The sequence below is a fragment of the Epinephelus lanceolatus genome, chromosome 6, assembly GCF_041903045.1.
Source record: "Epinephelus lanceolatus isolate andai-2023 chromosome 6, ASM4190304v1, whole genome shotgun sequence".
In the NCBI taxonomy this organism is placed as follows: domain Eukaryota; kingdom Metazoa; phylum Chordata; class Actinopteri; order Perciformes; family Serranidae; genus Epinephelus; species Epinephelus lanceolatus.
Genome location: NC_135739.1, coordinates 15,740,952 through 15,795,682, shown reverse-complemented (window position 1 = coordinate 15,795,682; position 54,731 = coordinate 15,740,952). Strand labels below are relative to the sequence as shown.

General features: G+C 40.0%; 2 protein-coding genes across 11 annotated transcripts; one reads left to right on the top strand and one right to left on the bottom strand.

The window, feature by feature from the left end:
- The first annotated feature begins 4,546 nt into the window (after positions 1–4,546).
- On the top strand, positions 4,547–44,421 carry slc44a5b (solute carrier family 44 member 5b). Of its 6 annotated transcripts, none has more exons than XM_078168693.1 (23): positions 4,547–4,773; positions 20,265–20,313; positions 25,690–25,763; positions 28,935–29,019; positions 29,327–29,411; positions 29,546–29,659; positions 30,724–30,784; positions 30,888–31,011; positions 31,188–31,232; positions 32,926–33,009; positions 33,314–33,426; positions 33,619–33,750; positions 34,763–34,862; positions 35,118–35,210; positions 35,636–35,723; positions 36,282–36,544; positions 36,778–36,872; positions 36,960–37,063; positions 37,172–37,245; positions 37,564–37,634; positions 38,402–38,490; positions 39,745–39,829; positions 41,527–44,421. In XM_078168693.1, the coding sequence occupies exons 1-23, from the start codon at positions 4,737–4,739 to the stop codon at positions 41,634–41,636; spliced, it is 2,175 nt and encodes a 724-aa protein (XP_078024819.1). In that variant the 5' UTR covers positions 4,547–4,736; the 3' UTR covers positions 41,637–44,421. The 6 variants fall into 6 exon arrangements, with proteins under 6 accessions (XP_078024819.1, XP_078024818.1, XP_033477997.1 ...); XM_078168692.1 differs by lacking the exon at positions 41,527–44,421 and adding an exon at positions 40,152–41,470; XM_033622106.2 differs by lacking the exon at positions 31,188–31,232 and adding an exon at positions 31,562–31,594 and having other exon boundaries at positions 4,548–4,773.
- Positions 44,422–44,561: 140 nt separating this feature from the next.
- Positions 44,562–52,342, bottom strand: LOC117254255 (LIM/homeobox protein Lhx8). 5 transcript variants are annotated; one of them, XM_078168696.1, is made up of 9 exons: positions 52,181–52,342; positions 51,406–51,485; positions 50,667–50,792; positions 50,368–50,489; positions 49,617–49,837; positions 49,060–49,163; positions 48,457–48,552; positions 47,232–47,421; positions 44,562–45,089 (listed from the first exon to the last, which is right to left on the bottom strand). In XM_078168696.1, the coding sequence occupies exons 1-9, from the start codon at positions 52,257–52,259 to the stop codon at positions 45,013–45,015; spliced, it is 1,095 nt and encodes a 364-aa protein (XP_078024822.1). In that variant the 5' UTR covers positions 52,260–52,342; the 3' UTR covers positions 44,562–45,012. The 5 variants fall into 5 exon arrangements, with proteins under 5 accessions (XP_078024822.1, XP_078024820.1, XP_033478282.1 ...); XM_078168694.1 differs by lacking the exon at positions 51,406–51,485 and having other exon boundaries at positions 49,617–49,834; positions 52,179–52,342; XM_033622391.2 differs by lacking the exon at positions 51,406–51,485 and having other exon boundaries at positions 52,179–52,341.
- Between the last annotated feature and the right edge of the window lie 2,389 nt (positions 52,343–54,731).

Sequence of the window (54,731 nt, the reverse complement as noted above, 5' to 3'; positions counted from 1 at the left end):
CAGCCTAATAAACAGGATGCACTGTATCAATCTAACTCTAAAACCAATATAAATCTCTAATGCACCCTCATAAAACAAAGGTGGAGGTGGAGGTGGAGGTGTTGTCAAATGTTATTGTATCCCCCGGTCCAGAGAAATACTTTGCACTTTAGCAGTGACACAACTTTACAAAGAGAGCATCAGGAGGTAGATACAAGCTTTATGTCCCACATTCAGGCCCTGGAGATAAGACATCTTCATTCTCTTTGCAAATTGTCTCCACTTACAGACAGATCATTGACTCAGCAGCTGGCATCCCTACCAATCACAGATGCAATTTTCTGTTTCCCAATATATGTTTCTCAGAAGCGTTGTGTTTATCCAATTGATTGGGAAAAAGAGACCTCCAATCACCTGCCCCACACTGTATCTCCAAGTTGCTCGTTTATGCAGTGATGCTTCTGCTGTACAGCGTTACTGAATCACTCCCTTTAATGGCTGGACTTGGGGGGATTTCAATTTTTTTTATTTTTTTTTTAGGAGTCAGCAGGGTTGATTGCAACTGCAGCAATTGTAAGCACTGAATGGAAAAGAAAAAGGGTGATTGTGTTGAGAGCATCTCCTTCTGCCGCTGATTATAAAATAAAAAACAACACACTCGCCATCCAAACTGCAAAAGGACAACTGCCGCAGAGAAAGAAATTATCTTTTTGTCTCAGAAAGAGGAGAAACGCTGCAAAGCAAATCAGCACAAAATGTGACTGCATCTGTTGTGTACCCTCTCGATTATGTAATTAGCAAGCTGTTGGCATCCATCATTTCCACTGAATGACAAGCAGATGGGTTGGCAACTCTGGAAAATACAGTTATTCTTCGAGGGGAGCAGAATTCACCTATGAAAAGTGTCATTGCCCTTGGTCAGTCCTTGCAGGATAAGTCAACCTTCATAATGCTGTAGTTCAGAATGTTCATTAAAGAAATAGAAGTTAGTTGAAAAGGAACGTAGGTGGATAGATGACAAGTTCCCCAACTCTATCAACCTCTTCTTCTCTAAATCACTAATTATTGTAGCTTTGCACATAAGAAGACATAACAGCATTCAATTCTGCTAATGTAGAAATGTACAAACAGCAGGCAGTATGATTCAAACCGAGCTATAAAAACCTAGGATCCATCTGGCTGTGGTATCATTCTATTTATAGCATCAAAACCCAACTGCATCAGACATCGATAAACACAAGTTCAAAAGATATATTACAAATTCCCTGAAACATACAGTATGGCTGAGAAACAATCCTTTCCATTTCGACATCTGCTTTTGTTCCAGTAGCTCTTACTTTTGATTGTATGCTTGTGTCACAACCTTTCATATCAGACACTGAGCTGGTTTCTGTAGACTATAAATCTGTAGGAACAGAACCACTATCCTAGGCCTGTGTCACCAATATAAATTGCTCCTCATGTACCGTATTGCACTTGGCAATGATGTAATCCTGATTCTCCCCGTGTGCTACCGGCAGTGATCCTGCCACATCAACATATGATCTGTTCCGGGGAAGTCAATCCCTTCTTAATGACTGGCCTTTGGCAACCTGAGCTCTCATTACTTTCATCCACAGAGCGCTAAGAGAGACATCACTTTTTTAGGTGTCAGTGTGTAATACAAATTACCTGTCCCATTTCTAATCTAATCTTACATTAAAATGCATGAAATATTAAGGTTTTAGATACTGTGTCATTAAAAAGGGATAATGTTTGGCAAGGTGCAATTATTATTCAGGTAACATCCAGGGTGAGTCCCTTTGGCTGCAGCTGTCACAGATAAAACAGGCTTCTTTCTTGATCTTTCTTGGTTGATACTGTATGAAAATCTCACCCTGCAGCTCTTGGATCCAAGTTATTGTTGGTGATTTCCAGTCTCTGCTGCCACGTCCTGGTCATTGTAACTGTAGTGGACTCCCAAAACCCATTTATGTCTGTGTGTGAAAACAAATATTGAAAGCACATATTGAAGCAGGGGTGTAAATATAGACATGGCAGGCTGTGCGATTGCACCGGGGCCCCTGGGGTGGAGGGGCGCATAGAGAGAGCAGGTCCTCGCAAGTAATTCAGATTGCCACCTTAGAAATATACCTGTGTTCAAAGATAAATCATTATAAAAAGAATATTATTAATTTAAAAACAGTGCCATTTGCTATATATGCGCTCAAAAAGGCAAAGCCATCTGCATCATGGTTTTGTTTTTCCTTTTTATTTTCATGCAGTCCTGTCACTGTCAATACAATTCATACCACACCCATACTTTTTATACACTCACCTGTGCACTTACCTCAACATGAGGCTGTGACTGTGGTGCGGTGCTTTGCATTGCGTTGTGTACCTTGGTGAAACCCATGTCCACCTCCATGAGATTGGAGAAGCAGTCCCAGGAGAAATGATCATTGCAAACTCCGGTTCTAGTGGGAGATCACAGTCCAGTAGCCCCAATGTATGCAACCACTGGCACCTAAATGCTAGGTCTGCTGGAAAACTGCGCAGTCCAAAGGTGTTTCTGCAGCTGCGAAAGCAACAGCGCCGACGAATTTTGCAAAACTAAATAATGAATACCAAAACTAACTTACTAAATAATTGACTGACTAACTGATAAACAACCAAAGCAACCAACTACCTAACTAAGTAACTAATTAACTAAGTAACTCATGTTAACACTAAATCAATAATCACAATCACTGTAATCCGCTCAATCCACTACTTCCACAGTCTGCAGAGTCAGAAGATGTTACTTTTACATGATGGGGCAGCAAAAGGGGGGGGGCTTGGTTGGTGATGAAAGCTGCCACCTTATACTTCAGTTGACACCAGAACAGCCAATAGCAAAATTCAATTGCAGTAGCCAAGTTTCAACCTGTAGAGGGCAGTCACTATGCATTTTTTAACACAATAGAATCCAAATACTTTACACTCAAATGTCAAGATGTGGACCTGAATCAATCAACAACACCACTAAAAACCCATATACATTGCTTTTCAACTGAAAAAAGTGGTTTGGGGGTTTAGTTACTCTTTAAGTTATTGATTGCTATCTAAAACGAACTTGTGCTTTTTCTATATAAAATCTATAAATATACTAAAAAACTATTCAATTAAATGATTAATTTCTTACTTTCTTTGATATTTTTGTCTTTAGTATTTTCTGGGACTACATTAATCTACATTCACTTGGAAGAAAAGTATTATATATGCAAAACACATACCTCATAAACTGTGATGTATTGTTTGAACTACCTAACAATAGACAACTGTATTTCTATGTGTAGGCTAAGTGGGAACCATCTGGATGTGCAACTAATGTAGGTGAATATTGTTGTCAATGTCCCTTTTTTCAGTTCTCCTCCCTACATATGGAGACGTATACTCCATGAACGTCATACAGGACTACATTTCAACCCCTGAGTATATTCTGAATGTGCAGAGTTAAACGATTTAATTTGATTTTAACTCTCAAATTGTTGTTGTTTTTTGCAAAATGAAGCACACTCAGTAGCCTACATAAACCTTGTAGCCTATGGTAACCACATCAAACTGATAGGTACCACTGAAATGAAGACTGGAAAGACAGCCAGATTCCATATACTGGTCATTTGTGAAGAAAAAAACCCCCAACAAAACATAATTTTATAAATGTTTTCTTTTTCTCAAAGAATGTGTGAACAAGTGACCATGTGTTCACATTTAGACTGCTTTTATTCTTTTTTATTTATATATATATATATATATATATATATATATATATATATATATATATATATATATATATATATGTATATGTATGTTTTTTTTATTTTTTTTATTCCCTACCATCCAAGGGAATTTTGGGAAAATGCACTCCTTGTACATTTTACAAAATTGTACCTTTCACGTTTAGGTTTGGGGTCTAAAAACTTTGATAAATTGTTAGCAGACACCTTTATCTATTCAAGTATCAAATAATATTCATCACTGTCCAAGCAGTCTGTGAGTAATGGAGGGTTATTGCATGTCAGTCACGTAGTAATTCTTTGAAATTCAGTGAGGTTATGTGATTCCAGCATGGCTCCACCCAACTTCAAACCAATCAGCCAAATTGAGTGGAAACCATTTCAAGCTGCATAATAAAAAAGATGCAACATACATTACTCCCACTGTTTAAATTGAGGAGAATATTTGCAATGTCCCAGAAACCCCAGCTGAGGTCAGTGTTTCTCCACCGGACGCCTCAGTGTGGACAGAGATGTCACTGTCTCCTAAAAATATCACCTGCAATATTGCAACATTGGCTGTATTATTAATCAACCAAAAAAGCAACCTGGAAAATGTCGCTTTTCTTGCAGACACGAGAGGAGCTCTTTCGTTCTGTAGCATAAGAGTGATATAAATCCTACGCATGTTCGTGTCAGCGGACAAAGTGCATTAAAACGCTGTGCTTTAAATCACATCCAAACAAAGGGAACCAGGACACTCAGCAGCAGTAGCAGCAGCAGCAGCAGCCAGGGTGCGCGGCCCCTTTAAGAGAATAATTAATGACGTCGCGCTGTAAACACGACTGACGCTCAGCTGCGTGGCCGAAGCATCCTCCAAGAGCCCAAGACCTTTCCAGGTTCCTGTGTTTATTTCTCGACGGGACCACCGAAAGACACTAAAATAACTGCGGTTCAACCTCGACTCTCATATGCGGTCTCCAAAACCAAGACGACGCTGCATTTGTCCTACCAAGTGCCATGGCTAGAAAGACGGACATCCCCTCCTCTTACTATGGTGAGTCGGTTCGTCTTTGTTGTAAACGCCAAGATATTTTCCCCCCGTGCTGTGTAACGTTAACGTTATGACAGCGGGGTATAACGGTATGTTTTTCAGCCTCAATGGTATTTAACCCCTTGCTGTGATTTACGGGGACGTTAGCTAGCTTACATTGCCAGTTGCTAACTATTTAGGGGGGTATTTAACGGTTGACACCAAATATACGCAGTAACGTTAACGGTAAAATCATGTCAACGGCTGTTAACGTTCGAACGAGCCTAACGTCTCTTTTTTGGTGTTTCCTTTATGTGCTCCAGGAATTATCCTTATCCCGTAGCGTTAACTTACCTGGTTTACTCCAGCAATATGATATATTTTTGCCTTTGTGTTGTCCACCTGGTGTTGAAGTCCTCACAATAGGAGACAATAAGTCTTATCACTTTCCTCCTCCACTTTCGTCACTTCGTCTTTGTTGTCAACGCAGAGATATTTTTCCCCCTGTAACTACTGTGTAACGGCATGACAACCCAATTCAACATTAACAATAGCTTCCTTATCGATTAATGTGGCGATTATTAGCTGTATTGGGTAGATTTATCGTTTGGTTCAGCTGTAAACTGTCAAATAAATAGTGGAAAATGCTCATCATTGTGTCCCAAAGATGATGCCATCAGATGCCTTTGCTTTGTTGTAACACCAGACCAAAACCTGAATATATTCAGTTTAAGACAAAGAAAAGCAGCTAGCAAACATGTATCCTCAACATTTACAACCTGGAAATATTTGGCATTATTCCATCTAAGACAAGGATTAACCTTGATTGATTTGATATCAAATACTGCTGTTTTTTTTTTTCTTTGTACAGGATTGTACTGACCTCTTTCCCAGAATGGCTCGTTTTTCATCCTACACTTGCTCAACAAAGATCTTTATCCTTAGTTGACTCCTCTGATGTGATGTTTTCCTTTCTATTTTTTCCATGTGTTAAAAAAAAAAGTGTAGGAGACTGTTAACAACAATAAGCATTATCTCCACTTCCCTCCTTCTCTTCTCGCCCACATTAAGGATAATTGCAACACTGTAAAAACTGCAGTCCAGGTAGTGCAGTTAGGAGTGAAGATTAAAAAGTAATGTCCTCTGTGAATGAGTTTGATAACAAAGGATTTATTGTCTCCAAGTAGCGTTTTTGCTGCTTGAGGCATATGGATATATTTAATCCGTGGGCAGGTTTTCTATCCGTTAGCCTGCCTAAGTAATCATGTTGTTTATCAAAGCAATATAATCCTTTATCGCCACCAGATGCAGTGTCCCTCCCCCTGAAACAAAGAGTCACTTACTTTGGTGATTTTAACCATGCTGGTAGCTTTTTGTGGTTTGATGTGAGCATCAATACTACTACAGCTAGATGCATTTCCCTCTATATTCAGTAATCTTCCATTTAATCATTGAAAAATGGTTTTTCAATTTCATTCTTATTGTCAGTGTTCAGCTGCTCTCAGGTGACTACAAGACAGTCACGGAAAACCAGCTTGCCATTGAAACTAGGGCTGCATGATATGCGCAAAAAATAAATGAATTTAAAAAATCACATTGCGACGATTTTGACAAATCAAGCAATTGCGATATGAGTTGCAATTTTAATGGGAATGGTAATTTTGCATTTTATTTTCATCAAAAAGAAAATAAAAAATTGATGATGTGATTTTGCTGGGCTTTGCACCAAACAAGCATGTTTCCTTACATCTGGAATATGATTTTAAGGCCGGGGCATCTCTGTAACACCACAATCCTTTATTTATAATGGTATGCTGTGACATATTTTATCTTTATGGAAAAATTGCAGCTCCTACAATTTGGATATTGCAATTGGTCATATTGCAATTTTGATAATATTTCGATTAATTTTCAGTCATAGACTAAGCAATCCATCATATTGACAGGGCACTTATTGTCTCCGTTTAATTAAACATTTCTTTACAAAGACGTTACCTAAAAAAACAAGCTCCACAAAACGAAAGTGTCATTTAAGATTTTAAAGGTAGTTATTATGTGGCTGTATTCAAGGAGTGGCCTTAATCATATCTACACTGGTTCAATATCTCATATTGAATCATTGGACCAGTGATCAGCTGATCAGTCCAACCCCAGCTGTAATGGAGAGCGTTTTATAATTATTAACTTTTTCATTCCATGCTTATCAGTGTCAGCAGAGCCCTCCACACCATTATCAGTTACAAATACATTGTGTCATCCAATTTTGTCCAACTCGTACATAATAATTACAACCAAAATGACTGTCAGGGAGGCTTGATCCTTACATGCAGTAGCTCTGCAGTTTTAGAGCCACGTCTGCTCCTGACAGCTCTTGATGGGGAAAAGCTACTGTGTCTTCTTGCTGTTATTTCCCCACATGCTGACCTCGTATGTCCCTCAGACCTCATGACTACAGCAATCTGCCAATCACGACTGCAACCTGTCATCTGTAGTTGATTCTCACTGCTCTCTGCAGACGTGCAGCTCACCATCGGGGCCTTCAAACCCTATCACCATAAACCTGACATGAGAGATTATGTGTAAAGTGTTGTAAGTAAACAGCTTAGAGCCTGTGTATCATTATTATTATATACATTACTTAGGTACAGTGTGTGCATCATTACAGAGGGTAATTTATACCTACAGTATACCTGCATTATCTTCTACTGCTTCAAGTGCTACTCTCCTGAGAATTACGTAGAATATATTGAGACAGTTTAATTAAGGAACATAATTTTGCCCTAACAGCATCCTACGACCTAGCTAGTGAAGCATGGGATGGAGTTATGGTGCCTCCCTGTGTTTAGGTCAGCTGCTTTATGTTATTGGCTCCCTGGTGCTTTCCCTCCATCAGCTAGCTTGGCAAAAGAGCAGTTCAGAGGATGTTGGTCTCACAACTGAGCAGAGAACAAGACAAATTTTACATTAGCATGCCCAAACTCACAGTATTGTCAAATAGGGCTACAATTAACGATTATTGTCATCATGGACTAATCCGCAGATTATATTCACGTTATATTGATTAATAGTTAAGTTGATTTAAATGCTTAAAAAATGCAGTTTCCCCAGAGTCCAAAGTGATGTCTTGAGTTTCCTTTTTCTGACTAACCAAAAGCCCAAATTCCACAGACTTGTCAGTTACCATCATGAATGACAATGGAAATTTAAGATGCTGAAACCAGCAAATGTTGGTATTTTTTGCTTGAAAAATGACTGAAATGATCAATCAATTATCAAAATAGTTGGCGATTTATTTTCTTCCGATTGCCTGATCAATTAATTAACTCATTATTGCAGCTCAGTGCTTAATTTGAGCCGGAACGTACTGGAACGCATACCAGGATCTTTTCAGAAAAGGCCCTGGTGTGTTCTGGAACTAATTTGCATGGGTCTAGAACTTTTCACATCTAAAAACTACATACAGTTTTGGCTGATGTCACTAGAGTTGCAGGGTGGAGTACCGTAGTACTACGGTGCCTCACGTACCACTGCTGTGGGATAAGTTCAAAGTCCAATCGCAAGAGGGTGAGTGTCCATGCACCGTCCAATAATGGCGCGCACTGGTCAATAATGGCACGCACTGGCCAACTGGTACTCAGTATGCTGCTGTAGTGGTTTGTTTTCCAGACTTGTGAGTATCTTTGAGCAGTCAAAGTTATTATTTATTTCTTTTTACTTGTTGGCAGTGATTTGTTTTCCACAGAGCTCTATGTGCGAGCATTTTACTTGCATTTGCGACTAAAAATAGTTTTGTGCGAGCAAAATAAATTATTCAGCATGCTGTGCGAGCACAGAATTCAACCAGCAACAGAAACGAAAGGCGAATCCTGCCGGTTGTGGGTTGAACGGAGGTCACAGACTGGAATACGCCGGTGAAATAGCCTATGGCAGCTCCGCGGCGCAAGATAACGGCTTACCGGCAACAGAGAGGTCCGACTCCAGGTCCAGTAACCTAATTTCCTCTTTCGTTGGCGTCATGACTGCCCAGTAGTACCTGGACAACCAAGCCATGGCGGCACACAGGTATGTGGCGTGTCAGAGGAGAAGCGAGTCATTCACATTTCTCTCTTTGTGGCAGATAACAGTCCACAAACCTCACCGCACTTTAGGGACTGTTCTTTACTTGTCAGGGGAGGAGGGTGGCTGGTTGATTTTTATTTTATTTATTTATTTATTTTATTTCAATCCCCCCTATGTTAATCACTTATTGATGCTGTTTTTGAAGTATGAATAAGTCAATAAGTAATTTATTCCATTGAAATATCATTGATGTATTATAGAAAAGTGATTTATCTTTTTATAAATGACAAAAGGCACATCTACCTCATTTTTGCTGTGGTATCGTGATACTACTCAGAACCGTGATACTTTCACTGGTATCGTACCGTGGGTCCCAATTTTGGTACTGTGACAACACCAAATGTCACAACCATTCCATTCGGAGTTGCGCAGTGAGGCGGCTCGGGTGCCGCTTAAAAAAGCGTTCCCCCACTTTTGGGAGTGGTGGGAACACTGCTCTCTCAAAGGCCCAAAGTGTTCCCCTACTTCTAATTTTACAAATTAAGCACTGTTGCAGCTCTATCGAATTACATTGCCAATTTATGTTTTACTCATTGCATTTGTTCAAATGTGGACTCAATGTGGAGTGCATAGAAACAAAAATCATTTTTACCGTCGCTGATTCTGTCAAGCATATTATTTCCAGTCTGGCTAGGTGGATACTAGCAGACTGTGGGTCAGTTGATTCTGATGTCAATTCTGAAGAATCAAAGAAAAAAATATTTTTACTAGACTTGCCACGTTGCAGTGATGCTCAAATGTCACACAGGAAATAAAAAAAAAAGCTGAGACCCCAGGTGATTTATGAATAGTAGCCACAAGGCTTGTTATGTGGAAGAAGTGCTAGAGTTCTCACCTTTTCTTTTTTCTTAACAGGAAACCCTCCTACTCTCTTGAAAGTTTTGAGTATTTTACATATTTCTGGTAAATGTAGGAAGTCATTAACAGAAGCAGAGGTAGATAAGGCAGGAGGAGGAAGTGTCATGATGCCATTTCACATTAACATTGAATCATCACCAAGACCTAATATAAAGTTGGATTTTTCTTTTAATGAAGATAAATTGCATTTGCCCTCGTAAAAAGCAGCAAAAACCCTCAGAGAAAGCATAAGTGAGCCATGTTTTTAGCAGCTGGTCAAACGACCTGCCATCCCATCATTCACGTTTAGCAGTACTCCACTTGCTCTACATCCTGAATTCAAGTGCACTCTTTAGGCTAGTATATTATATAACATTTCTAACTATGTAGCAGGTGTTCAGTGGGTTTATACTGTACAGCTGAAATGTTCAGTCAGTCAGAAAAGTGGAAAAATAGCTCATAATCATTCTGTGACAGGTTTGTAAGTAACAATTTAGATATGAATTCCATTCACCACAGAAAGTGTTGAGTCGGGCACACTGTTAATTAACAAATTTCTCGCATGGGCAGCTTCCCTAAACGCTGCATTTTTATACTGAGTCAATGTAGAGTCTTGACAGAAAGCTGAGAGCCTTGGTTTAGAATCAAACATTCACAGCCTCTTCCTGTGAAATTGCAGTCAGAGAAGGTTGTGGCTCAAATGGCCCATTTTGCACCCAGGTCTAAGTGCTATTATGGGCTTTTTAAGTGTCACTGTCCTCTGCAGATACTTGTCTTAAATGAAGACCGATGCTCACTCCGTAGTGCTCCTGCACATTTTATTTGTCTCTATGGCATATCTGCTCATTATTTTTAACAAGGTTATGTTCCTTTGCTACTAATTTCATGCGTCTTCTCTCAAGAGATAGCTATGTCAGTGCCTGGAAGTTTGAAGTATATTATTCACACTAATGATAGGGTGAGTCAGTAAATAATTTCAGATTCACTTCTACACCGCACTGGATGGTGATTTGTTCGAGTCTGTGAAAATGGGACATTTAGCTGTGAAGAGGCTTTCTAGGCGACAGCAAGGAGACTTTAAATTTCCAATTTGCAGTACAAATATAGTCAGTGTTTGTTTATGACTAGAAGGCTAAGTGACATTGACAGTGATTTATGAACCACAAGCCAAAGATACACTGGAAAATGAGTGAGGGATACAGCTACATTCATGCAAGACACGTAGGTTATGAGTCTCGGGAGCACAGTGAGACTTGAAATGACTAGCTTTATCAATGGAAATGAATCATTACATGACATGGTGTTCTGATGTTGTGAACATGCCTTTTTTGCACAGGTCAGGGCCTTGAATTGCACCTTGTGAGTTTGCTGAGATAGATCAGGGTTTTAGTTGAATTTGATGTGTACAGACTGCTGAAAGGCAGAGTTAGGAGGATTCCCTGTTGGAGAACACCGGCAATGAAGTGATGTTAATATTGACCAAGTCAAGACATTGGGCCACCCTTTGGGTATAGAGTGCAGCAGGGATGATGCCTAAAACCTGGAAAGGAGATGGCATTTTTGAACTTCTGGTTTCCTCGTCTCGAAGTCAGTATGTTTTTTTAAAAGGATTTTTGGAATAAGGTCTGTGGTAAACACAAGCTTAAGAGATGTTCACATTTTGTTCTACGACAAAAAATATGTCAGTAAATACTCCACTTGTGGGGCACTTAAGTAGCTAAATAAGACTACAGAAGTTTTTTGGGGCATTAAACATCATTATGCAAAACATGGCTTTACAGCCTCATGGTGATGGTAACATTGAAGTCATATGACTGTGTTCGATTGTAGGTGTTTGTATTTACGCTTAAAAAAATCCTAAAAGTGCATAGAGTCATTAAATTACATGAGTGCATTAATATTTCTTGCTCCTTCTCTCAACCAAAAATCAGGATTCAGAATCTGTGATGTGCTGTGACACACACATATTTTCATTGACACAGTCACATCATTGAGAGTGGGTGAGAGATTTAACTCTGTGGACTGAAGATTAATTTATGTGAAGGCTTTCATATGATCTTCAACTGTATACTAGCTTTTTGGCAGCACAAAGTTCGCACTGTTTAGAAAATATTCAATTGATTGGAAAAAAAGGGGGGTTTAAATAGTGAGCTCATTCACCATTAAATGTGCAAGGTATTCTTCCTTCCAATGGGAATGTGGGCTCAGTTGCACTCTGCCTAACATAAAACTTTGATGCAAGCGAGATGAGGATTTCTGTGTTGACATAAACGGCAAAAAAAATCCCCCTCATAATCAGTAATTTAGTCCAGCACAGAGTGCCGAAAATCTTAATTTCCTAAAACATGCAGATAAGTCTGCCTACAGGCTGAGATTATGTACTGTAACCTGTTTTCAGCACAGATTGATTTGTACTTTTGTGATTCTAATGGAGCGATCTGCTGTAATTTTCTTGGTTTTCAGGTTAACAACACTAATACCTGACTAAGAGGAAGCTGTATAAGAAAAAGGAGGAATTTATTGTGCAAGTTTCAAGACAAGTCTTGAATACTGAGTATGAGACTAAAGGATATTGTATGTGCATTTGCGTAGCTGCATACATACAATATCTAGATTTGTATTAGTGTGTTTCTCCACCTTGGTGTGTGTATTGCATATTTGGATATCAAGATGTGGCATATCCTCTTATATTTAAGTCTTTATAAATCCAGGCCAAAGCCGGTAGAGCCTGTCACTGATCTACAGAAGCAGTAGCGAGCCTCGTTTCACAGGAACACAGGGCTGCCACTGACATGCCTGGAGGCTCCCACAGAAGTAACCAAGGTCACAAAGCTCCAGCCACAGTACTGCCACTTCTCAGCTCCAAGCAGCAGGCTAGCTGTCAGTGTCTGACACACTCAGATGCTAACTCCCCTCTTGGGGGTCGAATCCCAACCCGGATCTCACTATTCTCAGCATTTGAGAGGATGTCAGCTAGCTGTCTTTGCCTCCCTCTGAAAATATGCACAGTAAACACTGCTCATGCACGGATAGGAGTTAACCCAGTGGGCTACCTAACCAGATATGCCAAGTGCTCAGTCCTGGAGCATTTGCTAATAGTTGAGAGGATCCCAAGGGGCTCTGCTAAGTAAACCTAAACCAGAGATCTGGATGTTGTTGTCTTGTCTCAATAAGGAGACAAGCACTTTAAAGGTTGTACGGTTGTCCAGAGGGGGGAATAAGAGCGAGGCACGAAAGATGTTTTTGGATACAGAAGGGCGATAAAAGAAAGGCAGAGAAAAGGAGAGTGATGGTGCTACATGGAGAGTGTTTGTGTGTATTATCTCTCCACATTTTTAGTATTATGAAAAAGGGGAGCCATCTGGAGCTTTTTAACTGCTTTGATTGTTTCAGACTCCAAATTGCAGGTTTTTTTCCTTTTCAAGGAACTGTGGGAGACTTCCGTGATCATAATGCTGTTCCCAAATGTTAATGTGTGTATGTTTTGTGTGAGTGTGTGGCTGTGTGTGTATGAGAGAGAGTTAGGGTTACTGGGATGTAAAAGTCTTGCCTGAATCCAGTGAAACCATGCCAGTAAATTTCTGCCCATGACCCTCTCAATTCCACTCAGTTTGTTTGTGTGAGTGAGTGTGTGTTTTCTGATTCAACAGGAAAACCCTGATAGTGTATCTCTGCCCTACAGACTACCCTCTGACCCCCTTCCAGCCTTGTATCCTATCACAGCTTTACTGGCCCCTTTATCTTTATAGCAGTGATACATCCAAGCAGCTCTGTTACTATTGTGCCATGATGTGCCCAACACTTATATTACAGGAGAAACCTGCACACTTGTAATTCTTAAATACAGACTAGAGGAAAACCCGAAACTCCAAAGCCATGTTACTGATGTTGCTTTTCTCTCTGGATTGGCAGAAGCCAGTGCTTTCATCAAATATGAATGAACATACTGTATGCAGCATTCAGACTTACAGGCCGTGCCTACTCTGCTGAGCAACATCATTATGCTGAATTTTTAACATTTCTATTTTTTTTTTTGTTAATCTGTAGCCAGATCTAAGCTGGATCTAGGCCCAACGTAGCTTTTACAGAAATGCAGTCTTACAGCACTCCACTCTCTCCAGGTCTTGGAAATGTTTATGAATCAGCAGAATGAAAACAACAAAAAAAGTCCTTTCCAAATGGCCCCTCTGACCCAGCCCATGTAGAGCACCTGCAGTGTTCGAGCTGTTTGCCTGACCACGGTATGAAAGAGGCCTGTGTTGGACAGTGGAGCCTGGGCACACTGGTGCCTGTGTCTGCCCGTGTTGGTGTGTCTGTGTACTGGATGTGTTTATGGAGACGAGCTGAGAAACGCTGGAAAGGGGGGCTGAGGACACGGGATAGGGAAAGTGGAGAAAGTTTTGCTCTGGAGGGTGTGCTGACAACACTACTGTACAGTGTGATTAACATTCTTACTCAAATGTGACAATTATGTGCTCTATGTACTTTTTTCCTTGACTTGGACTTAAAGATTTCTGTATGTACTGTAGGCTAGTGTTGTCAAAAATAGTGATGTATCGGTACATATCTATTCTGGATATTTAAAACAGTTTAAATACAAATTTTTGGCGATATCAATACACCAGCACCAGCTGCACTTTTCCGCTCTTTCTTATTGTTAATGTTTACCACAGTCATTCTGCTGCTCTCTGCTACTAACCAATAAAAGACACTCGTCGTTGTCATTTTATAGCCTTGTTATATTTATCTTTTAATAAGAATTTTAAATTTTATGCCCTCAGTGTCAGTTTGTCCCTGTGATATCGCAAATGGTATTAAATATCATTATTTTTTTTAGATATTGTATTGATGAATGTCCAGTATCATGACAACACGATTATAGGTTGATGCCATTTCATTCACTGGTTATCTTTGCTCTCATAGTAACATATCTCACAGTATCTGCAGTGATATTTTCCACATAAAGTATAAATATATATGTGACTCCGTAAATGTGCACATAATCCTTGAGCAGTCTCACCTCATGATAAAGTAAGCTGCAGGAGATAAGTGTGCAATTTAGTCTCCTCCCAAATTGTGAAATACAAGGCGATGAACTGCTTCTGTGACTTTCCCCTGAAGCTTTATTACTCCAGGCTGGGTTGTTACATCTGGCTCTCTTCCTGCACGGTACTCTGAAGTTGATTCTCAGCAGTCAATCTCAGCACATACTTCAGAATCTGTCTGACAGGAGGTACGGACTTCAAATTGAGGCATTGTCACTGCGCTTTTCAATCTTTTTTGAGAGTTTTTTATTAAACTTCTGTTGGAAGAAGGAATTTTATCACAACTTTTTTTATGTGTGTCACAGGCGCAGTTTATGGCGTTAGGTCCTCGCCACTGTAAATTGATCCATAGATCTTGTTGCTATAGCAGACTAGCTGGAAATGCAAATGGGATTTGGGAGCGAAGATTACTGCCAAAGCTTTTGTCTGATCCTGATGTGTAATTCCTCACCCCGTCCAGCCTCATTGCCTCAGAGCCTTTGATTACCACCATGATTGTTGTGTTATGCGTAAATCTTCCAGTCACAGCAGGACACGGTGGCATTATCCAACACTATGTCAATAGAGGAGACTAACAGTTAGTGGAGCTAACAGTGACTTTAGCTGTCCCAGCATAGCATGCCTGCCAGGCTTTTTCCGAATGTTGTTGACTACAGACCGTCTTTCAGCCTGACTAAAGCCAGCAGCACACATCCAGTCCACCACCCTCATCTCCTGCACTGGCAGACTGCAGTGCAGTCTAAACAGCCGTCACCTAATGCAGACTCTGCTGGTATCCAGGCATCACTGATGATTTTCAACACTCTCTTTTAACCTTTCATTGAAATTTGTTTTGTGGGACAGAGGAAAGTACAACAGCCTAGTGGAAGTAGTCAAGCTGATGTAGTAGGTAGGAGCAAAAGCTAAATTTAGCTTAGCTGAATAAGCACATGCTCTGTCACCTAAATATTATTGTGTCAGAACGAGGGGTTTGTAATCCTCCAGAATATTTTAGTGTGCTGTATATTATAACATGCTATTGCTATTGGAGCTTACGCACTCACGTTTGATTTTGAGTTCCCTCAGTCATACTGTATTGACAGTTTTGTATTCTAGGTTTTGATCAACATAACGACTGCCCTCATTTTTCGTCAGTTGGCGGGGGACCATGCTGCCTGCTGGTCCTCTTGCTGGACATACTGGCAGGCTCCACAACTCCAAACAGTAGCCTGATCGAGAAACCACTGACACGACTGAAAAAAGCTCCGCTCCCTGACACTCACTGCACCACAATCTGTCCTCTAACCACTGGCTCTCCTTGATCTCAGTGTGATTCAGCTTGCACTCACCATATGGACTAACCTGTTTGCGTCACAATTGCTCGTCCACTTGAGACCTGCACATGTTTTAAATATTCACACTACCCAGGTGGATCAATGAAAGGATATTTTTTTTTAAATCCACATAGTTCTGTTTCCATTCTGGGGCCACTCTAGTAGCTATCTACGTATTTTGTTCACCCCCAGCAGCTGTACCTCTAATTAGCTCTGATGTGCGTTAATGTGATGCATCCTGCTGGCCATGTGGGTGTAGCAACAACCATTGGGATATAGAAGCAATTGGAGGCAACTTAAGGCACAACACAGAGGAAGAGTTCACTCTTTACAATGTGCACATTGCTAACTTTAAAAGACACAAATTAAAGCGCAGTGGTGTGTTTTAGTTCACATGGGCTTTTTTTTTTTTTAGTTCACATGCTTAAACTGAATTTAGGTTGGGCTGTTTGACCCTTGGTCTGGGCATTTAACACACTTCAGTTGTCCTGTGGTAGTTAGTGAGTGAGCAGCGTGGTTAAGCAGGTTAAGCTAATCGCAACATGGACTCGAAACGAACCGCACTAGTTTGTGAGCCTGTGAACCTTAGGGTGCTTTCACACTTGGTCCTTTTCACCCTTAGGATGCTTTCACACTTGGTCCCTGTGAAAACATCCTCATTATATTCAGTGCTAGTGCTCTGCAAATGCTGCAGTGAGCACCTGGTCTGGTGACATTATGTCCTTGGCTGAGGAATTCACACACTTAACCCAGAACATCTCCCATTTTTAGACCTAAAACACAACTCAAGTGAGTGGCTTTCAGTGACAGCCAAACAGATGGCTGAAAAATAGGGTTTTTAACAGCAAGGACAAAAAAAAGGGACATGGAGGCTCTCATATCAAGTTTCTTTAAAGAAAGGTTAGCAGCTGACACTGCTGCGATTAGAAAGAGCTGAAATGATCATAATCACTCCTAGAGTGCATGTAAGGAATTTCCTTATGATCTAGTAGCTGCACGTAGCCACATGTAGTCATAAGACCAGCCAACTGTAACCACTGTTTGACCCTTGGTCTGAGACATGCAGCTCTCCATCTGCCATAATTCTTGCCCTTACTCTTTGTAAGAATGAAGAAAAACAGAAAGATGACAAAGCCAGCTCACCTAGATTCAAGAACATTTCCACCCCAGTGCATTTCCTTTCTTTCTTTCTTTCTTCCTTTTTGCTGCTGACTCTGCAGCTTAAGGACACTGAGTTTGATGGTGAGCGAAACGGTTGCTCAGTCACTTTTTTCTTTTTCTTTTTCTTTTTTTTTTTTTACTGTTGGCCCAGAAATTTGGCATCTCTATCCTTCAGACTACCACTGCTTTAGGGAGGCTGTTAGAGGAATCCCAGTGGGGAAAGGCAGGCAAGAATATATATGCTTTCACACATGCAAATGTGCGTAACAACCTGACTTTTTTGTACCTTATCTTTATGCAGAAATATTGGGCTTAGAAACCTCGCTGGCCAGGAAATTTTGGTAACTCACTCAGTCACTATGGGATGTTTAGCTTCTGGTTTAGGAGCAGCTGCCAGGCTCTACTGTGCTGAATCAGTTATTCTAGGGAGAGTTTGCGTGTGTGTGAGTTTGGAATATACAGTATGTGCTGTATTACTGGGTTTCTCAAATTGCAACTGTGTGTTGTTGCAGTTGTGTCCAGGCATTATAGAATTCTGATCACCAAGCTAGCAAATACAGGATGTATAAACACAGAATGTCTCATCTGATCTCAACTGAAACTTGTTTCAGACAGAAGAGATTTTTTTGTTGAGGTGCAGTTTTTAATCTGTTGATGATATAAATATTTAGATGGTCTACAATGGACCACAGTTCTTTTATTTTCATATACAATGATGAGCTAGGGTTCTTTCATTACACACAGATGGATATCACTTGCTGCTCACAATGTCAGGATCTATGCAATACCTTACAATAAGGGTTGGTGCTGCACTGAATGTGTATAATGTGTGTGTTACATTTGTCAGAGACACCAAATAGGATGATGTTGCTGTGTTTTTTGCGTTTACTTTTACTGACCTTTATGTGCTGATCAGAGAAAGCCAGTTCGGTCTTGCACTGAAGACCAAGACATTTAGTGGAAGAATGGTGGTATGACATCCCAGTGACATCACCATTTGACAAAGACAAGAACAATTTGCATCTCCTGGTTTGTTTCTTCCTAGGAAAATGCTTTTTGGTAAAATAATGACAGATAAAGGTTTTGTTTGTTTGTTTGCTTGAACATAACCAACATAGGCATTACAATCAAGTGGTGTTGTATACAACTGGAAAACTGGAGTTTACTTTATTGAAGATGTTGCGTTTTTATTTCATAAAAAACAAATATACATCTTCTTTGGTAGTATGATTTCTAAAAAGTCGTCATGGTGACTTTATCCAGTAATATAGAACTATGTGATGTGACTTTTTTGTGTTTTCGCTGCTGGTTTTGTGTGTGAGAGGAACAGAGAGAGGATGAGGTGCGTTTGATTTAATGTTCCATCCTTGCTACATTTTGTTAACCTACCACTTAATTGTTCCAAGACATTAGGTGCAGTATTGATAGTTAATGAACGTGAACATATCTGGCTAGTTTATTACTCAGTGTAATCCGTGGAAATATTGGAGGGAGAACTGGATACCGTGTTCAAAGATAGCACCCCCACTCAATCCTATGAAAGTTGCTTACTGGGCGCATATGCCAAAAAAAGCCTCTGGAGGCTTCCTCGCACTTCCATGTTTTTGGGCCCATAGAGCATGCACACACAAGTCCTTTTTTAGCCGAGCAAGGTTGAGAGTAGGGGTGTCCAAGATTCCCGCCGGCCAAGTCAGCTGACTTCTTGTTGGCTCCTTGCACATATGAATAAGCTAAAACAATGTAATCAAACAGTTACTGGACTTTTGGACTATTGGAATTGTGATGATTGAAGGAGTCATTTCGTGGGGGCTGGGTTGCTCCAACAAACATAGTTTTGTATAAAAACATATTCACCATTTTACAACTGCAGTACACAGAACTGTGTGAGAGCATGTTCACTGATGTCCTCACAACAGAGAGCTCCTCTCCAGAGATTTAAAAAAATGTAGTTGTGGAGTTGTTGCAGCAAAAAATACATTGGCAGTGTTTGTTTTAATAAAAGATTATATCACCCAGTGCAATAGTTTTGCTTTTTAATGTGTTTTTAATATTTTTTGTATGATTATGGAGCTCTATGCAATGGGGGCATAAGCTAAATCAGTCACAGCCAATCCTTGTTATTATTAGGATACATTTGCTGTTGGTTTTGGCCTTTTCATTGGATCTGCTGATAAAAATAAAATTGATTTTGTGCTTGTTAAATCTAGAACATGATTTATATGTACATAGTACAGTGTACTCATTCCTCACACTTTCAGAGGCAAGGCTGGCGTGTACGTCTTTTGACAGGATCAGTTCATGGAATGGGCAGATGGGAGATAGGCCCACTCATGCTGCCCCTAAGTCTGCCCCAGCTGCTTGGAGAAATTACGCTCCATGTGTGGTGATTAATAGGTCCTCAGGAACACGTCATACTTAGTTTCAACTGGGGTAGAGACTACTTGGGCACCAGAGAAGCAGCCAGTGATGAATGCAAATGCATGTGCTTCCTCACACCTACAAGCGCACGCAGTCCGAGTTAGCCCCTTGGGTGACTGATGATGCCTGCAAACACGGCTCAGTATTCACTCTGCTGGGTCAAATAGGGAATCCTCACTGTGACCCAGATAAGCTGTTTGGCTTAAGAGTTGTTAAAATGATTTATTATACTTCTGTGTTAGCTACATTGTTTTGGCTTTTACTGCTTTAGCTTAGTGTGATCATCCCTCTTCATCCGAGTCCTGCAAGGAGACCTGCACTGTGAGATGGCCTAGTTAGGTTGTCCTGTCTGGTTGAATAGCACAGCAGGTTAACTTTACAGGTACACTTTACCAGTATAGAACTATATTGTGTCAGTGTCATGAAATGTTGCTTATACTATCAGATCTTTGTTCTCTGTGTCTCGTTTGTTTTCTCTTGCTTTCATATTTTGCTGGTGAACCAGACATAAGTCAGTACACGCTGCTGTTATGTTGTCTATGTTCTGTATAGTCACTCTGTCAGTGAAATTTATTTTTGTTCTATTTGACTCTAATGTCATCATATTCTGCTTGTCTTACAGGTGAGCCGCGCAAATTTGACCCAAACTTCAGAGGACCGGTTCATAACAGGTACTACACATATTCCACATCGCCACCTTTTGCTTTAAAGTTGTTACATCTAATAATGTAGCAGTGTCTGGATACACAAAAGTAACTTTTTAATTTTAATTGCAGTGCATGATATTTGAGACACATTTTGTCATCACTGGTGATATTAACAGGAACTGTAAACCCATTCATCTGCACTGTATTAGAATGGAGGCAGAAATCTCAGAGACAGATATCTAAAAAGTCAAATAAAGTCACAGCAACACTTACATACCATTTGGACTTTGTACGAATTTTTATTTTTATGATGTTGTTTTTTATTCTGGTGAACTGACCCTTTAACTATCACAATCATCCAACATCTGATTCTTATGTGTATATTGATTTTGTCCATTGTATAATCTTTTTGGCTCCCACCCAAGTCAGAGCACTGATAGATTGATCATTTGTCATGCCACGTTAATAAAGATCGAGGCCGGGTGCTGGCAGCTCTCTCCACTCCACCACACAGATCAATGGCCATAAGTCAAGCTGGTGGCTGGAGTTAGCCCAATGACACACACTATTAACCATCCAGATACACCCAAACAGATGTAGTCCACACATCAGCAGGACTATTGCAGGGAGATGCCTCCTGTTTTTCACCCGGCAGCACGGTAGCACTTCACCTGATGAACTACAGTCTGCTATCTGCCTCACAATTCTGTACATGTTACAGCTAGTTATTGTTTGTGCTGTGCCATCATTTCTATGTAATATATTGAAAGAATGAAAACTCACATGAAAGTGGCAACTTTTGTGATCATTTGGAGACTTAAAAAATTAGGTCACATGCCAAAAAAGATTGAAAACTCTGATGAAATAAAAAACAGTGGTGCTTAATAGATGTGGTCCTTCTTTAGAAACAGAACTATAAACTTGAGGTTGAGGATTCTCCCTCCAAAAATGAATACATGGGATGGTGAAAAAGAAGTCTACATTTTAAGACTACCTGATTTCTCCAGCACAATGAAGAATAGAATTTTGCAATAAAGCAAAAACCCCTCGAGGGTGTCACCACAGGCTTTTTCGATGATTTAGTCATTTTCTGAGGTAATGTAGGTTCTTATCTCTTTTATGTTCAATGTCAGTTTGGCAGGCTGCTGTGAAGGCATGTTTCAGTCCTCCTGTGCCTCTTTATCCCACCCTCTCCAGCCCATTTCACTGCTACAGCTGGGTGAAGGCACCAAGGATACTTTGATGTTTCTGTGGCTCAGAGGCTTTTCTTAATGAGAACTGGGAGAGAACCGACCCTTTGGTCGTCTTGTTTTCATGGAAGCTCGGTGCCTAAATGAAGTAACTGTGTCTGTAGTTATTGAGCAGTCCTTTAAGCGACATACAGAAGTGGACACGGTATAGTGTTAATCCAAACTGGCTCCAGCTATAAACAATGTAATATACAGATATAATTGGTGTAAACAAAGGTACACAGATGAGCTACAACTGTAGAACCGTATTGCAATGTAAAGCCCTTTATGGTGTCCTGTCAAATGTGCACTCACAAACAAATTTAACTACAAATAAGTAGCTCCCTGTCATCACAGAATATGGACCTACTCACCTCAAGGAGCCTCATGTTCATCAGTAAATCTGCTCACTTGAACCAGTGTCCCTCTTGGCTCTCGTGACCGTGAGAAATATCTTTAGTGTGCAAATCTGACCCTCCAAATACCCCTTCCTGTTAATGTCTGTTACAAAGCAGGCACAGGCTGGCAGATTCACACCACAATGGCACCCATGCTATTCTGTGGCACTGCAGCCATCTGTGTCACCTTGGCTCCCTCAGAATATCAGCCCTGCAAATATAACACTGACACCAAAGTTTCTTATTGCACTGACAGAGCTTCCAGTACTGATTTTTCCCCTTTCAAAGCAGCACTGCCTGGCAGTACAGTACAAAAGCAGGCCAATGCTTTGGTCCCTGCGAAAGTATGTGTAAGTGACATCTGAGGAGGCCAGGTTGGGGTCCAAATAGATTTGCAGTCTGACTATATTTTGGATGTGGCCTGCTCTCCTGAGATAAGAGAACGAAGCAGAATTGTTTTCACTCCTCTGACTTTGTCAGCTTCCCTTCAACACTCACCTATGCATGCTTCAAAGGTGACTTTGTATTAGCACTGTGGTGCTGTGCTTGCACTTTGTCTTAATAATGCAGTCGTGTCTATATGAGGGAGTTGGGAAACAAGACGGATCTACAGTAACACGTTACGGTGGAGGAGAGGCATGGTCGGCTCTAGACCCCCACCCCTCAGATCTCACCCTTTAATCGTCTATGATGTGTGGCTGAGTGATAGCTAACTTATCTTCCTGCTAAAGGATAGAGAGGGATTCAAAGATAACGAATGCAACCATTGCCATGGCAACCCTGACAGCTCTTCCCCTTGTTCTTTTTTGAATGAAATGAAATGGTACTCCCTTGTCTCCCTTTGTTAATAATATGCACAATATCGGCAACAGCTTTACTTGTAGTGTGGCAGGCTGTCTTCATGCTCCTCATATTCACTGTCAGTGTAAAACTGTGGCTGTCTTCACCAGACAGAGCTGTGCCCACATTAGCTGCCTTTGTTTCTCTATTATCTCCCAAAATATAATTGCTGCGGTTTTAGAAAAAAATTGCTCACACTAAGTCTGTAAGCCTTATTTCATATGACAACAAACTCCTCTTTTAGTCTTTTGTCATCCAATGTCATCTGTTGGACGTTTTGGCTGATGTTGGGATGTTTGCCTGAAGATACAGAACAGATGTTCTGAGTGGAGATATTACAATTTGAATTTGCAGGTATCTACAGTCGTAATGTAATTCAGATAAGGATGGTGATAATGGAGTCATCTTATTCTGAAATGTGAAATGAGGAGAATTAGTAGCCCTGCTGGGACAGAAAACATTCCCAATCCTCTATATTGCGAAGTTCAGCAAACCAATCTACCAGAGCAGCCTGTTAACATAGATTGCAGGCTTTATTGCGGTTATTAATGCAGGACCATAAAAAGTAGCTCTTAATTGCAGCTGCATTTGCAAGCAGTATGGGATAACTCGCAATGAGGACTCAAATTACACAGCTGACCCAAAATCTAAGAGGCTACAGTGAGCATACAGCTTAAATAGATATGTTTGTTTCTTGTTTGCATCGTAATGTAAATTCATTAGTGTCTCTTTAAGCTATTTTATAACTCTTTGTCCGTGTTGATCCTCAGCTGATACCCTCTGTGTGCATCAGTGCTCTAGTCTTCCTTCACTGTCTGCTACTTAATCATGAAATTGTATTTGGAGGCTGAAGAGCAGCCTGTATAGAACCATGTAACCATGCTGCATACAAAACAAGGACAATCCACTCTTCAAAGAACTACACAGAGGAAACACTGTCACATCTCTGAGCTCAGGCCTCCTTTTGACATTGGCTTCGCTCCTCTGGATGAAAGAGGAGAAGGGTTGAAAGCTGAAGGAGATGAGGGTCTCAAGTCAATTTGTGTAGCGTATGGTGTTAGAGGCAGGCTACGTATGTCCCTTGTATGGCACTACTAGGCACAGTGGATTGAACTTGGCTTTATTCAAGGCTGGGCTCATAGTCTGAATAGTTTTGAAAGAGGGCTCAGAAGGGGCTGGACTGACAGCTTCTCTCAGGGTGGAAAGGAGGGGAAGAACGCTTGTTGTGGGAGAGAGACCGTGAGACAGTAAAGTAGGAGAGAGAGAAAGACTGTGAGACGCTGCTTTAAACTAGCAGGCTGAGGATACTGTGGAGAGAGAGGCAATCTTCAAATAACTGTCTCTGTGCCTGTGGGACAGTTAACTCTGGGGGGGATTCAGAGGCTCATTAGAAAGTCAGTAGATCTCCACTTCAGGTTCTTTGAAAGCACAATATACAGATGACACCTTGTTATACTTGGTAGCAAGTTGGATTGGGCAATATCTATTATTTATATCTTTATACCTTCCTGACATATCACTGGAGCATACAGTAGTTGACAGTATTTGTCTAAAAAACAAACAACCTTTTACACTTGTTTTCCCAATAAATAGAAAAATACAAATGGAAACTGGTTTTCTGTTAACTGTACACCTTTTTAAATTCAGGTTACTTCATACTAACTGGACAGAAACAAAATAAAACTCACCAAAGCCATTCTGGTTAGTCATTTTTCCAATAATCACTCTGGTTTGGTCGAAATAAACTCTTAATTCACTGAGTTAGATGTGAAAATATGTTGGCTGCCTGTTTTTCCCTGTTGTCTCTCTCTGCCTTTGCTGGCTTATTAGTTCTGTAATGTTATCCCCACTACTTGCAGTTACCATCTCGCTCAGCTAAGCGGCCTGTTCGCCAATAAACACTGACCTCTAGTGGCATGTGCCATACACTACGTCACCTCAGATTAAGTGTTTACAGTCTGTTTTTAGGATTGTTGTAGCTAGAAATGCCTTTTCTAAAAAAAAATGCATGTTGCACTGTTTATAGGTGTTTTTTGGAATGAAATTGTAGGGGCAAGTATAGGTACAATGTTATCTTGGATTTGGAGCATAATATTATCAGTATTAGCGATCGGTTTTTCAGTGTTCTGAGCAGTACTAAGGGACTGTCTCCATTAGCTGCTCTCCTCCTGCTCTCTCTGCCCAGTTAGCACATGCTAGCAAAGCAGCAGCGGCTAGCACCCCACACGGAGCCGTTCAACGGTCACGACAATCTCACACTGACACCATTATGGCTCGTCTTTGTCTTTAAACACATTATCAACTGATAGGTAACTTAAACTGTGTGATTTTAACAGTTAGGCTTGTCACTGTGTGCATGACAGGAACATAGCTCACTCTCCTGCAGCAGTAGTCCAGTTCTACAATAACATGATATTTTAGCTGTTTTACAAAGGCTACTCTAATTTGTAGTGAAGTTGTGAATGACATATTACAAGGTTGCACCGAATGCACAGGAATTGGCTGAATTTGTGATAATGTTGGGGTCGCAACATCCTGGAGAGGATGAGATCAAGAGAAAGAGGAGCGTCTGTATTTTTGACCATATTGAAAATCATATTTTCAGGATTTCTAAACACCCTGGTATCAAGTAACACTGTGATAGTGCCCAAGCCTAGTATTAAGTGCTGCACCCAGATGAAACTCACTTGCCATACAGCAGCTCTGTCATGATTACGAACAACAAAATGGTGAAACATAATGCACAGTTTTTTCTTCTTGAGATGAGCCAATTCGTTCTGGGGATGCATTAGTACATGTATTTTTCTTAGGTGACTGAATTGGAAAAAGGCATTCATAAACCAACCATTCATACAAAACCTTATTTTTCCCTAGTAATCTTCTCCGTGTCACACATCTCTCATTTGTTCTCACACATATTCTTTTCCCTCCAGGAGCTGCACTGATGTGGTTTGCTGTGTTATCTTCATCATTGTCATCCTCGGCTACATCGCTCTGGGTACAGTGGGTAAGTCTGACACGTTGCTGTTGATTGCAAGTTTCATAATGACACACACAACCTCACACGCACATGATGTGTTGTGGTCATGAAGTGAGAAGTGTCTTCGTGTGACAATAACTTGACAAAATCTTAATTTACCAGAAACTAAATGGACTTACTCCCCTCTGCAGGATGCACAGACACTTTTTTTCTTTGTTTGACTTATTCATAGTTTCATGGTAGGCTATTCAACAAAATGTCTGATTGTTAAAACTGCGGGGGAGTTAAAAAATGCAGCTCCCCGGAGAAAGGGATAGTCTTAGGGTTTCACCACAACATGCAGCTTGTATGGCTCACTTTGGCTGAGTCTTTACTTGAGGTGATCATGTTAGTAAAGCAGTTTTGAGGTCATGGTTGAGGGTTTTTTTTTTTTTACTGGATGACCAGTGGTTCCCTCTGGCTCTTATTTCATTCAGATTTTCTTGAAGCCGTTTAGGTCACCCGAGTGTGACAGAGAGTCCACTTAGTCTGCGACTGACTGAGGCCATGCAGTCTTGTAAATCTCCCCATCAGCTCTTTTTTTCTTTCTGTCTCGCCTCAAGTTTTTCTTTCATCCTCATTTAATTTTCCTTCCTTTCTATATTTCTATAACTATTTCTCTTTGTCTTTCTTTTTGCTCTGCCACTTTTCTTTACCTCCTTCTCATACAAAAAAAAATCATATCCTGTTTTATTCAGCACACCTGACTGCATATTCCTTCCTCTGTCACACACACATATGATATACATCATAAATTAGGGAGAAATGAAATCCCAATGCTGTCACCAAAGGGCTGTCCCACGCCAGCTCGTTGTCAGCAGAGTCATGTCTCAATCTGGGCATGGGGAGGACTTACTGTTTCCCAGTCATTTAAAAAGAGCAGGAGCCATGACAATGGATGTGACTTCAAATACACACTGACGCATCTGCAATCTGCTGAAGAACTTTCTGTTCTTTCTGCATATTTTTTTAAATTTCATCATCCCTGTTGTGTCAAAGACTTATAGACTGCTTTTGTTGTGCCATCACACGTTCAGCACAATCCGTCATTGACTGGCAAGGTGAAAGGCCTTAACACTGTGTTGTTCAGGTTGGGAAAACAAATGAAACACAAGAATTGCTTAGTAAATTGAATTTCAGGGTTGCTGCTACTCCTATCTAGAGAAACCGAACAAAACAAATTAAACTGGATTGATTTGTTTTGTTTTGGGTTTTTTTTTAATCTGTGTAGACGTTTCTTCTTAATTAACATGCATACATGCAATCCTCCAAATACATTTCCATTGTTGTCCTGTTAATTGTGCTTCTTTTCTTTTTGTGCTTTGTGAGCACACAGAGAGACACTCATGGCCTTGGCCTGATGCACCCATGTATTCGAGGATTTGATTACTATTGATTCATATAGGACCCTCTTTAACTCATCTGAACCTAAAAGACCTTAAAGGTCCAGTGTTAAGGCTTTAGGGAAGTATATTGGCAGAATTAGAATATAACATTTATAATTATGTTTTCAAACTAAGAATTGCTGTGTTTTCTTACCATAGGGCCTGTGTCCACATAGCGTTTTTTGTGGGAACTGGTATCTCTTTTTTTTTAAGTTGATCCCAACTAAGAGAGAGCAAATGTGGTCGCCTTCAGAAAAAGCATCGCACCCATTGTCATTTTTCAGGGTGATTCAGCTTTTTTGTTCAGCCGCCCCAAGAGCTTTGAAAATCCCTTAACTTTTCAGAGAGGCGCTTATGGTGACATCACTGCCACTTCTTAAGTTAGGCTACTGTCTACTGTCAATACAAAGACAGAAAAGCCCATTTGTGTGAGCTGTTTGGACGGACACTGAGTGATGCCGGTGAGTGTTGTTCTTTTATCAGCATAATGTAGGGTTATGTTAGCTACCAAGCTAACGTTAATGTTAGATATTGTTGTCATAGAAAGAAAACTCATGTGTGACAAATTATGAAGGGCTGGGATGAAACACTCCCCAGCCCCCTGCCACCGCTTTCCTGCTGAAAAAAAAAAAACGCTTGGGGGTCACACGCCCTTAGAATGAGCCGTTTATATCTACATAAGGAGTAGGCCCTTTTCCAAGCAGTTCGCCATGTTGTGGCCCAGAACAGACAAACCAACCACTGGCTCTAGATAGGGTCATTCACATTTTGTGTGGGCCACCATTATGGTTTTCCTACACACGCTTCGCACACAGGAGAAGTTTCAGTTGGTTGCAATCTGTAACCTCACCTGTAGATGCCACTAAATCCACTCAAGCTTTTGCTGTAATCAGCTGTACTAGGAACTCAGAAAAAAATACTTCTGACACAGAAAAGTGTTATTCAAGTTGGAATTCCAAGTCAGAAGCTAAGGCAAGATCCATCAACCCAGAGTTCACCTACATAAACACACGTGACATCGCAGCAACATGGTGGCGCACACAGTGAACTGAGCAGACTGACCTTTTAATCAGTTGTTTTACTTTAGTCTTTGTGTTGTAAAATGTGCTGTAACGTTGTAGCTGCCATTTCCATTTCCATTCAGTTGATTTGCACTTGATAGAAGACTTTGCGAACATGCATATCTCTGTCTCCATCCACACAAAGCAAATGCACACAGCAACTTAATGCTGTTGGCTGTGTTGGTTCACACTGTTATGCTCTGCCTCATTTACACAGTTTTGAGTTTGTTATGAGCAAAGACGAGCAAGACAGTTGACATCTTTAAACGCCATTTCTCTTCGTTAATGAGGCTGTGGTAATTGATGAAGGTCCTCTGTAGCTGCCTGTGATGTTCATAGACTTGACATTCAAGCATCAATTTGCTGTGTGCATCAGTGTTTTTCTGAGTAGATGCACAGAGATGCATTTAGAAGGAAACTGGGGAATACCAACTCAAAATTATCAGTACATGTGTTTAGGAAGGTAAAAACTTTCTCTAAACATAAAAACCTAGATAAGCTCTCTGACTTACACAGTCCAAAACTGAGAGCATGTATCATGAAGGACCACAGAGAGTCTGAAAAGGAGGGTAATGTTTTGACCAGTGGTCTTGTACACCTCAGTGGGTACAACAGGGAAGCAACTACTACCAGTTTCAGGAATATGTGTCTAGTATGCTCACATGTTAAAATACATGCAGGTGAAACAAGAAACTGTTGTGCTGTGTTTTCAGCCTGGATCCATGGGGACCCCAGGAAGGTTGTGTATCCAACCGACAGCCACGGTCAGTTCTGCGGCCACCAGAACACCCCCAATGCGTGAGTGCAATAATACCTTTCTTAAATGATTGTACACTGGAATAATTATGTTCCCCAATTTGTCTGTCAGCTTTTCCATCCTTATCTTTACACTCACAAAAGGATTTGACCACAATACACGGCGATGGTTTGTGATTAATTATGGCAGACTGCACAGTGCACTCTCTCACTCTGAGTGTGTGTATGTGTGTGTACGTGTGTGCTTAAATGCTTGCTGATAAAACATTGCAGTAATGGACTGATTTGTCAGTCTGTTGAATCCTTCTAATCAGACTCCTCTCTTTATCTTCATCACTTGTCTCCGCAGAAACAAAGCCATACTATTCTACTTCAACATGTTGAAATGTGCCAATCCTGCAGTTTTGATTAACCTCCAGTGCCCTACAACCCAGGTAAGAGACTGAATGAAGCCGCTTCTAGCAGCACTTCTTTGCTCTACTTTATGTTCCCCTCCAACCTTTCCTCCTCGCATGATTATGCAAGATTGATGGGCTTTCTCATTAAGAAGATGCGTTGCCTCCTCCAGCTCTGTGTCTCCAAGTGCCCTGACAGATTTGCAACTCTCCTGGATGCGTGGAATACCAAAAACTGGGAATATTACAAGCAATTCTGCAAGCCGGGCTTCGAGATTGGCAGCAAGGTGAGACAGCGGCTTTTGTGTTTTCGCAAACCAGATGAAAATATATTTATTGAACTCCATGCCTCATCTGCATGCAGTTCTCACTTGCTTTTGCTTTGGAAACCAGGTATGTGTATATTCCAGTTTGTCACGTCCTATGGGCAGGTGCTTTACATAGTCCCCAGAATTTTATCCAGGCAAAGGGGCCTACTCTGGGGTCTAAATTACAGAAGTTTTCTTCAGTTGCAGACACACGTTTTGATCAAATATAACTGTACAACAAATAAAAGAATTAGAACATCAAAAGTAATCCATCCTCAGATTTCATCACTTTTATCTGTACAGTGGTTATAATGAAGAGCTCATTTGAATGCTTATGAGAGACGGTCGGTAGTGAGCTAGCAGCCACTGATGCACATCACAGCCCCGTTCTGTCGGCTGGCAGCAGTTCAGTGACGGTGACGTTGGCGCGATGGTGTGCAAGAACCAGAAAGTGAGGTGGTGTGTGGGAGCACCTAACAGCTCAGTCATACTGTTTGAACTGAATCATTGATTTCCCTTCCCACATCATCCCAAGTATGACAGTGTTACATCAGACAGGGTTCAAACCATCCCTGTCACATCTGACTTGACTTTTTTGGTCTACAGGAATAATGATGATGATAATACCAACAGTACAGGATCTGGACTGAGATTATTTGTATGAAAACAGGAATTATTTTTATGTTTGTAAAACATACCGATGTTATACATGTTACTGATGATAGTTATTTTATTCAATAGCCTAAACTGAATTTATGCTATTTTTATGCAAGAATTTAATACAATAAAGTGTTTCATAAGTAAGAACTTAAGTGAACAGACTTAAAATCATTATTTTCCCTAACACATATTAGAAATGGCAGCAAAGCACACATGATTGTACAGAATTACAGAAACCTACAGGACAGATTCAGATAAAACAACAGAGAGATCAGTTACGTGTATGAAGGAGACACTTCACTCCATCTGTAGCTATGATACATGCTATAAATCTCTTTTATTCAATTGTAAAATCACCATCTCCTTTATTTCCCTATTTTCAGAGAGTTGCAGAAGTCATACGAGATGAAGACTGCCCGTCTATGATCGTGCCAAGCAGACCTTGTAAGTCAGTCTGACTAACTGTAAACACTGGAATGCACAATAGCTCACTATTTGTTTGCCAAGCTACTTACGACAAGAACAAATGTCTATAACTGTGTTTCAGTCCTACAGCGGTGCTTCCCTGATTTCATTACAAGAAATGGAATTTTAACTGTAGCCAATCAGACCATTTTCAAAGACGGTGACAATAACAAGAGAAGTGTCAGCGACCTCAAAGATGCTGCCAAGTAAGATCTGTTTCCCTGCAATGTGAATCTTGACTTTGTTGTTCTGTCAGTTAACATACACATACAGAGAAAACACATGCATTGGATTAAGAATTTGCATTCTTGCTGTAGTAAAAGAATATTTAAACATTTACCCTGTGAAGTTAAGTGTTTTAAAACTGTTATGCTGTCACTAGGGCTGCCAAATCTGCACCCAGAGAGCTCTGGACAGATATTACAGGGTAGGACAAGCGGGCATGTCACTGATGCCCAGGAATGTGTCCAACCACATTCAGTCATTTGCATGTTTATTGCATGAAACTGCAGCTTACCCACAAGTTCAAAAGGAGAACTTAGGGGGTACCTACAAGCTTACAACAGCTGCTTTGTAAATCTACACCAACATGTTAATGGGCTGAAATGGAAAACTTTGGATAAACTGAGAAATCATGTATTTAAACCAGTGAGCTGACACTATAAACATACATGATTCTGTGTTTGCTGTGATCAGCTTTTGTTTGCCCTGAATTACCTTGAAAGATAATGTGCATTAATGCTCTTCTTTTTGTAGCCAAGTAACTGCCATGCAGCAAGGAGTGGAAAGGTTTCCAAAATTATTTCTTTTCAGCTTTCTAACTTTGCCTCTGCTGTAGCCAGTAGCTCTGTGTAGACTAACCCTCTCACTTCATCATGAACAGTCTGTTCCTGAGTCCCTCCACCTGCAACAATGGACAGGAATTAGAACAGATTATTACAGTTGTTTGTGGTATATATCTACCTCAAAACATCTAGTCATCTACTACTTTGGGTGTCAAATAACATAGAGAGTGATGTGGTGCCCCCTGGTGGTCAGTAGGTTTGCTCCCTCGATCTAGATATGAATCCAAGTTTGCATAACAGTGCTGGAAATGATCCAAACTGTTGTCTATGGACAGGGTTTCAGTGACCTTTAGGGAGCTGAATTAGGACTCTTCATTATATGGTTGACTTCAGAGCTGCATTCAGCGTTCTGTTTGTCCCAGAGCAATGTTAACTTGTCCTCTTTCCCTCCTCTGTCTGTACTTGAGAGATTTCTCTGAGTCATAGGGCAATGTGTCTGCAGTCGGACTTTGCAGTAGTCGGGTTTTGACATTGGCACCAGTCTTGTAGTTATATTGTCCCTGTAGAGATCTCAACACCAGTGTCTGTTTCTGATCTCCATGACCAGAGTTCTTTAAAGACACCAGTAGAAATAGACTAGAGATATGTTTGATTTTATGCTGAATCTTTGGTTGAGATTTTATCTTTGCCCAGGGAAAGGTGAAGTTAAGATTTAAAGATCCAGTGAGTCTTTTTGAGGTTTACGACACAGTTTTTGAATAAAAATAAATTCAGGTGACAAGTAAAACAGATTAAAAAAAAACATGCAATTTATTTTAGGTTTGTTTTGTTGAGCACATCTCTTGTTTTCATTTGTAATGGAAAACTTACAGTACCTGTACTGTGAACAGAAATAAAGGGGTTCTTGATCTGACAAATCCATTAATGTGTGCTATTCCACAAGGTGCGCCTCTGTATCACATTCAGTAACATCCTGCTATGCCATTTACTGCCATACTGAAGGATCTATTGCTCCATAGTGCTTCAGTAACACTAATGCTGTTTTGTGGCTCTTTGATATGAAACTTGCCATATTTTTCTCCAGACCCTCATAACCCAATAAGTAGGTCTTAGAGCTGAGAACATCAAAAGCATTTTGAAACTGTATTCATCTTTGTTTCATAGTAAGAGCATTAAAGATAAATAAAGTGTCAAAATGCTTTGAAAAGCCCTAGTAAGTAAATCATTTGAAGCACTGACACAAAGCCGCCACAGTTCCTCTCCATGTTGTTATTAAATCCCCTTTTTGTTGCATCCTCTCTCTTTCCCACTCCTCACCTTGTTACTCCATCACAGAAGTATGGCCAGTCTGCTGAATGCCAAAGAAGTTGGCATGAAGATCTTTGAGGATTATGCAAATTCCTGGGACTGGATCCTCATGTAAGGATGTGCTGTGGCTTTTGGTGATTTTCATGTTTTCACTTCTCTTCATGGATTATGTGCTCCTGTGTGGGTAGAGAAAATTACCTGACCCATACGTTTAATAAATGATGAAACTTATTATAATGTCTACCCTGCCATTTTTACATGCAAATAATTGAAATTTCAACAGTATGTGATTTAAATAGCACCCGATACGTCCATAATACAGATCTGACTACATACATTATTAAAGCCTATATGGATTTCTTTACCAGTGAAGCACTGGTCAGTTCCCAGTACATCTGTGTTTGTGTTGTTGCAGTGGTTTGGTGATAACCATGGCGGTCAGTCTGGTCTTTATCCTGCTGCTGCGCTACACTGCTGGTGTGCTCCTGTGGCTCATTATCTTTGGTGTCATCGCTGCAGTGGGCTACGGTGAGACAGCTACCTTGCATTGCCAGTGGCTACTGTACACTGAGTACACATGTTTTACATTTGACTTTCTCACCTATTTTGCAGTGGGAAGTTCTGCTGTAGTAACAAACTGTGGCAGAGTTATATTTGCCTTACCTTGTTGCATCCTTTCCTGGATTTGATTCTCTCTCTCTGTCTCTTTGTGTCTCTAAGGGATCTGGCACTGCTACTGGGAGTACAGCACTCTGAGCGGGAAGCCAGGTGCCAATGTCACCATCTCTGATATCGGCTTCCACACAGACTTCAGCATTTACCTTCAGCTCAGCCAAACGTGGCTCATCTTTAGTATGTTGTCATCCACGTTCATATGTTAACCTCACAGTTTGTACTTTTTTATGTAAATCTAAACAATTATAGGCATCCTTCTGTGAGTTTTGCTCAATCACAACCTTATGAACAACATTTTTCTATCCCTGTAGACTAGAGTTTTTGAAAATTAAACCTTCTGAAGTTCAGTTATTTAAATAACTATTTTTTTTTACTAACTTGGGTTTAACTTTTTTAAAGGTCTAGTATGTAGGATATAGTGGCATCTGTCAGCAGAAATGGTATCTAATATTCATAGCTATGTTTTAATTAGTGTATTCATTCATTCATTTTCCGTAATCGCTTATCCTGTTAGAGGGCGCGGTGGGCCTGGAGCCTATCCCAGCTGACACTGGGTGAGAGGCAGGGTACACCCTTGACAGGTCACCAGACTATTGCAAGGCTAACACATAGAAACACAACCATTTACACTCACACTCACATCTACGGCCAGTTTAGAGTCACCAGTTAACCTAACCTGCATGTCTTGGGACTGTGGGAGTCTGTGAAGGCCGGAGTACCTGACGGAGTACCTGCAGAAAAACCCACACTGACATGGGGAAAACATGCAAACTCCACACAGAAGGGCTCCCCCACCCTGGGTTTGAACCAGGAACCAGGAACCCTCTTGCTGTGAGGGGACAATGCTAACCACTGCACCACCGTGCTGCCAAATTAGTGTATTATCAACTGAAAATATGAATTGTTGTGTTTTTGTTACCTTAGAATGAGCTATGTTATTTTACAGTAGCCCAGAGTGGACAAACCAAACGCTGGCTCTAGATAGGGTCATTAGCATATTTGTGTTTTCACATCAGCCATCGTACTTTTCCTACACGCTTGGCACACAGGAGAAGTTTAAATTCTGCAAACTCACCGCAAGATGCCACTAAATCCTACACACTAGATCATTAAATGCTCAAGTGACATGTTTAAGCATATTTGTTGTACTTGCATTGATACATCATGAAACATATAATTTGTTTTGTAGTGATCTCGCTCTCTGTGATTGAGGCCATCATTGTGATTATGCTGATATTTCTGAGGACGAGGCTGCGCATCGCCATTGCATTATTGAAGGAGGGAAGCAAGTAAGTATGGATAAAAGCCAGGGTTGGAAATTACCTTTATTGTCCTCCTTCCACTGTGGCTGATGGATTACAAAATCTAGCACTCACTCAATAGATTCACATTATTTATTGGCTGGTGAGCAAAGCAAATCTAGCAGCCACTTGCATATTTTACCAGCATTTGTCTGGTGGCTGGTGCTAATTTCCAACCCTGATAAAAGCTCTGTTGACTCCTTAAAAATTAAATGGTGTGTTTGACTGTCTTTTTGTTTCTAGGGCCATCAGCTACATCATGTCCACTCTCTTCTACCCCGTCATCACCTTTTTCCTCCTGGCCATCTGCATTGCTTACTGGGCCGTCACAGCAGTGTATCCTTCTAAATGCCGCTACATTGATGAACTGTTTTACTCAGAGAATTCTGCTGTGTTCATGCAGTCTGCAGCAGTTTTACTAACCGAAACACTACATCAAGTTCATTAAGATTATCCAGAACATCATAAAACCAGTCAACAGATGATTACAGAAAAAGGTTACAGAAAAAGGATGGTGCTTCTTTCACTTGGTGCTTTATGTTTTTAAAGCAAGAGCAAATTAGGAACAAGCTTCTGTTCTTGTGTCCCAGTGAGTTCTTTAACATCGACTTAGCATTGTAATGCCTGGATGAATGAGATGACTTTGTGTAAGCAGCATGTGACTGAAGTATTAAAACAAAACTGGATGTAATATCAGTCGTCAGTAATTACTGTGCAGAGGAAATGTCCCTTTGTGTTGCCCTTAACTAGTTTTCCCTCAGCTTCTTAGCATCATCTGGTAATGCAGTCTACAAGGTCACACCTACTGATGATAAATGCATGTATGCCAACCTCACATGCAGTCCAAAGGTTAGTCCCCCACCTTCTCACACAGTGAAGTGTCGAGTAGTTTTGTAACTGTGTAATTTCTCTGCCACATCTTGCTCTGTGAAATATTTCTTTGTCAGACCGTAATCAATCAAATGAAATGTAATAGCTTCTTTTTATTGCCTACAAGTGAAATCTGATAGCTGGCGCTGAGCTCTTATAATCAATCTCTAATGCTCTAATGTAAATAGAGTCCAGGTTAGTGGCTGACAGCTATGAACGATTATTTGACAAATGTTATTCATCAGCCTGCCTGCACCCCCTGGTTTGTGTAAGTTAATGTTAAAGTCTCAAAGCACTACTATGCTGTGTCCACACAACCTTAAATAACTGCAAGATTACCTCATAGACATACATTCACAAATTATTCATTAACATGCAACACAGAGCTACAGTGGAGTAAAAAGCCAAGAATAGAAAAGTGACATCATTGTTTCTCTGTGATTCAGTAGTTTGCCCTGTGATGTCTTGAATTTAATATTAACTCACAGTACTCTTGTCTGACGACACACCAAGATCAAATTTGTTGTTTTCTTTCAGACCTTCAGTCAGACCAATATTACCAAAGTGTGCCCCGGGTCACAATGCATGTTTGCCTTCTATGGTGGAGAAAGTGTGTACCACCGCTACATCCTCGTCCTGCATCTGTGTAACCTGTTCGTGTTCCTCTGGCTGGTCAACTTTACCATCGCGCTGGGCCAGTGCACCCTGGCTGGAGCTTTCGCATCTTACTACTGGGCCCTGAGGAAGCCAACCGACATCCCCGCATGCCCCCTGTACTCTTCTTTTAGCCGAGCCATACGGTAGGAAGCTATACAGACTAGTATTGTACATGTTATTGTGAAGATGTCCAATGCTGTACAAGTGTTTCTTTACCGCTAAAATGTCGGATATGAATAACAGTCAAATTTGGAATTTACCTGCTTGTCCCATAAATAACTGAAAAATGATAAGGGACTTCTCACAAGCATCTACTGAATCTACTAAGATACCTTACGCAAATGTCTGTTATACCATTTTGATTCTCGTGTCACAGTTACCACACAGGTTCTCTCGCCTTTGGTTCTCTGATCCTCGCTGTGGTGCAGTTGGTCCGAATTGTTCTCGAGTACCTGGATCACAATCTGAAAGGTACACTGTCACTCTTAAAAATACTTATCTTACACAATTTAATGATTATTTAAAATGGGATGTTGATGACTGATGACATTTTCCCAGGTTCTCAAAATGCATTCGCTCGATTCGTGCTTTGCTGCCTCAAATGCTGCTTCTGGTGCCTGGAACATTTCATCAAGTTTATAAACAGAAACGCATACATTATGGTGAGTTAAGAAACATCTGATTGATTGCAGGTATCTGCAGTTCAGTTGTTAGTTGGAGTGGCTTGTGTCTCAGTGCTTCACTACTCTCTACTTTTCTCTCACCAATAGATAGCAATATATGGAAAGAACTTCTGCACCTCTTCCAAGGATGCTTTTTTTCTCTTGATGAGGAATGTTATTCGGTAAGGCCTTTCGTGCAGGTCTGAGTCAGATAGATGCATCTAGAAAAGGTCAGAGTACAGATGACTTGCTGCTGAAACACAAGTTAACATGCCAGGCTAACACAGTCTGGCTCACAAACAATAAAAATGTGTGGATTTATTGTATGTACGTCAGTGAAACAATCAAGAATTGAGAGTTCCTAGCACTCGCACCTTTTCCTTATTACCATGTATTCATGTATTTAATAATGTGTGCACTTTCTGTGTCTCATTGCCTTCTACATTTCTCTGGTTTCTGTGCGTCTCCTCCACTCTGGCTTTTCTCTCCCTCCTCTGTAGGGTTGCTGTTTTGGACAAGGTGACAGACTTTCTGCTCTTCTTGGGGAAACTGCTTATTTCAGGAAGTGCTGGTGAGTTTCTTGTCACCCACAGTCTGTGAAGTCACATAAACTGTGACGTAGATGAAATATTGCAGCAGAGACAGGATGAGATATCCCCCTGAATATTTGGTGGATGATAAAGCATCTCACTCTTAATTATTTCTGCCACGCAGACACTCTGTTTCCACTCAGTTTGCGTCACTGGAAGTTGAAATGTAATGTTTCATAGGTTGTCTGCAGGTCTGTGAAAACAGCTAAATCTCTTACATTTAACAGTTCAATTTCTAAGATCCTAATTTAAACAGAAATACAAATAAAATAATCCTAGATGTTACCCTTACAAATCCCTGTACAAGCAATACTGTCTTATTTATCCCTATTGGCCCTATTAAAAACATCTTAGAATTATTCCTGTGGCCTTTTTAAAGACACCACAAAAATTACTTGCATGTATTGAAGGGTTTAAGAAATTAGACGGCCATGTTTGTGATTATATTAGTTGCTCAGTTTGGTGATATGTTGCTCACATGAACCAATCATTCTCGCTCTTTCTGGTACTTTAAAAGATTATGATATAATAACATCTTCGTGGAATCAATTCCCTTTCTTGTCGACAGTTCTTTTTAAACATGTCTTAATGTGTAGAGGTGTATGGTGTTTCACTGTTTCTGATGTCAACGGGTAAAAGGTGTTGCATTTTTGCTACTAATGTAGCTTGTTATTGTGATTATTATCCATGGATTCAACATCTTTTTTTACCTCCACTAGTTATTTAGTCACTTCTTTATATTTTGCAGGTGTTCTTGCATTTTTCTTCTTCACACGTAAGATACCAGTCATTCAAGAGGAGGTGCCATCCCTAAATTACTACTGGGTCCCCCTTCTGGTAAGGAACCAAAATGTGGGCTATTTAATTCATAGTTTTACCAGTAGTTACTTTAAGTAGAATGAGAAAGATTAAAATGTGGTTGGAGCGTTACATTGACGAATATATGAAATGAAAATTCACCTCACTGCCTTTCTCATGGAATATACAACAAAAAAATGTTTATATAGGTTATGTTATGTCTTCACATTTGTCACAATTTTTGCAAATGATGGTACTGATGAACTGCAATAATTAAGAACTTATGCTGAATGTAGTTTTCTTGCTCATTTCCATGAAGAACTACAGGCAGGCACAAGTAATGAGATCTGATTTATTAGGGCTTGTCTTAACACCTCAGCTTTCTCCAGAACAGAGAGAACACACTCTTCCTGGTGTAAATTGTGAGGGGTGCTTTTTGTTTCTGCAAATGTGAGGCATAGATCAACGCTCAAACTGCACACTTTTTGTAGATGTGGAGTCTTGTTAAACTGCAGTTAACACCACTCCAGTTATTCAGATCACATTACAGTGGTGCACAAGCTAATTAGTTTTGTTGAGGAATTTATGTGTCAGTGGTTAATATTATTCTTGATCTTTATGGTGTTCACATCACAATGCACATTAGATGTTGACAGTATAGCATTTTTTATCATTTGTTTAACCTTTATTTAACCTCTTTAGATTAAAAACAGCTTTTTAAAGAGTTTCCTGGTCAAGACAGGCAGCAACGTAAGTTACAGACATGACAAAAATACATAATCAAATGTGCAAAATAAAAGCCAGACACAAAACAAAATGAAATTATTACAAAAAAAGTATGTTAACATGCTGTAAGTGGAAGATAAAAAACAAGAAAACAGGCAATTATAAACAATTAAAAATACCATCATAAAAATCATAAATTCCTCCAGCAGTGCTTTGAAACGACCAAGAGGAACCAGTGAGTGATACTTAAAATCCTTCTGCAGAAGATTCTACATACATGCAGCTGCGTACATAAAGGCTCCTTTGTCAAACTCCACATGGATCCTAGCTATGGACATTAAAGAACATAGTCATTTTCAGGTCTTTGCTTAATGTACACAGATAAATATCCTGGAAGTAGGCCAAGAATAGCTTTGTTAATAAGAAAATACCAATAAAAAAGTCTGCGATAAGAGAGCTACCCAACTCGAGCATACAGGATACAGTGATGAGTAAGGGGGTAACAGCTGGTAATGACTCTCAATGGTACATTCATGTGTACTGACTGCAAGCTGTAAATTCTTTCAGACGGTGATATTTGGATCCTACATGATCGCACATGGCTTCTTTAACGTCTATGCCATGTGTGTGGATACGTTGTTCCTGTGCTTTTGTGAGTATGCTGTATTTTTCAGTCATTTACACGACACAGTGTGAGAGTATGACTACTTGTACTGAGTGCAGCTATGATGGTTAAAGATTAAATGTCAAGCAGCCTGTCAGCAGTTGAATATAACTTTTTCCCTCTGTAATCTGCCTCTAAATGACAACTGAAACTGCTTCCTGCTCATTCAGCTCTCTAATGCCTGCATGACCTTTTTGCTAATTTCTCTCTACTAAGTCTTTGCTTTCCTTTCTCTGTCTGACTGTCACTCTGTGCGCTGCCTGCTATTCCTGCTCCTCCTGTCCTCTGCTGTGCTGGGACCTGGTCTCAGGTGAAGACCTGGAGAGGAATGATGGTTCTTCCTCTAGGCCCTACTACATGTCTCCTGGCCTGCACAAGATCCTGCGCAAAGGAGAGGAGGGTGCCAAATTATGTGCTGCTTCTTGAGCGGCTCGTGGCCATTTTAAATGAATTGTTGACTCTCTCACTCACTTCTCCATATCTACTGTACGTGTGGGGGTCGGGACGTCTGAGAGCGAGTACTGTAGGGCTAAACATCAAAACTGGATGCATCCCAGCCTGGACAGGGATGGCCTGGACATGAAAGGACATGCTTTTACTTTGGTTCCTCCCAGAAAAGGCACAGGGGGCTAAAAAAAAAGACCAGTTTACTTCCTCTCTTGAGCCAACTCAGATACTTGCCTTTTTTTCTGCCACACTTGTTTTTGTTTTTTCTTCTCTGTATTCTCTGCTGACCTCTGCCTTACTGAGAGGGTACACGTTAACTCGCAGGACGGACGCACAGGCTGAGATGACTATGATAGGAGCATTTTTACCCAAACAAACATAAGGACCTTAAGATGTACAGATGCCACTGATGGACTATGGCATACGGCTTCACCATGAGAAAATGGTGGACTTATGGGGCACCCTCTTGTCGCACTTTGGTCTTCTAGTGTATAATCATGTTTTGTATGCACTTTCACATATGGGAAAAGAACCATGTGATTTATTTCCTCTGTCAAGCATGATTATTTTGCTGGCTGTTGATGTTTACCATTGGTTTTATAGGTTGCTTTGATCCACCGTATTTATACTAACACAGACACAGATCCAAAAACAGTGTGTAATCCTGCACTTAGCAAAACAGGTTTCTCTTATTTTACATCGTTTAAAGAAGAACAAAAGGTCACAATAATTTTAAAGTTTCCATTATGCTCATAGATGTACTGTAAACCAGACAGAGACTTTGTGGGAGGTCAAGACTTCAAAAAAGACATTTTATGGTTTTTGCTTAAAATTTAAACAGAACCTGACAGTTTTCAGGAAACTTCTGAATGCAGCCACTAGTTTATGTGCCTAGTTGTGAAAAAAATAAATTGAAAAAAAAATTGTTCCTCTTATTCTGTGGTTTTAGACCTAACACCAGGAACCTTTTGCGATACAGTTTATAAAAGGATGTCAAAGCCATTTTTGGTAAATTTTTTATTGGATGGTTCAGATGTATTGCTGTTTTAATACTAAGTATAATACACACATCTATCTGGAGGTTATTAAGTGTTCTTTTTGTATAGGAGAATTTTTTTTATCGATGAAATCCAATGACAATGTGAATCCTTTTTTTTTGAATAAACATAAATGGTTTAAGTATTGTCCAGTGCAATTTCCATCTCTGTTTTTAACATGTTGCCACTGCTGCCTCCTAGTGTGGGATCTGGAGGTGAATGACGGCTCTCCCAGCCGGCCCTTCTACATGAACAGCACCTTGAGGCGCATTCTCAACAAGAAGAACGTCAAGACGACAAGAACGAGATAGGGAAGAGTGGAGGTCATTTACCAAAGTATGGTAAAAGCCCATGTGACAATAAGCCAAATGTAATGTGAGTGTACACAGGTTGCCACTGTACACTATAATGGACAAACCATAAGTTAAGCAACTCACATGCTCATAATTTATGGACTTGATAGATGGTTGGTATTTATAGCGAACTCCAGAAGTCAGTTTGTATACAAAATCTATTTGTATTGGATGGTGTACAAAGTCACACTAAGGTCTTGTATATATATGTATTTTATTTTATAGTTATAACTGAAATATACATATAATTATGTATACTTTTTACAGCCACACACTACATAGTAAGTTCCTATTGGAATGACTAGTTTCTTTCTTTATTGAGATTGTGGTAAACTCTTGTTTTTGCTCTTAACCTCTTGTAGTTGCCGGTTTTCACCACTTGGTGGTGCCAGTTGTCACCAGACCTCTGATGTGTGCCGTTGTTGAGTTGTGAATGCACTGCTGACTGAACTAGTTTTTCCATGAAATGGTCAAATGTCAGCTCATTTTTGTATTGTGTTATCACAGTTTTGACCTGACATTGTCTCACATTGAGAAACATATTTGCCTCTTAGCATCCGCTGTTTTCATATTTAACTGTCAAGGACATAATGGCACAGCAGTTCAAAGTGCGTCTCTCTTTAAGTGCCTTATTCTTAGAATTGCCACACTGAGTGTCTAATTGCATCCTGTAGCTACATAGTTTACACTGAAGATGCTTTTTTGATGTTTTTAAAAGAGCCTGTTAAAGTGATAGTCAGCAGCCAGTTATTGAAGGTCTTGTCCAGATGCTAGTGTTAGGAATAAAAGGTGAAGTAGAAGGATGCTCTGCGTTTTGACGGATTGGAAGCAACCATACAGTCACAGGTTTATTCTCAGCAGCTACCTGTGTGTCCAGTCAGCAAAAAATGCCAAACTTTGACCTGCTACCATTACAACTTTGTGCTCTTAAAATTATACTCCCACAAAATCTGTCTTTTTAGTATTAAAAAATCCTTTCCTTGTGGTTTTAAAGATGGCTTCCTTTACAGAGAACAGTGGCTGTACCCTGCTTGAGTTGATGTAAATTACAGTGTATTCCAATAATAGTAATCACAGGATACACATACCTGTAGAAAAACCAACCTCTTTGTTGTCCATGTGTGCTTTGCATGTTTCTACCACACCAAAATATAGGTAAATATGAGGTTTTATTTGGCACTTAAGTTGTTCATCCGTGACAAATGACAGCAACAACCCACAGACATATACAACTACCTACATGCTACAAACAGGCAGTCTCTAATAAACTGAACACACAGGCAGAGAGCTGAGAAGTTTGTCTAACCTGCTTGAGAGGTTTAAGATGTTTCTTTAAGTATCTTTAGATTTTTTTTTTTAAGTATAAATGACCACTTTACTATTGTGAAGGTTGAGCTTCAGTCTTTGCTACTTATAGGGTAGATTTTGGCAGACTATCTCTTTAATTCTGAAGATTATTGAACAAAACATGAGGCAAACATTACTTTGTGAGTAAGGACCATTTTAAACAGTGTGAAACCTTTCTGTCACCATGGAATCTTTTGTTAATCCAAAGAAGGGCACATACTGCAATGTATTGTTCAGTTATTAAAGTTTTAGTCAGAGGGTTTTTACGTTAATCAGTTTGTTTCTTATTTATTTTTTAGCTTGACATATATATATTACATTGGTTGCTGGTTGGTTGTTGTATAAGCATCGGACAGGTCTGGCATCAGACAGAGCAAATATGCTATGAAACAACAGATGTCACGGCCAGTTTGCATTGTATTAATCTGTCTGATGGAATTTTTAGCTGATGAAATCTTTTGAGGTGCAGCTGATTCTTTTTTTTTGTCTTGGAGCCAGAATCCAGGAAAATGCTTGAAGAACTTCTCTGCAAAATGAGGTATTTGCAGCTTTTGGGTGTTGTCAGTTTTTAGCTAAAGGGACTAATGAAATTACATCAAACTTCTGGTGAGGTTTTCTTTCTCACTAAATGGATTCGTGCATCACTTGAAATGATGCTAACCTGTAGATCTTTGAGATGTGACTCATTCTTGTGAGTCTTTGTACCGTGTTTGTCAAACCCTGAGAACTTGCCCTCATGGTGCCTCGGAGTGACAGCACCGCCAGGCTTGCACACCTCCTGACGCCGTTTGAGCTGAACGCGCTGAGACACGCACAACATAACCATTCAATAAAAGCAAAATAGCTCTGCTTGTGTATCTGAAAGGAGAGCAATGATGCATGTAGTGCTCAGTGTGGCATATTACGCATGGAGCATGTTAGTATTCCTTTTTTAGACTGAAGAACTATACTCCCAGTTAAATTGTTTTGCTTCGTGTTCATGCAGCTCAGGTTTCATTCCCATGAGGCTGAATACCTAAGATCTGATAAGTGAAGTGAAAACTGTTTTTATGTGCGCCCCCACCCCCACTCCCTCCCTCGCATGTCTGGAAATTAGATTTTTTTGGTCAACCACAGTCAACAAGTAGACACAAGTAAAACCTCTGCTCGTTAGAATGTGCGTCAGTTTTCTTACCGCAAACTCTCAAAAGTCAAACTCTGAAGATGCAGTGCTCAAACCTGTCGATACTCCATTCTGTTTTGTATGTTTGTTTATTGTGGCTCATTTGTGCAGACAGCTGACAGTGTCATATATTTATTTATACAGTAAAGGTTGCATGTGTTTTTTAACAGAGTATATTGCCTTCAAATATAGTTTTGGTACTTCTGTTTTTATCAATAAATATTTTTTTTCTGCTTTGCTTTTACTTCCTTTCCCAAATTCTAGATGTGCACATTCAGGTGTGAACTCTGCAGCATGTCAGCTGTCACTGGATCTGACCAGTAAAATATCTGTTTTCATTCATTCATCCCGAGTTTGTGAAATTAGACATTTATTTTCAAAACAGACTTCACATACAATAAATAAATTAAATTGCAATATCCAAACACTGCTATACAAACAATTTCAAGTTCACCTTCATAATGAGTCGACATTTTGGGTCCGGTGGCTTTCACTTAGAGTAGCACGGTCAAACTGTGTCACCAACTACACAAACAAATATAAATCTATAATGTCATATGTCACAATCCAATGAGGTACACTGAAACCTTTCCATTTCCACATTATACAGTACAAATTATAGTCAACCATAATATGCTCAACAGTGAAGTGAGTGTTTTCAAAGAATGTCAACATGTAATAATTTACTGACAGGTCAAGAAATGGAAAAGTTTTATGGTTCACTTAAACTGAAATTATATTTACCAAGGAGATCTGAATACTGCAGCTGCTAATGACGGACAACTCTTGTGTGTGTGTGAGTGTGTTTGTGTGTGTAGGAGCAGCTCAGGCGTGAGACACAGGCAGCGAGGTCATGGCGTGGGCTGGCAGCAGCGGTTGAAACATGGATGGAGGGGAGTGTACTGCGGGCACACACACACACACACACAGAGCACTAGAGTCAGTACAGTTTCCATAATTTATATTAAAATCTATAAATATAATTTCAGTTGAGACAGTTAAAGCTTTGATATCATTTTTAAGCTTCTTTTGTCTTCATTAATATGTTTCATAATGATTGTTACAAATTATTCATAGCAATGGCTTAGAAAAAACTTAATTATTTGAAAGTTGCTTTTCTTCTTAAAGAACTCCTCTTGTAGAACTTTATATAAAAATAGAGAAGGTGAAAATTTTAAATTTATAGAAGCAGTATTGTTAGAATAAATACAAGAAGAGCTGGGTACATTTCATCAGTTGTGATGGCCACTGTAACCTAATGGACAAAGGAAAGTATGTGGATAGACATATGATTTTAAATATATATAATTCCAATTAAGTGTATGGGCAAGTTTGGCTATTTATTAATGCTATTATATTTGAATTAATGAAATGTATATATATATATATATATATATATATATATATATGTGTGTGTGTGTGTGTGTGTATATATTTGTGTATAATTTTTCTTCTGAACTTAACAATCAAAAAAATTCTGTTTTTCCTTCTTTTTCGATGTTAAAAAACAAAGCTTATATTTTTCTCTGGCTGCATTTATGCCACTCAAGTCTTCTTTCTGTGAAATTTTCAGAGCCAAAGGTTCAACAACTAACGTAAAAAGACAATGAGATAGTGAGCTACCTGTTTTAATGCATCTTGTTAGTTGAAATAATTAAAGGTACAGTGTGTCCCAAAATCAAAATAACATATTTTCCTCTACTTGTAGTGCTGTTCAAAGTTCTGTTTTGGTGTGACTTGTGCTGAGTGTTGGAGATATCTGCCGTAGAGATGTCTGCCCTCTCTTGAATGTAATGGAACTAGATGGCACTCAGCTTGTGGTGTTCAGAGCGCCAAAATACACATTCGGAAAACTCAACAGCAATGTCTCTTTCCAGAAATCATGACCTGGTTCCTCAAGATAATCTACAGACCTTGTTGTGAGCCATTTCATTGATGAACGATTTCTTTCTACCAAACTAAACTTGGCAACTGTATCACCGAGCAGAAGGAAGCGTGCTTCTACTGTTAGCTCTAAAGCTCCACTGAGCTAGCTAACATTACAGCTCAGCTGAGGAGGATACCATTAATGTTTATATCTCACACTGTCACAAGCAAGAGCCTCTCGTCCATGAGTAGATGCACGCTTCCTTTTGTGGATTATTTTGAGTAACTGGGTCATGTTTTCTGGAAAAAGACACTGCTGTTGAGTATTTCAAATGTATTTTTGGCACTTTGAGCACCACAAACTGAGTGCCAACTAGTTCCATTATATTTTAAAGAAAGCAGACATCTCTACGGCTTATACCTCCAAAACTTACCAACTCACCCCAAAACCAACCTAGTCTCACTCTAAAGTTGTTGAAATCGGGCGCTTGGACAGCGACTTCTGGCATCAGACACCGCCGAACAAAGCTGTTCTTAAACATCTGCATGATACCGGCCAGTCATTGTTATAGTTTATGGTGGCCAGCGGCATCAGGGGAAACGCAGCGGGACAAGAACAGAGTTAAGGCAGCAAAGGTACAAGTAGGGCAGGTGGGAAGGATGATGGATGGGTCCAACAAACACTGACTTTCATCCAGGTTTTCCTAAACCCAACCACGTGCTTGTTGAAAGAAAAAAAAAAGTCTATTTGCGATGTTGAACCGACGTAGTGTGTTTATTTTGAAAGAGACTGTATGTAAACGGTAAAGTGTTTTCTGAAAGAAGACAATGCATGTAACAGGCACATTTTAACATGGCGTCCCAGAACGTCAACAACCAGTACACCCAGGGAGTACCTTGTACGTCATATCTGGACATGAAAAGTCTATGACCAAACCATGACGAGATCGGAGTGAGAATGTGTTGCCAAAACAATCCAGATTTATCAGTAGCACTACAGGTAAGAGTAAAAGTATGTATGTTTGATTTGGGGGTGAACTGTCCCTTTTAAGATGGTTCCTTCAAATAAACCAGAACAATATAATATTTGAAATGTTAAAATTAAATATGACAAACAGATTTGTATTACAGTGAACCACAGTAAACAGTCTCGACATAATGAAATGGCAGGAGCTCACTGTCTATGAAGGAGTGCAGTGCAGAGAGCATTGATCCCTCCGGGCCACCGTAAGCTGTGTACTGCAGCTCCTCAGGGGTCGGGGTGGGCTGGGAGAGGCGGCTGGACTGCAGTGAGGTCATGGGGGTGCTGGAGGTGTGGTTGGGGCTCACATGCTTCTTGTGGCGTGCTCGGCAGTTCTGGAACCAGACCTGTTGGTTAACAGGACAAAAACCTTTTGTGGGGCTGCACGGCACCAAGCAATAAGCTTCCATTGTCACAGGACACAAACATGATGTAATTAGCTTTTAAACTGTACAGGCCTTTATCTCCCTGCCAAGAAATCTCATGCAGCGACAGTCGAGGAGTCACCTCTGCCTCTGGTGAGTAAAATGAGTGTCACTATCAAACCATTGTCAGCAGAGGAAACTGAGAGCCTCAAACCAATAATTTAAAGCTGTGTGACTGGAACCACAGCATAGTTAACCTTAAGTTTTATGGAAACACTCCCATATGGTTCAGTTATATCATACACATTGAAAGCAACATTAAAAAAATGTAAAATGTGATGTTAAATATGTAAAAAAAAAAAAAAAAAAAGAGTAGATAGGAAAAACTAAGACGTGTTCTGATTCTCACATGCGTGGTTATACACATTTTGTCAGCAGTGGAAAGTAACTGAGCACATTTGCTCAATTACTGTAAGTATAATTTTGAGGTATTTGTACTTTAATTGAGTATTTCCATTTTATGCTGCATTGTGCTTCTTGTCAGCTGCAGTTACATGATGCTTTGTAGATTAATATTTTACATACTATTAGCTTATAATATACAGTATAATGAATTTACCAGCAGCATATTAAGTATAATACACTATTAAAATGCACAATAATCATAAACCAGTTATACAATATACACAGTATGGATGATGCACAAAGACTAAATTGTTATTCACATACAAAATATTAACGTTAGTCAGTTGGAGAAAGCCTGGGAGATGAGGTGGGAATCCTTTTATCAGGATAAATGATGTAGGTTTGTAGCATTTCTTTCTTTTGCTATTCAGTGTCTGCTTTATTAATAATTTTACACAAACATATTGTTCAAAAGCATATAGAAATGCATTTAATGGTGGAAGCATTGCTTTTCCATTGTTTGTAAATGTGTATTATACAAATATACCTTTAAACCCTTGCTTCTCAGTAGTAGGATCAAACTGTATGTTGCATCACCTGTGCTTCACTGACCTGTATGACTCTTCGACTGAGGCCCGTCTGCTCCGCCAGCTTTTGCAGCGTTTGGGCATCTGGATTGTTGTCCTGCGCGAACTGGGCCTGCATCACCTGCATGTTCAGAGGTAAAAGACACATCAGTTAAATAACAGACAGGTTGTTGTTGTGTGAGGTAATGCATGCTTTACTGCTGTGTGGAGATTCTACCTGCATTTAGTTTGTCTGTTTCAGAACAATGCTGCTTAGAAAATATAATAGATTTATAAAGATAAATGTGATTATGCAATTCATGCAACAAAAAATAGAAACATTATTATTAGGCAAAGGAAAACTATAAAAGTGTAATTTACAAAAAACAGCATCTTTGTTTGTGCCCTTCTACCTGCAGCACATGTTTTATTAAAATAAATAAGACACATTTAATTAAAATCCACATCTTTAAGTTTTACCTTGTATGCCAAATCTTTATTACACACATTTCTAATTATAACATCATTTTAAATCACATGGCCAGTTTTTTTAGGCTCAATTTTTTCAGCACAGTGAAGGAATTCGGATTTTTTTTCAGCAGAATTTTGTTTTGTATATATTTATCTGATTATCTATGTGGAGGTTAACCTGCAGCTGGTCGGCAGTGAAGCTGGTCCGTGCTCTCTTGGAGGGTTTTGGCTGGTTGATCTCCTGTTCAGTGGGCACAGCCCCCTCCATGTTAACACTGTTTCCTGCAACAAGAGCAGATAATCATATAGAAACATCTTGAAATATTCAGCAAAGAATGTATAATGTATAATACATTGAAATGCAGGATTTTAAACCTGTTAAATTAAAAAGAGCAGCATGCAATAACCTTTAACCAATATATTAAAAATGGGGCAACATCACATTAATTTCAGACTGTACTCTCAGGACATGAAATACATGTTTAAATTAATATTTTTAATTTACATATAGACCTAATTAATGATCTATTATCAATTACAAGAGGGGACAAACAGCACATTCAGCACAGCTTTCACTGACAGGAATTACAGTTAAATAAATAAGAATTTTATTATAAATATTTGGGGTTTTTTTTTTAGTATTTTTTATTTTCAGAAAAAGGAAAATGTTTGTTTTTTTATGTCAGTGTGTGTCAGTGTATCTTGTATGAAGGACCGAGCCCTTCAGCGGCTCACCTTTCTCCACGGCCCGCTTGAGGTTGTCCAGCATGCAGTCGTAGTGGACCCTGCAGAGAACTTTCTCCTCCACCAGAGCGAACTCCTCCCCGGTGGACAGCTGCCTCTTGCAGGAGAAGCAGGCGAAGCAGGCCAGGTGGTACACGTTGCCCTTGGCCCGGCGGACCCAGTCTGTGGAGTGGATGTTCCGGCCGCAGCACGCGCACCAGGTGCCGTATCTTCTGCAGGTGAAGGTCACGGTAAGCAAATTAGACACCAATATAACAGTGACTGCCTGAGGGCATTTAAAGGCTCCAGCACTAAGGAAATGTGTCTTTTTAGAATTTTAAAGGCTGATGCCAATTTTTTTTAAACTCACTATCTAGCTATAATTTTTACTTTTTTTAAAGCCAAAAATTAAATAATTTTCTTTCATGCAGAGAAACAGACCACTGCAGGTGAACTAACACACAGCTGCATCTGTGAAATTCAGAGAGACCTTTCAAATTAAAGACTTATATTACTAAAATCATCTCCTTCCATCTATCTTTTTTGGTACGATAAAGAGTTCAAATGCTGCAAGTAACCTGTTAATTGTGATTTACTGAATTCAAATAATTAAAAATGCCCAGCTGAAGCGGGGTGACATTTCAAGTCTTGCAACTTTTATAATTAATGCCATAATTATTGCTCGTAATTTCTCAATTTGCAACATGGCGGTTCATTTAACAATTTCGTTTCGGTTGTCGTTAATAAAAATGGATGCACATACCTAAAGTAATCCAGTTTACAGAAAACCTCTTTCTCTTTGATGTAACAGCTTGTGTGGCTGCCAAGCGAGGTCTGGCACACGCTGCACGACAGACAGCGCACATGCCAGCACAAGTCGTTAACCTAAAGCAGAGATTGAGTAAATTAGCAGAAGTCAATCAAGGTTAGGCCCATGGTGGGGCTATAGGCTGCACACAAGCACCTTAAAAACCACAGACATCCAAATGCAAACGAGGTATAGAAGTCATACTGCAAGGTTGGAATTAAAAACACTCCTCAACGAAACAAAAAGGTGTTTACCTTTAATAAATATTTATCAACAATTTCCTCGTTGCAGCTTGCACACACAGCTCTGCCTAACAGAGGTGCAGATGCCATCGCCTGCAGCGACGACGCGTCCTCATCCAAAACTTCCACCGGCGCGCCCTGAAGGGATCATCAGACCTGCGGTTAGAAAATGACGCACAGGAGCGCATGCACCCCATACCTCCAGCACAGCAGGAGGTATGGGGTGCATGCACAGGAGCGCATGCACCCCATACCTCCTGCTGTGCTGGAGGTATGGGGTGCATGCACAGGAGCGCATGCACCCCATACCTCCAGCACAGCAGGGGCTGCTAAACTGCTCACCTGTTTACTGGCACCAACCTCACAATAAATGGTTAAAAGAAGTATTTTCAGATTCTATTTTTTTCCAACTTAATGTGCGTAAAGATTTGTGTCAGTAGGTTAATATCGAAAAACATGGCAATAAATTCGGTGCGCAGAAAAACACCAGCAGCGATTATCACTAAATTTGAAGGCCATTTTAAAAACAAAATGAAGGTGGATTTTTCTCACTTATTAATTACCTACAAGCAAGTTTAATAATTTTAAATGTTATTTAAAGTAGGCCTATATGGTGCAGAAATATTCCTCATAATTGCCAAAAGTTTTTGCGCTCCACAGTCACGAATATTTAAAACTTTATCCAGCAAAATAAAGTGGTGTGTCGTTCATTCTCAGCCTGTTTTGGAGAATAAATAAAGTTGAGTCCTACCATAATGTCCCTCCTGTCCTCAGCGCATTTGCCTAGCAGCTCTCCGTCTCCTTTGCAATCTTCACACATGACGAGAAGTTAACACGGCGGGGCAGAGAGGGCGCAGGTCTCTCACACTGTCGCAGCTGCCTTAAATGCCCCATGCTCCATCCCATAAATATCATGCCTTTCACTTTTCACCATGACAACGCCGGCGATTAACCAAAATGACATTTTAAAAGAGAAGGATAGTCATTACGTACATAAACAGACAACACTTGAGCTAATATCCATCCTATGTGCATTATGTTCTTGAGATCTGCATTTGGGATTTAGCAACCTGCTCGTTCGCAATGCGCGCGTGCTGTGGTTAAACACCCCACCCCCCACCCCCTCTTAACGCACCAATTTCACGTGTCAATCAAAAAAAAAAAAACAGCGCCAGGTCTCAGGGAAAAGAGGATTGATTTTTTTAATAACAGCAATTAAAAGGCTAAGTTCGCCACAAACGTCTACATGGGGCAACCAAAAGGTGAAGAGGTCTCATTAACTACTTGAGTTTTTAATTGCAGAATTCAGGGAGGGGTAATTTTCTGCGACATTTCTTCAAATTGTGAAAATACTGAGCTGTCAGCGTGTGGAAGGCCGGCTTTAATGACAGACTGAAGTCTACTTTTGATTTAATTGGCAAAGCAATTTGTGTTAATATTTAATCTCCGACGCGCTCCATACACCGACTCGCACCTCAGCCTGCTGCTAAGAAATAGGATACGTGTTTAATGTTTATCACTCACCTCATCGTTGGACAGCAGAGATCCGTTTTCAGTCTCGTTAACAACGCAACACTCCACTTTTACTTCACTTTTCCAGCGCATGTCTGTGGTCCGCGTCCAGGAGTGTGCAGAGCTTCCCTAGTTTGAAAGCAAAAATGCTGTTATTCTTTCTTTCTCCTCCAGGATTCCTCTGTGTCAGTCAGCTCTGCCCTGAGCTGTTTCCAGAGGGCGGATCATAATTCATATTTTCCTGTTCTCTGTGGACGCGCCTCCCTTTGGAAATAAACTTATTGTGTGGCTTTATGTGAGCTGCTAGAAGTTAAAAAATAGTCTGTCACAGTTATATTCTTTTAGATATTTTCAGATTGACTTCACTTTGCATATATGTAACTCCAGAGCTGACTGACACACAGGAAATACAATGCATTTAAATGGTAATGACCAGTGGTGAAAGTACATCAAGTACTGCACATAATTATGATTTTGAAGTACTTGTACTTTACTTGAGTATTTAAATTACATGCTACACTTTGTACATCCGTTCTTAAATTACATAAGCCTACTTTTTTGAGTGTATCTTGCTGATATAGTTCAGGGTGTCTACAGGTTGTTAATATAAGGCCTTAAATTGTTTTAATTTGTCTGAAATTCAGATTCGATGGGTCTTTAATATCTTTGGTCACATTACACCAAAAGAATTTTTACAGTTATTGGACAGACTGAAGAATTGCAATAATAAATAGCATTTATATAATGTGTATTTCCATTGCAGGCTTGGTTTTAAATGTCATATAAGGTGGTATTAAAAGGTCTTAAAAGTCTTAGATTGAACTTGGTCATATCTGTAGACACCCTGGTACTTCTGAACTTTTAATATTTGAATACTTCTTCCACCACTGGTAACAAGCCCATAAACACTATGATGTATCTTTGAGCAACATGTGATCTGTTTACTGAAGTTTGCTCTCACTGGGTAGAGCATAAAGTGCCTGACCGCTAGGCTGCTAAATTTTATATATTTAATTTACGGTTTACAGTTTGAGACCTTGGCTAGATTTACCTGTTAATTTGCTGGTTCCCAATCTAATTGGCCTTTGGCCACTTTAAATGAAGCAATGTCTACTGGTAACCCCTCATCTGATGTTTTTTTCCCCCTTGTTTCATATGAATCATTGAAGGGGGCCCGAAGAGATAATATTATTGCATTATTAACAAAAGAAAAAAATATATTGTAAAATCTCAAAAAATAATCAGCATAATTTTATGTTGCAGAATTTTATTTCCTATTAAAGCCCAGTTTGTGACAAAGAGAAGGATAGACACCTCAACACTCTTCTGCTTATTGGGCTCTAAGGGGAAAAAAATTAAAGGAAAAATATTGGCTGATTTTGCAATTATTATTATTTTACATGTAAAACACTGTGGTCCCACAGATGGGAACACAATGAGGAAGTAAAGCCAATGTCAATGAAATACAAGGGTTAAGTGTACCTGGGTAAGTGTACTTAAGTAATTTCCCCACTGCTCTCAGACCCTCTGAGTGATTCTGCATCATCACAAAATGGAAAATCAGGCCGCCCATCTGCTTCAAGTCTGTGTGCCTTAAGCATAGTTCTTGGAGGGGGACACAGGGGATACGTCAGACCCTAATATTTAGAACATGTGCATTTGTACCCCCCAGTAAAAACATGAAAGTAGTAGAGGACTTTTTTTTCTGTGAACTGCCAGAACGCAATTCATAGACCAGCCCTGTTGGCAAACAAATTGTGGTTTTGCATGTTTATACAAAAAAATGTTATGTAACATTTGTACATTTCATACGTATTATACTAACATTTCTAAAATATCATAGTTCTGATTACATGTTTATGAGCTGACGTTGGCATCAGGAGGTGGAGGGATTGGTGAGTGGTGTGACGCCTCAGCACGACGGCTGCAAAGCTGCAGGCCACTGCAGAGCACCGTCCAAGACCAACTACAATAATACTGCTGCATTTCCAGCACCAATTGTGCCACCAAAAGTGGGTGTTTTATGCCAAAACATGATCTCTTCCTGACCGTAACAAAGTGTATTTTGTCCCTAAACCTAACTGCACATTATCCAAAGTGTTATTGAAACCGTAAGTTCCAACATATTAACTACATAATAATGTACAAATGTTACATACGCACCAGTGCCTCCAGTAATAGGATGTGGCAGCATGCAACCTCAAAAGCAATGGTTGCAATCTGCCGTATAACAGGAAGAAGACAAAGCAGCTATGCATGGTTAAGGCAGGAAGTATCATGACATTCCCACCATAGACATGTTTGCAAAAAGGCAGAAAATGGTACATAAAAATTCACCAGAATAAAGGAAATGAAGAGTTTGATGCCCAGAATTTCCTGGAGGAGAAACCCCAGGCCCCTGCTCAGTGCTTGCTTTATGTCCCCCCAGCCCTCCAAATGATTAAAAACAAACCTATGCCCTTGCTATATGCAAATCATGTCAACTGTTATTCTATATCCAAGTAGTGACTTGGACACTGCCTTCTTTTTAGGAGGTAATACGGACACGTCACAAGGATTAGGAGG

Coding starts and splice junctions, on each gene's coding strand:
- slc44a5b (XM_078168692.1), top strand. CDS start 4,737: ATGGCTAGAAAGACGGACATCCCCTCCTCTTACTATG. Junction 33,010..33,313: donor TCCTGGGACTGGATCCTCAT/GTAAGGATGTGC, acceptor GTGTTGTTGCAG/TGGTTTGGTGATAACCATGG. Junction 37,246..37,563: donor TTGATGAGGAATGTTATTCG/GTAAGGCCTTTC, acceptor CCTCCTCTGTAG/GGTTGCTGTTTTGGACAAGG.
- LOC117254255 (XM_078168696.1), bottom strand. CDS start 52,259: ATGCGCTGGAAAAGTGAAGTAAAAGTGGAGTGTTGCGTTGTTAACGAG. Junction 50,490..50,666: donor TTGATAAATATTTATTAAAG/GTAAACACCTTT, acceptor TCTCTGCTTTAG/GTTAACGACTTGTGCTGGCA. Junction 47,422..48,456: donor TCAGTCGAAGAGTCATACAG/GTCAGTGAAGCA, acceptor GTTAACCAACAG/GTCTGGTTCCAGAACTGCCG.